This window comes from Sapajus apella, unplaced genomic scaffold (assembly GCF_009761245.1).
Source record: "Sapajus apella isolate SASKATOON/1434 unplaced genomic scaffold, GSC_monkey_1.0 scaffold1, whole genome shotgun sequence".
Lineage (NCBI taxonomy): Eukaryota > Metazoa > Chordata > Mammalia > Primates > Cebidae > Sapajus > Sapajus apella.
The window spans coordinates 46,966,226-47,038,314 of record NW_022436941.1 but is presented as its reverse complement, the minus strand read 5'-3'; the positions used below and the strand labels follow the sequence as shown (position 1 = coordinate 47,038,314).

Below are 72,089 nucleotides of genomic sequence, written 5' to 3'. Positions count from 1 at the left end.
TTACTTCCAATTATGTGGTCGACTTTAGAGTAAAAGGGATGTGGTGCTGAGAAGAATGCATATTCTGTGCATTTGGGATTGAGAGTTCTGTAAATGTCCATTAAGTTCTCTTGGTCAAGATCTGAGTTCAAGTCCTGGATTTCCTTATTGATTTTCTGTCTCGTTGATCTGTTTAATATTGACAGTGGAGTGTTAAAGTCTCCCATTATTATTGGGCGGACGTCTAAGTCTCTTCGTAGGTCATTAAGGACTTGCTTTATGTATCTGGGTGCTCCTGTATTGGGTGCCTATATATTTAGAATAGTTAGTTCTTCTTGTTGTATTGATCCTTTTACCATTATGTAACACCCTTCCTTGTCTTTTTTGATTTTTGTTGGTTTAAAGTCAATTTTATCAGAGACTAGACTTGCGACCCTTGCTTTTTTTCGCTCTCCATTTGCTTGGTAAATCTTCTTCCATCCCTTTATTTTGAGTCTATGTGTGTCTTTGCACATGAGGTGGGTTTCCTGAATACAGCACACTGATGATTCTTGGCTTTTTATCCAATTTACCAGTCTGTGTCTTTTGATTGGGGCATTTAGTCCATTTACATTTAATGTTAATATTGTTCTGTATGAATTTGATCCTGCCATTTTATCACTGGTTGGTTGTTTTGCCCTTTGGTTGGCATAATTTTTTCATTGCATCATTGGTCTTTATCATTTGGTTCTTTTTTGCAGTGGCTGGTACTCGTTTTTCCTTTCTGTGTTTAGTGCTTCCTTCAGGAGCTCTTGTAGGGCAGGTCTGGTAGTAGTGACAAAATCTCTCAACAATTGCTTATTTCTCCATCATTTATGAAGCTTAGTTTGGCTGGATATGAAATTCTGGGTTGAAAGTTCTTTTCTTTAAGGATATTGAATATTGGCCCCCACTCTCTTCTGGCTTGTAGGGTTTCTGCCAAGAGATCAGCTGTAAGTGTAATGTGTTTCCCTTTGTGGGTGACTGGACCTTTCTCTCTGGCTGCCCTTAGACATTTTTTCCTTTGTTTCAACCCTGGTGTATGTGATGATTATGTGCCTTTTGGTTGCTCTTCTAGAGGAGTATTTTTATGGTGTTCTCTGTAATTCCTGGACTTGAATGTTGGCCTGCCTTGCTAGGCTGGGTATTATCTCTTGGATAATATCCTGAAGAGTCTTTTCCAGCTTGGATTCATTCTCCCTATCATCTTCTGGTACACCGATCAAGCGTAGATTAGGTCTTTTCACATAATCCCATATTTCTTGAAGGCTTTGTTCTCTTTTCTTTCCTCTTGTTTTGTTTCATTGAGTTGATCTTCAATCTCTGATATCCTTTCTTCTGCTTCATCTATTCAGCTATTGAAACTTGTGTATGCTTCACAAAGTTCTTGTGCTGTGTTTTTCAGCTCCATCAAGTCATTTATGTTCTTCTCTAAGCTGGTTATTCTAGTTAGCATTTCATCTAACCTTTTTTCAAGGTTTTTAGTTTCTTTGCATTGGGACAGAACATGTTCCTTTAACTCAGAGAAGTTTGTTATTACTCACCTTCTGAAGCCTGCTTCTGTAAATTCATCAAATTTTTTCTCCAGCTTTGTTCCCTTGCCAGTAAGGAGTTGTGATCTTGTCGTGGGGGAGAGGCATTCTGGTTTTTGGTGGTTTCATTCTTCCTGTTCTGGTTTCTTCCCTTCTCCTTGGATTTATACAGTTTTGATCTCAGGTAGCTGCTTGGTTAGGCAACCTTTCCTTTGTCTGCCTGCAGAGGCGCTGCTGGGCTGCCATGGATTCAGTGGAGCGGCTGTGTCTTTTATTTACTCAGGAAAATTAGACCGGCTTCTGCAAAGGTGGCTTTGCTTCCCCCCCACCACACTCAATCATCCCTGGTCACTCTCTAACTGATGTTCTGGGTGTGAAACTCTGGAGTGAGAGTTTTTTAGCCTGCTGGGCTTTGTGAAAAGGGACCCGTCCTGCCATCTGGGCTGTTTCTCTGCTTTCAGTTCCCCTGCTTTCTAGGGGGCAGGTAACTCCATCCAGCTGGCTTTCTGGCTTCGTGTCAGCCTGTGCCACCACCTAGACCTATGCTGACAGCCCCAGCATAGGCCAAAGTTGCTGTTCTGCCCTGTTTGGGCAGCTCACTGAGGCTTTTCAGCTCATCAAATATCTTCTCTTCTGTGGGTTGTAGAGGGCTTGGGTGGAGCACTGTATCCAAACTGAAGTCCCAGAGGGGGAGATCCCCTGGTCCTCTGGTCAGTTGCACACTCCTCCTGGGTGGGTCAGTGCCCCACCTTGCCTCAACTTGCCCTATTTGGTTTATACCCACTGTCCAATCAGACCCAGAAAATGAACCTGGTACCTCATTTGAAATTGTCTAGACCACTCGGCTTCTGTGTCTCTCTCGCTGGGAGCTGCTTTCCAGAGCTGCCTCTTATTCAGCCATCTTGGGATCCCCCTCACCAGGGGCTCTTCATTATTGTCCCCAAAACACTGGAAAGGAAGCTCTGCATGGGCAGGGACTTCTGTTTGTTTTGTTCCATACTGATTCCCTCAGGATCTAAGAGCAGTGCTCTGCATTATATGTATGCTCAGATTCCAGTGGTTTGTCTCCAGAGCTCACCCTATTTACCACCGTACTGAGTCTTAACTGATAAACTAGTGCTCTACCTTCTGTGAAAAGCTGTGCTATGAGGGCAGCTCAAGAATCTGCCTATAGCTTTTATCACCGGGCTGACCTTGGTAAGTTGTTCACCTGTTGGATGCTTCTGTTTCCTCTCTAAAAAGTGGGTGTGATGGCAGCACTACCTCATACACTGGTGAGAATTAATATCAATTGCATGATAAATCACAGAAAACAATGATTCAAACAATAACAATCGTTTATTTTTGCTCACAAATCTGCAATTTGGAAGGGGCTCATCAGGGAAAGTTCATTTCTACTCCACACAGTACTGGGAAGGGCAGGTCAATGAAGGGCAGGATGATCCACACCCAAGACAGACAGCTCACTCTCAGGGTGGGTAGTTGGTGCCAGTTGTTAGCTGGGAGGGGCCCAGCTTCTTCCCCACATAGCCTGGACCTCCCTGTAGCATACTGGCTGGGTTCTCATGGAAAGCATCCACAGAGAGGAAGCCAGGCTTCTCCCCTCCTTTTGACTTAGATTTGGAAATCATATAGCATCGTTTTTGCCATACTCTATTATTTGAAACAGTCACAAAAGCCCAACCAGCTTCAAGAGGAAGAGACCTAGAGTCTGCCTTTTTTGGGGGGGAGTAGCAGTGATATGATTTGGCTGTGTCCCCACCCAATCGTCATCTTGAATGTTCACATGTTATAGGAGGGACCTTGTGGGAGGTAATTGAATCATGGGGGCAAGCTTTCCCGTGCTGTTCTCGTTATAGTAAATCTCATGAGATCTGATGGTTTTATAAAGAGGAGTTCCCCTGCACAAGCTCTGGTTCTCTTTGCCCACCACCATCCACATAAGATGTGACTTGCTCCGCCTTGCCTTCCACCATAATTGTGAGGTTTCCCCAGCCATGAGGAACTACAAATTCATTAAACCTCTTTCCTTTGTAAATTGTACAGCCTTGGATGTGTCTTTATGAGCAGGATTAAAGCAAACTAATTCAGGCAGAGTTCTGGAAAACCATGCTGAAGGGAAAATCTTGTTGTGGTCATTTTTGGAATATACAAGCTGCCACAGCTTGTGCCCCTGAATCTGGTTTCCCTCAAAGGAAATTCGTACTTAACTAAGGAATGATTGGAATGTCCAGCCACTCTGTGATTAGGTAAAACTGCTCTGTCTAATAACATGATATAGCCAGGTACTGTTCACTCATCGGCCACAATAACATGTGAAGGTTGATAATGGGGTTTTCCCATGCCCCTTGGTAGATAGATAGGGAATTCCCAAGCACTGGGCCATGAAGCCTAGAAGGAAACCAATCCATGTATCAAACTGAAAGGGTGGAGACAAATCAGAGAATGGAAACAAAGATTTATTGAGTCATTGCTTATAATAGCTACTTTGCTTAGGTTATAAGATCGTCCTTCAACCTGTTCTCATGAGTTTGACTTTTAATTGACCAAAAGCCCATATTTCTAAGTCATCATAAAGCTTGAAAATTTCACAGTGTCGCATCTCCATGTTAAATCCTCACAGCAACTTTATCAGTAACATTACCCTAAAAGTGTCCAATAGACTACTCTAAAAATGGCTTCCCTTAGGGGAAGTCAGATGGCTTCAACTGAAAATGAGGTTCAAACTTTTTCAGAGAAAGTGTTTCTAGTCCAGTATTCAAAGTTCTCTTGGGCTGGCTCAGGTCCCCTGCTACCCACACACCTATGGCTATGCCAGAGGAGTATAACATGATGATTGGTCCAAGAAAATGACAGCACACAGTCTGGACATTTCTATCATTTAAGTTTCTCCAGGCAGTTTATAGAGAGGTTAAATAAAATGGGCTCTATGTTGTCTGTCACTTCCTTTTTTTTTTTTTTCACATCAAGAAATAGCCATTTGTTTCTAATATTTCTTTCTCTTCCAAATCAATTTCTTACCTATAACAAAGTATCTCTTCTGATCCATTTCTATGAAGTTCTGAAGCATCAGAAGGATGTTTTTATAAAATGGTTCAATTTACAAGTAATTCTACAGCAAAGCCCCTGAGGACCATGATGCAGTGAAGTTTTAGTATACTATTCTCTTGGATGAAATAATTCATTCATTGTAGCCCATATCATGGGATACTTGGTTTAATAAGACTTTTGCTTCAAGGCATTCAATATCCATCCAGTGCACTTAAGAAAATCGGGTAAAACAGGTGTTTCCTCAATTAACAATTTCGAATTTTGTTAGACAGAATATAAGTGAACCAAAATGGAAGATAATATTCCTAACAAAACATACCAGTACTCTATATTTCCTGTTTTTCCAAAGACCTTGAATGAATCACTTCATGTGTACATTTTAAAGGAATTAATGTAATGCATGTTTTGCAAACAAAAATACAAAAAAAAAATCATTATTTACAGCAACCTTACATTAACCAGCATATATTTAATCATAAAAGTCTGTCAAGCAATGAAGTATAATTTTTAACTTCTAAGGAATTAACATAAATAATCTGATTAACTGAGATTTCCAACTTTATGAAAAATCTTGCTCAAATATTTTTAAATAAGTAGTGTCTCTGTTTACAAATATTTTTAATCATGTTGCTTCTTAACTCATTGGCAGTTTTCTTTTAACTTTGACAGAACCAGAACTTCTCCCATGCCATATAAAAAAGGAAACTGTGGGTCATACCCTACTTATAATTCATTGTTGATTGCCCTCAGAAGACTAGAATCTATTCTAACATACAACCCAAGATAATTCTCACAATGAAGTAAAATGAAATTTGATTACATTCCCAACTCTCTACAACAATTTAAGCAAGTCATAAAAACCAGTTTTTCTAAATATTACAACTTAAAAAGAAAATCTGGAATTTGTTTGAGTCCTAAAGAGTTTATCTGAAAACATTTCAAAATACCCTCAAAGAAGGTCTGAGAAAGAAAGACAAAACACAGAATGAGGGCAGCTCATACAAAGACACAGGCCCAAGCATGTTCTCACCCAGCCATGGTTTGCTCTGGTCTTCACGTACCCCGCCTGCTCAATCTATGACTTCAGAAAACCAAATTTGAAAAACAAATCAAAATTTTCCAGCTTTCATCATTTATACAAATCTATTAACTTCAAAGGGAGCTTTGTTTATGGTTAGGGTGACTAATTTATCTCCCAAACCAGGACACTTTTGAGTATAAAAGGGGGTATTCTTAATAATTAAGCTTGCTCATTAGACGTAACTGGGACTGTCCTGGGTAAACTGGGACATAGGTTCACCCTATTTATGGACAATGATAACTTGGTTAAGAGAAATGAAGTTCAGAATGAGGTTCATAAAATTGAAAACTTCATAAAATTCTGCATTGAACTGACTTTTCTCCTTTAATTTAAAAATTTCTGAAATCTTATCAGGATAAGACCCCAATTCTTGCACTTGACTTCTTTAGTTTCTTCACTAAGCTACTATAGATTCTCCCCAATTTCTTTCATACGTACCCTGATAAAATAGATGACAAATATAACCAAATGGACACAAACTTTGGACAGACAATAATTACAACCAAACTATTTCTAAGAGTCCATTCTACTGTCATCTCCTAAAAACCTGGGGATTTAAATGAATCTGTCTAAAACAAAGTGCTTGGAATTTCACTGACATTTCCCTGAGCTAAATTCTCTCACCAAGCACTGCTCAAAGCTACCTACTTCTTCTTAGCCCCTGTGGATCCAGAGTTGCCTCATCTGCGAGGCTTATAGTTGGCTGTATGCTGTGCCACAGTTCTCTGATGACTGGGTGGTTGTTGTTAAATTACATGAACCGCTCCAAAGGAATCAGATCTTGGGATAGCTCCAAAGGCAGGTTATTTTCCTTTTATTCCCAATTGAGTCAGAAAAATTTATTCATTTACTAGTCAGAAAATAAACTTGATGCATGTTCCTCCGGAGATCCATGTGCTGTACCTTTTTATGGCAAAATGCCACATGTGCATCAGAAACGAATACTTGGTCACGTGGGCCACAACCACAGCTGCTTCAGCCACAATTCACTCAGAGCTTGTAAGGTAAGCAAGGCTGAATCCAGAAACCACTGCAGAAACAGGCCCCCGGGGAAGCCCGGGTGGTGCCTTTTCTTCTGGGTTTCCTTAGGGTGCTTTCACACACTCTGGAGGTGCTGGGCTGCTGAAACCGCCTTCCTACATCAACAGTGGAGGTGTCATGGATGTAGAAACATTTTTTGTGACAAGTTCCCTGCCTTTGTACTCCCAGACCACAGTCCCCCATTTCCACTGCCACTGCCAGCTTATTCCCACCTGCTCCCAATTTTTCCTAATGGTTTAAAAGTAAACAACACAGTCTCTTTTCCCTCAGAGTAAATGGTTATCAAAACCACACGTGGACCTACAATATATTTTTCTTAAGTTTCAAGGTATTTTCAAATAGTGCATGTCCCCAGGAACATAAATGCTTTGAATCATTGACAGCCCAGGAATTAGTTAAATATTACGAAAGGAAAAAGTTGGCAATTAAAGTATTAGGGGAACTAAGATTTCATTCCTCTTACTGGAAAAAAAAAATCACCGTTATTTGAAGCTTACCAAAAAAAGAAATTTTATGGGCATATTTTAGCCTACCACGGTATAATCAAGCATTTTTATGGATCCCATTTATATTAATAAGGCAGTAAAGGAGGAAGCGTCAGATAAAAAAAACTGAAGTCTCAGAAGCCTTAAGAGCCCATGACAAGACAAAAGAGGAACCCCCGTCTCTTGATTTTGCCAGCTAGACTGGATTCATCCTGCTTCTAAATTGTTTACTTTTTCTTTGGTCAATGTGGGAACCCTCTGACCAGCCATGAAAAGTAGGACTTGATGGTCCATCACGTGAAAATCTATTAACATAGCCACGGTTGGCCCTGAAATACGCTTTCAAGAATATAGAAGATTTGCCAATCCTTATTTGAATTTTTCTTCAGAAAAGTGCACTTTACTAACACCCTCTTCCCTACTGTGGATGAAAATGGTCACAATATTCTCATGGGAAAAAAAGAACATTCTCAAGAACCTCTGTAAGATGGAGAAATAGAGTTTCTGACCAAGAATAAAAATGGGGAAGTCTGAAATGTTTAAAGCCTCTGATTAAACCTTCAGTGGTATATTTCTCTTAGACAAAGCATTTGTCACAAGCAGCTTGTCTGCTTGAGTATGATTTATGTGGCTGGACTGAAATGGGCTGAATAATTTATGCTATTTATTGTTCTGGAAAGTTTCTTTTCTTAATAAATAAATAAATAATGCTGTGTTAAGAGAAGAGGAAAATAGTGGTAAATGTCAGTCATATGAGGAGGAAAAAAGTTATTTTTTTCATGTTGGAAGCTAATAAAGTGCATCTAAGAGGAATGGTCCCCACATAGAAGGGCAGGACTCTAATAGGTGAATATTGTCAGCATTTTCAACGAAACCAATTGGCTAAGAGAAGCAGTCAAATAGGTGTGAAATGAGTTAAAATTACGAGTGATACACTTTCTTTTAAGGTACTTTGCTTTGTTCCTTACAGTGCCTTGCAGCAAAAAAAAATTTAATTGAAATACTGAAAATGGAATGCAGCTATATTGATTTAAATTCACTAAGCAAGTATTGGAATCTATTTCCTGTATCCTGCATTACTACGGAGTGTGTGTGAGTCTATGTATGTGCTCGCGTGTGAATGCTGTCAGCTTTTCTGCTATTTATGAGTGAGTCACAGTTTATTAGAACCTACCACAATGTATATTAGCATAAAACACACAACTTGAATTGTCAGTTTATAAAATTTTCAGAATATATGATTATAGTTCTGTTCTTACTGAAGATTTTTACAAAGCTCCAGTGATTTATACCACCTGCTGAAACACTGGGCTGATATGAAACCTTGCTCGTTTTTTGTTAGGGTTTGTTTTAGTGGGTTGGGTTGGGTTTTGGGGGATTTTTCTCTTTGGTTACTATTCTATCACATAAATTTTACTCCTGAAACCTATGCCAAAGACAGAGTTATAGACAAAAGAATGGATGGATGAGTGTGCAGAAATACATGTGGCTCAATTCAGCTGAAACAGTTTTATAGATAACTCACTGTAAGCTATGACTAAAAATATTTGAAATGTTTACAGGCTGCATAATATATACGTTTGACATATTAAAGGAGAATTCTATCAGCTGCTCAGTAACCATTCCAGAGAAACGCCTTAAAAGAACTCGAGCAAAATCACAGCCCCTCATCTACAGTGCTGTTTCTAATTTGAAGGCAAATTCATCTCTGACATACAGCAGATTCTGTGCAGGTGGAAGCAAGCCCCTCTCTGCTCCTCTCTCTGCCAGTCAAATTATGTCATCAGTGAAGGATCACTGGTTTTTAATGATACGGTGGCCTCCATACTGAGAAGCAGTCCTAGCAGAGCAGTATGCATAGCCAATAAAATGGCTGTCACCAAATTACAATTGACACTTAACATCACTAAATCTGCAGTGTAATTCCTTGTGACAGTTGTGTAGGTATATTAGAAGAAAATAATTTACTTCAAACCCAGCATGTTAGACACATTTTCCTGAGCGTAATTCATGTCACATTTACAGTAGCCAAAGCAAGCAGTCTCAAGGCAACCTTAATCTGGGAAGAGATCATAGATACTAACATGTTCATTGAAGTATGATTATTTATGCATGCAATAAACAAAGCTAGAGCAGTTGTTCATTGTAGGTTTTAATTGTTATTGGGGGGTTTAATTGTTATTGGGTTTTAAATGAATATTAGCCTCTTTTGCTGTAGGGAATAAGAAAAACTATTAAAAAAAAAACAAAGCCACATTTTATATGGAAAACAGGCATCAGCTAAAAAGTCCTTTTTTTCAGGATTAAACGGACATTCATGTGGCTCTCACGCCTACCACAGCTCCATATTATATTTGGACTTGAAATTCTGTGTCCATTACCACATGACAAATGTATACACATCCAACTTCCAAAATGCCAGTAAACTGAAAAAAGCCAACAACTACATTTCTCTTCTCTCAGAGTTGGGGAGCAAAGGTTTGCGAGGCAGACACGGTTTCTTCTGAAATACTATTTTGATACACTCATCTGGAGCAGATCTGCAGAAAGATCCTTCCCTGGCCTTATAAGCATATATAAATATGTGACAGAGTTAAAGGTCTCCACTCTTCAGAATGAAGTGGTTTGAATGTCTGGCGAAATGGGACTGCAAAAAATTCATTCCAACTTTGTCTCTAGGCAATTCACCTTTGGCCCAGTGATGATATGAGTCTTTCTGCTGATGGGGGAGATATAATAAGTCAGCTCAGGCAAGTCTTTAGAAGGCAGGGGCCTATTTGTTAGCAGAATGAGGCAGGTGTACTCTTCTATGGGAGATTAGCTCATCCCAGCACGATAATTACCTCACAGGAAGCCCTCAAGGTTACACATCAAATGCAGGAGCCGCAGATCCAGTCCTGGAAATGGGCTTGCCTGTATCGTTAAGTAGTCTTACTTTAGAAACTCCAAATTTAAAAACACAAATCAGTGAGTGATAATTTCCCTGTCCTTTCATTAAGACATTAACACATCTCCAGCAAGCGCCAGCTCACTGAAGAACGATAGCCTAGATTACAGTTCAGCTTTTAGGCAAGGAAATTAACCTCTGTCTATGTGTCTTAGTTGATTTTCTTATCAAAGTAGAGAACTGCAAACAAGAAGTAAGAGAACTCACATTTGTCTGGCTGAGGTCCTTCGAGCTGTCTGTGCTATTTGTTTATTGTATCTTTTGGAAAATAATTTGGTGTGAGTTGTGTATTTTCCAGAACAGAATCACAGCATTACAGCTTAGTCATAAAGAGCAAAAGGGGAAAATGGCAATTGGGATGACTTGGGTTTTTAATGTAGCATTTAAGAACACAGATTGCTCTTCCTACTCCATCATGACATTGAGGTGGCCGTTCTAACTATGTCTTGGGCTGCTGAATGCTTTAGCTGTGCTAAACAGAGCTGTGTCACTGCTGCAAGCTACGGGCAAAAGCTAGGACCTCTCTGGTTTTCTAGGTCAGTGAGGATGACCTGTGGAATTCTTCAGCATCACTGGTCCCTGGAGCACACTCCTGACAGCATAAGGCTGAAGAGGTAGCGATGGTGTGATTACATGACCACAGCTGCCAGAGTTTATCATGTGGGCACCAGTCGTGAGGGTGCACCAAGAAAAACAGCAAAATTAGAAGCAGGAGCATGGGCAGAGGTAATAGGATTAGGAGTCAGGGAGGTTTGCCAACCTTTCAGCTAGAGGTGTATCAAGCAAGGTTGTTTCAAAGGGTTTCTTAGGCAAAGGCACAAACATATCAGAGCTTTGTTAGTAATGAACTTTTGGGGAAGGCATTCTTAAGAATGCAAAATGACAAATTTTTTCACACACAAACATCAGAATTGTAAACACAAAATTTTTTATGATTATTATTATATTTTAAGTTCTGGGATACATGTGCAGACCATGCAGGTTTGTTACACAGGTGTACATGTGCCATGGTGGTAAACACAAATATTAACAGAGCAGTCCTGAAAAAGATCAAGGGTAAATGATATTTTTGTTAAGAAATTGAGTTTGTATGTGATGTCCTCCCATAAGAAATGTCTAACAATTTTAATTTTATATTCTGAAATGGCATTAAATTGATTATTCATTTAGCCCAGAAGAAATCTTGGTGCTCTCTCATATTGTTTAAGGTCTGTTCAGGGTCAAGGGCAGTGTGAAAACCCCTGCAACAGTGTGTCTCATGGAGTGAATTTGGGCCACCTGGCATGGTGGAGCCTTCAGAAAATCACCTCCTCTCCTAAGACCCATGTTAGGACACCTGCCAGGGCATTTAGGAATTCCCAAAGCCCCAATCCAGCGAAACCCACTCCCTTGTTGTCAGGACCTCCACACCAGCCCTATTACCATGACTCTCAAGACCCAGAGCAAGAAAAAAATCAAATAAATACAACTCCTTCTGTAGGAGAAGCCATCTGCAGAAATTGCACAAAAATTGTTCACTCACTGATATGTCAGAAAGCAGCATGAAAACCCAGACACACTTATCAGAAAGTAACTTAATTTCTATTTTGAAAACATAAAATAATGTTATTCTTAAATGAATTTAACATTGAAAAATACCTTCACACAGAAGGGCTAGGTTAACAGAGGACAGGTGACATCTAATCTCTTAGTGTCCGGATGCTTTCAAACCAGGTTCTGTAACTCCCATTGTCAAAACAAGTCTGATTTGTCACAGAACTTATGGCCTTTTGCCTCTTTATTAGGGACAGCTGATTGGAAGATATTATTTCCCAAACTAGCAAATTTAGAATAATTCTATTAAAAGCGACTTTAAAATTTTTCTTTTCTAAATACTGTAGTCTCTATTTTAAAGAATGTCTTTTAGCCACTACAGGGAAGAAAGTTGAATGTATACACGTGTATACCTATACACTCCACAATTACACATGCTGTCTCTACACACACACACACACACACACACAAATACACCCTCAGCCATTTTATCGTCTACTTAACCTATCCTTACCCCTACCCTACCCTTGGAAAATGTGGTTCTATTTGCAGACCTTGTTAAGACTCTTCTATCACACTAAATACTTAGTCTCAATTTTTTAAAAAATGAACATGTCTTTCTGAAATTACATGTTGAATATCAAACAAAGGCCATTTTAATGTTTTCAAGGCCAGAGCAATATCATGGATAAGTCTGAAAGGGATGAAAGTCAAATCATGAACTGTGTATGGCTTTGATAACCAAATAATTTCAGTGATTAAGACAGAGAAATGCGGTCTGGAATCACATTTGCACGATGAGGAAGGAGCACCGCTTATTTTGGGGGTTCTTTTCCGTTGACATAAGACATCAGAAAAATAAAAAAAAAATGCTCATTATAAAAAGAGTTCTTTATTAACTCCTATATGCTTAGAATAATTTTTCAAATGAAGACTCTAGGAAAATTTCAATTTCACATGAAAATGCTATTATATATTTTGTAAGTTCTCACATATATTGTAAACTAAATTTTAATTGATAACCACTGATAGAGACATGTGACAATCAAATGATCTTTAACATATTATGTTTCTCTTAGAAGACAGAAATCTAGAAGTAATTATTTTCTCTGTATGTCTGGATATTTTGGCTTTATAAAATGATCATAAAACTGGACAAATTATCCCTTTTGTACCCAAAGCACTATCAGTAAAAGAGACAGCATTTCTTTATTATCCACATTCTCCTCTTTAAATTGCATGTTGTATAATATAAAATTTGTGTTCAAACAAGTCACAGAATGAAAAGATCTATATTTGTGGCATTGTTATATTTCATTTTACTGAAAAGTACAATATAATACTATAATATGTCAAATTCATTTAGTTTATCTTTAAAAAGAAAGCGAAGAATAAGAAATTTAACATTTATGTTTGATATAAGCATACAAATTTATTTTTTGAATAGTTAAAAATACCCAAACAGAATGTTAAATTTGTCCAAGTCACTCAAGTTAGAAGGTTCTAGATTTTGCCAGAAATTAATTTTACATGATTATAAATAAGCATTTTTAAGAAGTTTATATCATTTTTATATAAGCTTTTAAGATTAAAGTTCTAGTTGTCTATTGTTATAGAGCAAACTATCCCCTAAACCTTGTAACTTACGATTTTTCTTATTATGACTTTGTAGGTCAGAAATTAGTATATGTCTCATATTGGGCAGTTCTTTCTCTGCCTCTCCACATGGCTAGCTTGGGCTTCCTCATAGCAGGGCAATCTTGGGATCATTATATTTCTTAAACAGTAGAACAGGGCTGCAAAAGAGGAAATTCCAAGAGGCAGGAAGTAGACCCTTCTAATCTTTCAAGGCCTAGACCCAGAAACTGTCACAGCAGCACTTCCATATGGTCTGTTGGTCAAATCAGTCACAGAGAACACTCAGACCCTAGGGGACACAGATCTACCTCTGAACAGGAAAAATGTAAGAATTTTGTGGCCATCTTCAATCCACTACAACAAAATGTTTCATTTTGGAATCATGTTGTTAATAAATTTTCCTTAAAAGGGCATACATACACTGTGCCCATTTCTTTATTGGTAATCACCAATTATCAGAATCAATTGTAGTGTTCTCAGTAAAATAGATAATAACTAACATGGAAAGTCATAGAAAAGTCTAAATACAGAAAAGAATTATTATATGTCACATGTCACATGGAATATATAGTCTACTATTCCCAACCTAAGAGTATGTCAAAGAATGAAAGGTGAGACTGAATTCAGGGATTGTTGTTGTTGCTGCTGCTGCTGTTCCATTGTTTTAAGTTGGGTTAGAAAGAAATGTTTTAGATGCATAAAAAAGTAAATTAACACATGAAAATTTAACAGTATAGCTGTCACACTGAAACTTTGGCCTCAGAAAGTTTATATGTCATACCCAAATCTCAATTTAATTTTGAAAATGGTTTTGAAGCATAATTTATATGCTCAGACCAACAAGACTGATTATATAAACCATGCCCAGCAATCAACGTAATTTCTCCACAATAATTCAGATAGCCCCCCATATTAATCAAAGTCAGGTATATCCAGACTAAAAGAATCCTAAGTGATAAAAATATAGTTTTCCCTCCCTTAGATAGATGTCGGCTAGTCAGGTTGGTAGTAGGATAATATATACAAACTAAATTTCATTTTGCCATTGACTCCCAAGATAAATTAGAAAAGATGAATCATTTCACATAGACAGAAACTTTTGCTTTTGCCTCCCTACCTTTTCACATATTGTGCCTTCATACAAGATGCTTTCCACTGCCCTACCATCCCTACTTGCTGGTCTGCTACTCAACCTTTAAAATCCCAACTCAAATGTAGGATAAGCCTTAGCATATAAATGATACAAGAAAAATTACTCCTACCCCAACAACGATAAAAAGCTGAGTCGTCTATATCTCACCAGAAAATTGAATTGGAAAGACAAACAAGGTAACTGACTTCTGAAAGGTGACAATCCTCTCTGGGGATAAACAGTACACATGAACAGTTTTGCCTTTGCCAAAACACTGGAGAAAGAGGTGGAAAACAAACATAAAAGTGGGTGAGAAAAAAGCTAATATTTTTACAATTTTTTTTTTTGAGACAGAGTCTTACTCTGTCACCAAGCCTAGAATGCAGTGGTGGTGGCACAATCTTGGTTCACTGCAACCTCTGCCTCCCAGGTTCAAGTGATTCTCTCATCTCAGCCTCCCAAGTGGTTGGGATTATAGGCACCCACCACCACGCCTGGCTAATTTTTGTATTTTTAGTTGAGATGGGGGTTTTGCTGTCTTGGCCAGGCTGGTCGTGAACCCCTGACCTCATGATCCACCCACCTCGGCCTCTCAAAGTGCTGGGATTACAGGCATGAGCCACCACACCCAGCCTTAACAAATTTTTAAAGGCCTAATATGGGCTAACATGAAAGCTTGTGATCCCTGGGAGCTCTAGATAGAAGAGGAATCTGAACTCACATGGAAGTTAGTTTCCATACCAGATGGTCCTGAGAAAGCTTTGGAGCAAAGCAGAAAATCTACAGGTCACCCTTGGTGGAGCAGAGGCACAAAACCCCCAGCAGCTTATTTGATAGAAAGCAAAAGCATTCAGTCTCTAGAAGAGGGACATGAAACCCTCCCCCTCTCAGGGCCCAGGCAAAGATCCACTGTTTGTCTCTAGGAGAGATGTCCAAAATGCCCTTGTCCCAGGTCTCAGGCAAAAAAAGAAGAAGAAGAAACTTCTCATTAATGGAAAGGTAAAAACATAGAGACAAAAGTTGTCTGCCTTTAACAAAGAGACAAGAAACTCCCCCTACAAATGCCATGATCAGGAATCTTGAACCAAGTAAAGCCCACTAAGGGAAGGGTATCATCCTTTCCTCTGGCTCCAGGCAAAAGTACACTATGACTGAAGGAGGAATAGAAGTAAAATCTGTATGACCCTAAGGGAGAGGCATAAATTCTGCTCAGGCTCACATTCCTGTCCTCATACAATGGTGAGATCTGCTACCACTGGAGGAGGGGTGCAAATTCTCTTTCCCAAGACCTCCACTGATACAAAGCAGAGTGAGAAGCCCCACACTGAGGTACAGGCACACAAGACTTGCCTAAGAATGAGAATGGACCAGTAGAACCAAGAGCTTGCTGTTTCTACCACAAATCTCATATTAAATAACAAGAATAGCAGTCTTACACTAAAGGAGAGGAAGGAATATGGGAGAAGATGCTCTATGGTACAGTGGGGCAAGGCCTGTTAAGAGCTGTGAGTAGAGCAGCAATGGTAATGAAAACTCTCCAGATGCTGGCCCCCCCCTATAAACAAGGTAGAAGAAGCCCAATGCTGGAGGAATTGAAAGGCTGTGTTGCACGGCACATAGCTAACTATAGCAGCAACTAAAATCAAACTTTATTGTTGATTAATTAAACCTCCTGTACTAATGTTCTGACTGATGAGGAGACATGCCCATTTATAAATATAAATACTGATGACCTCATTGTGTGCTTTTCCACACACCATATTCAGCATTCAGTTTAGAAGTACAAGACACAAAAAAGCAAGGAAAGAAAACCCACTGTCAAGAGGTAAAGTTATTAACAGAACCAGACCTAGAGATGACCCAAAAGTTGGAACTACTAGATAAGGACTTTATAATAATATAATTATTATGTTAAAGGATCTAGTGGGAAAAGTAAGCAATATTTACAAACAGATGGGAATCCCAGGAGAGACACAAATTATTAATTTTTTTTTTTTTTTTTTTTGAGATGGTGTCTCACTCTGTCACCAGGCTGGGATGCAGTGGCACAATCTCAGCTCACTGCAACCTTCACCTCCTGGGTTAAAGTGATTCTCCTGCCTCAGCCTCCCAAGTAGCTAGGACTATAGGCACCCACCACCACGCACAGCTAATTTTTGTATTTTTAGTAGAGACAGGGTTTCACCATGTTGGACAGGATGGCCTCGATCTCTTGACCTCATGATCTGCCTGCCTTGGCCTCCCAAAATGCTGGGATTACAGGCATGAGCCACCATGCCTGGCAAAATTATTTTTTAAACCAACTAGAAATCCTAGGATAAAAACAAAGCAACAGAAATGAAGAATACCTTCAACAGATGTATCAGCAAACCTAACACAGCAGAGGAAATAATCAGTGAACTTGGAGATGAACCAATAGAAATTTCCTAAATTGAAATACAAAGAGAAAAAATAGAATGAAAAACAGAACAAACAAGAACAGAAGAAATATTTAAAGACATAATGGCTAAGAATTATCCAAAGCTAATGAATTATAACAAATTACAGATCCAAGAATATTACTGACCCCTAAGCAGGATGAAAAGAAAAAGAAAGAGAGAAAGAGAGGGAGGGAGGGAAGAAGGAGAGGAAAAAAAGAGAGAAAGAAAGGAGTAAGGAAGGCAACACATAGACACATTATAGGTAAAATTGTTGCAAATCAAAGATAAAGTCTTGAAGGTATTTACAGGAAAAAAAATAAATTATATGCTGAGAAACAGTATCAACACACTTTTCTTTAGAAAATATGATAATAAGGAGAAAACAATATGCTATCTTTTAAGTACTAAAAAAATTTTTAAGCCAACCCAGAATTCTGTATTAGGGAACTATCTTCCAACAATGAAAGAGAAATAAAGCCTCCTCCATACGAACAAACTGAGAAACTTCAGTTTTTTGAATACACCATAATAAATGTTAAAAGAAGTTTCTCAGATAGAAGTAATAATACCAGATTCAAATTTAGACCTGTGCAAAGGAATGAAAAGTGCTAAAAAGTAGTAAATACATGCTTTTTAAATTTTATAATTTCTTTCAAAGATAACTGACTGAAGAAAGCAAAAATAGTAACAATGTATTATGGGATTTACCAACATATGTAGAAGTGAAGCATACGACAATGATAGTGGGAAGAATTGAAGAGAGGAAATAGAAGTTATTGTTTAAGTTCTTATACTGTTATGCAATGGCACTATATTATTTGGATGTAGATTTTGAAAAGTTGATAATGTTACTACTTTTTAGTAAACACTTCATGATATGCTGTTACCATTCTGCAGGTTAGTCCCATCTGTCCTATTCCTATACCTGGACATTTTTGCCTTGACTTTAGAAATTTCCCCAAATCTGGGGTTCCTTCAGTTTCACACTCACCATATAATGTTGAGGAAAAAATCTTTTTTTTCTTTTGAGATGGGACTTTCGCTCTTTGTTGCCCAGGTAGGAGTGCAGTGGCACCATCTCGGCTCACTGCAACCTCCACCTACCGGGTTGCAGTGATTCTCCTGACTCAGCCTCCTGAGTAACTGGAATTACAGGCATCTGCCACCACACCTGGCTAATTTTTGTAGTTTTAGTAGAGACAGAGTTTCACTATGTTGGCCAAGCTGGTCTCGAGCACCTGACCTCAGGTGATCCATCCCCCTCAGCCTCCCAAAGTACTGGGATTACAGGCATGTGCCACCATGCCTGGCTAAGGGAAAAATCCTTTTTAATGCTGGTAGACTTTTTACCCACTGGACCTATTTCAAGTTTCAATGAAAAGATGGCCTAGAAACCAAATATACCAAAGAGAAAAGTACAGAGTGGTCCCAGCAACAGAGAATAGAAAAAAAAAACAAGACAAGTGGATACCTCCAAAACTTCCCCCAGTGGATTACAAATGTATATTCTGGCAGATTGCTGATGTCTGTGATATGATCAGTGTGTTGGTTTGCTAGGGCTGCCATAATGAAGTACCACAGACGAGACGGTTTAAACAATGGAAGTTTATTTTCTTACAGTCCTGGTGGATAGAAGTCTGAAACGAACGTGTCAGCGCAGTTGGCTTGCAGATGCCTGTCTTTCTGTGTCTTCATGTGGTCTTTATTCTGTGTTTTTCTGTGTCCTAATCTCCTTTTCTTATAAGGATGCCAGTCAGATTGGATTAGGACCCTCCAATGATCTTTTGAAACCTCAACTACCACTTTAAAGACCCTATCTCCAAATACAAAAGCAGTAACATTCTGAAGGACTAGGGATTAGAACTTAAACACACAAAATCTGAGAGAACACAATTCAGCTCATAGCAGGCAACATACAAAGTTGTCAGTGTCAGAAGAGGCCAGTAGCCAGGACCTAACCATGAGAACGCATGTACTTATGTTCAAATATAAACCTAGAAGAACTTGAGAGGACCAAAGCAGAAACTCAGTCTACAAGAAGTTGTTTAAAGAAAAACAAAACAAAGCAATAAAAATATAATTTTAAGTTATTAGAATGTGTTATATCTTAAGCATAAAATAAATAATTCAAGTGTTTATTTATACACAATTACTTTACTACAAGTTACTTTGATTTTTTTTTTTTTTTTTAAGTCTTGCTCTGTTGATTTCAGCTCACTGCAACCTATTCCTCCCAGGTTCAGGCAATTCTCCTGCCTCAGCCTCCCAAGTAGCAAGTAGCAGGGATTACAGGTGTGCACAATTATTCCCAGCTAATTTTTGTATTTTTAGTAGATACAAAGTTTCACTATGTGCAGGCTGGCCTCAAACTCCTAACCTCAGATGATCTACCTGCCTTGACCTCCCAAAGTGCTGGGATTACAGGCATAAGCCACCACACCCAGCCTCAAATTAGTTTCGCAAGACCCCATATCAGGCAGATTTCATAATTCATTTTGAATATGAGGTCCTAAGAAGCGAAGAAGTTTATTCAAAATCATACAGGTGACAAAGTCAGGGCATCCTGGGGTTCTTGCCATGACACCGCCTCCCTGCATTAGAAAAAAAGAAATAGAAATATCAGGGCCAGGCGCGGTGCCTCATGCCTGTAATCCCAGCACTTTGGGAGGCCGAGGCGGGTGGATCACAAAGTCAAGAGATCGAGACCACCCTGGTCAACATGGTGAAATCCCATCTTTATAAAAATACAAAAAATTAGCTGGGCATGGTGGCACGTACCTGTAATCCCAGCTACTCAGGAGGCTGAGGCAGGAGAATTGCCTGAACCCAGGAGGCGGAGGTTGTGGTGAGCTGAGATCGCACCATTGCACTCCAGCCTGGGTAACAAGAACGAAACTCCATCTCAAAAAAGAAAAAGAAATAGAAATATCAAAAGTCTTGCTTTGGTAAAATTTCAAAGTGATAAACTTAGCCTGTCTTGTTCTTACTTGCATGATTTTGTTCTCTTCTATCTAACACTAGTTATCATAAGCCATCGTAATGAAACCAGCTCATTGCAAGTGCCCATAACCAACCCTTCATATTTGTGCATCCACCTGTCTATTTACAGATGAGGCAATGTTCTTCAGAAGAGACGGGCAGGTTTCCTCACAGATGACAGAAGACATGACTACCTATGGCATCTCCATCTATAGATACATCATCTCAAAATGTATACCGGAAGACCTCATTACCCCAGTTACTAGGAATGACCTCTCCCTAGTCTGTAGCATAACCAGTTTGTGAAGCGTGTTTCTTTACCTAAATTTTGCTTGTCAGTTTGCTTTGGCTTGATGCCATGGTTTCCTATTAGTTCTGCAATTCTCCTTAGTGCCGCTATGCAATGTATCTTGACATTTTCTGTAGTCACTTTGCTTTCAGTACAAGCCAAATACCACCCTCACAGAATTGCTGTGGGGATTCAATGGAATAACAGACCTGAAGGCACTCCATTTCTTTAAAAGTGTAACACTGACTGTCTTAGATAAGGAGGTCGCAAAGATGATTAACAGAGAACTCACAATTCAGTGGCAGGAATACACATTACACAAACAAGTGTTAATTTCAGCAAAATTTAACTATGCAGAAAATATTCATTCTCATCATGGAAGAAGAATTTGGAAGACAAAAATGTTCATGAATGGCAAGCCTGGTCAGGGCAGAGGCAAGAAGATAGCAAAGAAAAATCAGCAGGATGGTAGCCAGACATCAGGGTATATGAAGAGCAGAGAAGTCTGATTGCTTACCCTCTTGAGCATCCTTAGCATTATGTAAATAATCTTTGCATCCTATATCCTAAAGAGTGGTATATTTTTATTTTAGATTAGTAAGTTGTTAGTGTTATATATTTGATTTTAATGAATTCTTTGACTATTTTATATAAATAATTTTTTTTAGTTTATCACATTTAACAAGAAATTAATGTTATTTAATGAACTTCAATTTGTGTAGTAAGGAGCGTGCTTTTCTTGAGTAACGCAATTTTAAAGTAACATGTTTTTATGAGTGTAGTTAAATGTAGATAGAAATTCAACTACATTGGAGCATGCTGTTGTAAATGAAAAGTCAACTGGAAAGCTATATTTTCTCTTTTTAACATTAGCTTTTTAAATACAGTACTAAACTAATTTTGGTTCCTGTACAAGAATTTGATCAGATGAATACAACATATGCAACTGTCGAAGAGTATCTTGAGGAAAATTTGCAGAATAATTATCATTTCTATACTCCTCCTCAAACTTGTTGTGTTTCAGTATCCTTACATTTTATGTTTCTTGTCCTTAAAGAATAGTTCATTATAGGTGTAAATTAAATAATCTATGTCTGAGAGAAACCTTTTTAAACTGGATAATATTTAACCTCTGCAGTAGTTAGCAATATGAAGCTGAGATAAATCCCTTGAATAATGGAGGTCTGAGAACACTCATCTTACTCCACTGAACTGCACATGCTAACACCATCAAATTAAATTAGAGATTCCATTACCACCTAGAATACTGGTTCCCAATGTGTGTTCCCTGAACCACTAGCTTCTGATCCCCTATGAACTTGTTAGAAATGCAAATTCTTTTTTTTATTATTGTACTGGAGTACACGTGCAGAACATGCAGGTTTATTACGTAGGTATACATGTGCCGTGGTGTTGACTGTATCCCTGACCACATCATCTACATTAGGTATTTCTCCTAATGCTATCTCTCCCCTAGCCCTCCACTACCACCCCCGACAGTCCTTGGTGTGTAATGTTCCCCTCCCCTCCCTGTGTCCATGTGTTCTCATTGTTCAACTCTCACTTATGAGTGAGAACATGCAGTGTTTGGTTTTCTGTTCTTGTGTTAGTTTGCTGAGAATGATGGTTTCCAAATTCATCCACGTCCCTGCAAAGGACTTGAACTCATTCTTTTTTATGACTACACAGTATTCCATTGTATGTATGTGCCACATTCTGTTTATCCAGTCCATCATTGATGGGCATTTGGGTTGGTTTCAAGTCTTTACTATTGTGAACAGTGCTGCAATAAACATACATGTGCATGTGCCTTTATAATAGAATGATTTATAATTCTTTGGATATATACCCAGTAATGGAATTGCTGGTTCAAATGGTTTTTCTAGTTCTAGATACTTGAGGAATTGCCACACTGTCTTCCATAATAGTTGATCTAATTTACTTTCCCACCAATAGTGTAAAAGTGTTCCTATTTCTCCACACCCTCTCCAGCATCTGTTTTCTCCAGACTTTTTAATGATTGCCATTTTAACTGGTGTGAGATGGTATCTCAATGTGATTTTAATTTAGAAATGCAAATTCTTAGGCTCCACCTCCGGTTCATGAAATCAAGGACTCTGGGGATAAGGCCAAGCAATTTGTGTTCCAACAAATCTTCAGATGATCAAGAATCAAGTCTATGTTTAAGAACATTCATCTAGAATCGGTTGAAATACCACACATCCCTTCAGGAAGCATCCCTTGGGGAAACTCTGCCTTGAAGGAATTAATAGAATAAACTTCTCAAGGACTTAGAAGTGATGCCTCAGGAAGGCAGGCAGCCCACAGAAGCCCAGGCAAAAGAGACCATCATATTCCACTTACATTATTAGTATGGCAGAAATACCCTAGGGATGAAAATACTTTCTTCAAAAAGAAAAGAACTGAAAGAAAACTCTTGGTCAGTCTCACATTTGTGGTATGTTTTTAAAGAGAGTGTCAATGTAGGAGTCTGACAATGAATTGAAACTCTGGCCCTAGTCCTCACCGGCCTCGTGGCTCACTGAAGGAGGGTAACTGACCAACACTTCCTCTGTAAAATGGAGACGTAAATTTGTGCTCGTGGGACTGAGGTGAGATGTTTTGACATAATGTATGTAAAGGGAAGCCTAGCACAAGAGCATTTGTTTATTTATGTAATAGGATGGCAGGATTATTAACCAAGGAATCATTTTGGTTACATTTTTCATTTATCTTTCCCACCCTCCTCCCCCTGCCATTTCTACCAGGGGCCAGGTTTGGGGCTCTCTTGATTCTGGGTTGGTTTGTGACAGAGCAAAAAGCAAAAGCTGAGAAGACAGTTGCTCTTCGTGTCTTTTGTAAAAGCTTGAACCTATTGTGAAGAGACAGAAATGGCTTTGAGAAGAGTAAGGGGAAGAGTTCCCACACACTTCAAGGAGGTCAAAGCCTGGGGGCTGCTGTGAGGAGCAGGATCTCTGAACTATTCCACAATAGTGTTAGCAAAAGGTCAAGACCCAAGTTGATCAGGAAAGGAGGGCTTGGTGTGGCTTATATGACCAGACTGCAAACACAGGGTCTCATAGGCTTAGCAGAGATTCCTGGCATAGAAGTAAAGCAACCAAACCTCTTGACCAGCAGTGAACATCCAGACTCTATTTTCTTATAAAATTCTTTGCAGACAAAAATGGCTCATTGAGCTAGGTTCTTGTATTAGGCCCTTCTCATACTGCTATGAAGAAATATCCAAAACTGGGTAATTTATAAAGAAAAGAGGTTTAATTGGCTCATAGTTTCACACAGCTGGGAGGCTTTGGGAAACGTACAATCATGGCAGAAAGCACAAGGTGGTAGGAGAGAGAATGAGTACTGAACAAAGGGAGAAGCCGAGCCCCTTATAAAACCACCAGATCTCATGAGAGCTCATTCACTATCATGAGAACAGGACGGGGGAAACCGCCACCATGATTGAATTATCTCCACTTGGTTCTGCCATTGACACGTGGGGATTTATTACAGTTCCAGGTGAGATTTGGGTGGGGACACAGAGCCAAACCATATCAGTTCTTTTATGAAATATGAATGTGACTGCAAAGGCTACTAAGAAATTAGCAGGTCCTTCTACATGTGAGGCCCAAACTAATTAGGCTGAGGTAAGGAACCTGCTAAACTGTGACAACATCAGAAGTGATGGTAACTACTCTGAGCACCTGAGTGATAAATTGTAGCATCCATATTACTGTGAAATAGAAGCAGGTAGAAATATCCCAGCAGATAAAGGAAACAAAATGTGATATCAATGGCATGATGACCCACGACCTAAACAATGGAAAGCTCTAGAAAAAAAGGCTATTTGAACACATTGGCCATTTTAAGTCCTCTCCTCAGGAATTGCCAAGCTACTTCAAATCTAAAGTTACAATTCAGGAAACTACGGTTTGGTACTGGAGAAATATAATTAAGAAATTGGCCAACTTGATGTAATTTGCTGCTATCAAATCCACCTTTGGAAATACGTTGCCTGAGGCAATTCTCTTCTGACACTGCATTTACACTCATTTTGAAATTCTTGGTGGTAACTGGAAGAACGCCTATCAATTGAGTCAACTATCCTTTCCTTTCTTAATCTCTGGGGCAAAGCAAAACATCCTCTGTGTATGAGAGGAACAACCTCTACCCTTCCATAAAAGAGAAATTAATTATCCAACCCCATAAACCTGTGAAGGTTTTTCCTCTGAGGGTTTGACAGCCCCACCTCCAATCCAACAGGTCAAGGCATAGAACAGAGTAAGATTACTATGAGTAATATTTATGGTATCCTAGAGCTTTGCTAGCTATCATTCAAGCGTCAGTGAAAGTGGTACAAACAAGGAGAAAAGTATGAAAACATACAAAAGAAGCACCACAGGTTGTTGGTTGAAAGGATGGGACTCCAGGAGCCAATTGCCTGCATGATTTCAAACCCCAGTCCAAACTTCCTAGCTGTGCAACCCTCGACATGTTGCTCAGATCTCTGTGCATTCATTTTCTTATCAGTAAAAACCATAGTACGCTGCCTGCCTCACAGAGATAGTGAGGATAAAGTGAATTAATAATTGTAAAGTGCCAGAACATACTTGCCCCTAGTAAATTTTATATATGTGTTTGTGTGTGTGTGTGTGTGTGTGTGTGTGTGTGTGTGTGTATAATTAATAGCTAAATAAATAAAAGAATAATCAAGTGAAGGAATAGTAAATATGTATTAGAAACTATATTGGGTAGAGGTGGGTTAGGATGTCTTCAGATCTTTATTTTATTTCATTACAACTGAGGTATTTAGTTTACAAGAAAACTGGATGAACTGTTCAGTAAATGACATATTAATATCAGGTCTAAAAGTTTATATAAAGTTGTAATATTTTGTCCAAAGAATTTGTGTGGGTGAGATGTCTCTATATAAGACCTAAGTCTCAGGTGGCTGTGGTTTATTCATTTGTTTCTACTCCTGGTATTTTCAAAGTCTGCCATTGAACTAGCTTTCACATGTCTTGTTGGAAAACTCTAAGCCAAGTTTATTCCAGATTTATTCATTTGCCACAAATTTTTACATAACAATATCCATGACTTTTGGAAGGCGAGAGGAATATAAAACACAATACTCAGTCTCCAGAAGCCAAATTCAGAAGACATACAAACCCATATAAAGTAGCTGAAAACGATTTTGAAGAATCAAATTTAAATAGCACTTATGATATTGTTACATGTCAGTACTTTCACATTTCTTATCATTTTCTATCTCGTTTGTTAAAATCCCCATTTTATAGAAAAGGCAAGAAAGACTCAGAGAGATAAATGACTTGTTCCAGCTCCAGAGCTGATATATTGTTGAAATCTGTTTTGGACCCAAGTTTATCCGACCTCAATCCAGGGTTTTTTCCATTCTACCTAAGCTGCCATGATGACAATCAAATCTAAAGACAAGATGTGACTTAGTAGTACAAAGGAAAGGAAATTAAAGTGAATGAAAACAAGCAGAAAAATATTATGGGGAAGAGGCTGAACAGTGGTTAGGATTTGAGGAGGTATTTGAAAAGGAAGAGAAAGGACCACAGTAGAAACTTGAGAATTAGTACAATCAAGAAGAATGCCAAGACAGGCCAGACTACACAGCAATAAGACTTGGGTATCCTGATAAAGATGATTCCAGAATTAAGATGGAGAAAGAAACTCAAGCAGCAGAGTTTTCACGACGTTGGGAAATTTAGAGCCATTACAGGCTTTTGAGCCCAGTAGTGGGTGTTACAAACATTTTTTTAGAAGCAGAATAAGAGAGGGGAAAGGCAGACAGAACTTCTGGAAGACTGCTGCATTAATTCAGATGATGCATGACAAGTATCTGGGGCTGTCTGATTATTATGGAATAGAAAAAACAACATCACAGCACTAACTCTAAAGGAAAAGTTTTCAGAACATAATAATCTGAAGCATAAAGGAGAGCAACAAGTTAAAAATGCCTTCAGGGCTTTGAATGTGGGGAACTTAGACAATGGTGATACCACTGATAATTGTAAGTGCTGAGCCAGGAAGGAAGACGGGCATCTAGATCTGGGACAGACCCTGGCAAAACCTTTGCGTTGGAAGGAAATAAACACTACAATGGGGAAACCAAATGGAGAAACCAAATAAGTTTAATTCCAAGTTTATTGAGCTCCATGTGAAACTAGGACATAGTAACAACGTGCTGTAGAGAGTTAGCTGTACAATAGAATTCAACCTTTGGGCAGAAATGAAAATAGCAAGGTGAGAGTTACCAACTTAGACAAAAGGGTAGAAAGTGAGCTATTTGACTAAGTAGCTTAAATGGCCACTGAGATGTTCTACCTGATCACAAGTTTTCAAGAGAAGTTTCATTTTGTTCATCTCTTGTTCCGTTTTAGTTAACATAACAAAATGTTCAGTATCTGCCTTCTGAGGAGCAGGCAGGCTGTGAGGAGCATTCTCATTATCTATGCTGTTGCTTTCCATTTTTGAAAAGGAATAGCCACTATTTGTTGAAACCCCTGAAAAAGGAACACATGAGAGAATTAAAATGTGCTACGTGATTTGAAATGCTAAAAATGGCACTTCAGCATTGGCTGTATGAGAGTTTTAATATTCCTGCCAGCTGAGATACAGGCAATTTTATATTTAATTACTAAAATAGATGTAATTTAGGAATTTTGTTGCACACCTAAAGTCAGAAAATAAAGTGCTCTCTTAATAATAAAATGCCTTGATCTAAATCAGACAGATTATAGCACTGCATTCAGCATTGGAAGGGAGCATCAAAGTGATCTAGCCCAATATCTTAGAGTTGGAACCCCTTGGATATACCAGGAGGTGTCCACTAAGCCACTGCTGGATGGCAGCTGGGCTACACAATTACTTGTACATAAATTTGTCAACTGTCCTCAAACATCACCCAAGAACCTTATTCTTATTCAGTCTGCAAAGTGACCTGATTTGGTACGTTAGATTGTCATGGACAGCAGCTGTGTCCAATTCTAACATTAACCTAACTTAGGACAAAAACGGAAATCTTGGAAAGTTCTATTGCACTGGGAAAGCTTACTATAGAAAACACAAATCTGGTCTCCCAAGTCCACAAGAGAATCATCAGAGGTAGTGAGAGCAACTGAACTACAGGGAATTACGTTCTTCCTTCCCTAACATCTGGTATGGATTTATAATGATGAAAAAAAAAAAAAAGAGAGAGAGAGCGAGAGAGAGAGAGAGAGAGAGGGGAATCATTTAAATTAGGCATGTGGATTTGTGCCTTGACCTTGTTAAGTGAAAAGTAGGTGTTACTACTATGAATTTCTATGAAACTGGTAGTAAATGTGTAAGAGTCAAGACCCCCTACAGAATATGAAGAAGTCATGTGTTGAAAGGGTAGAAACACCAAATGCTAGTACATTTCTACAAGGAATATCTAGATACAACTTAAATGATTTGTTACAGGGTTGAGTTAGGACCTTCATTTTTTTTTTTAATACAGCAAAAACATAGAAAAGGGTAAAAAAAAAAGTGAGGGTACAATTAAGAAAAAGTACAATTAAAAGAGAGCATCATTGTCAAATATTCAATAACCAGATCCACTAGCTATAGATTTCCAAGACTAGACTTTATAAAATATGAATGTAGCATAAAGGAGATGAGATGTTAAGAATAAATGCTTTTCTTAAGAAGAGTTTGCCATGACATTTAAGAAATGCTGTGATTACTTTTTTATCCAAGAAAAGATTATTTTATTTCACTCAAGCTTTAAAAATTCAAATTAAACTGCTAGGCTTTTTAAATGGAGTTTATTGTCATCTTCTTCAGCTCCATAATCTAATATTTTCCCCTATACCCACTTTTGGCCAATCTAGCCCTTCATTTTCACAGTTGGATCAGGACACTGTGCACTAGAGAGGGTGTCTAGAATGTTTGGTCTTTGACCTCCACTTCCAGAGAGTTTTATGTAGAAAGCCCATGATTATTGTCTTTGCCTTCTGCAACATCTTTTTTCACCTTGAAGTTTAAAGGTTCACAGCCAATGTCTGGCTCTTATTATAGGTTTTAAGATGAAGTCTATACAGTGAAAAGAACTCTGTTTTAATTTTTTCAGAATTATTGGCTTTCAAGCCTTTGGATTCCCTGCAGATAATTACTGTTTTGGCCCATGATTTCTCTGATATTTAATGCCTCTGAGAAGAATAAATTACCTATCTAACAAGAAGGGTTAATTGGTAGTTGTGAGCCAATGGATGTGCCCTGTGTATTATTTTTTTAAGTGTCCTGAAAGCTCTGACTATCTGAAGCATCCTATTGGTTTTAAACATCTCCTACAACACAACTTGTAGTGTGGATTCTTGACTACTGGAGACTAAAAGAAATAGAGAAGAATTTTGGTAGCTTTTCTGTTTTTTTGACATTTGTACCACCTCAAGGTGACCATATTTCTTCCTAATATTCTGAATAATAATTCTATAAACCTAATATCTATGCCCAGATCTAGTTTCATAACACCAGAATTCAAACTTAGAGCTGAGGTTTCCATGAATTAACTCTATCAGCATTCAGCCTCCCTTAGCTGTTTCAGGAATTCATCTTAGAGAAACTGTGCTTAGTTTGTATTAGTATTTGTCTTATTAAATCCGTGAAACTAAAAATGCTTGAACAAAGTAAAACATTAACACCAACTTTCACAGTAAATTATTTTGTGTGAATGACAGCTTTTTAAGAGTATAATTCTTGGCATAATTACCCAAAAGCAGTTTAGTAAATGCCACAAAATGTAACATCTGCATATCAAAAATGCATTCTGTACGCTGCAGGAAAATTGTCATATGGAGGCAATTTTCTAATATTTACATATTTATAACAAGTGCCTGTCATGGGAAAGTTAAGCTCACCTGTAAAACTTTCATGTTATATAACATGAAGAATGTCTCATGCTTGGGTGTTCTAATAACCATGATATTATTTTAACAATTACACTATTTAATACCTTGGATTAGTTCCTCTGATAGTGCTATTAGCTGTCACTATACTCAATAATAGGTGACTTCATCTTTGTTATGACATGATCTTTCCTACTGTTTGTTGACCTTTCAATACAAGGGGGAGGGGACGCTCCCAGCCCCCCAAACCTCTAAGCAGCTACTGTAAAGCTGTGGTTTAATTCTCAGCTGGAATGTTTAGAAACCCTTGGTGCTAAATACCTCAGTGGACTGCTTAAACACCAACAACAGCCTTATGGGGCCTTACCCGACCTTAAACACATCTTTTTTTGTTGAGAATATTGCATTCTGCCACAATTCTGTGGGCTAACCCTGGGCTCACATTAAATATACCAGCCTCATTGAAGCTTACTGAATTGAGTTGAGTTGTTCTTTGTTTTATTCTCTCACTGCTTCACCCCCAACTGGGACTGGGCAGCCTTTCTTCCAGTGGAGCGTGCTTTAAAGTAACCCAAAGAAGAGGAGGGGGAAAGGGGGAGAAAAACCAAAAGGTGCAGCTAAGGCCCATAATTAGTCTTGATCCTCCAAGTCTAAAATATTTTAACGCCAGGTTTCTGATTGCAGTATGGGCAAAGTGGATTTGGGAATGCAGAAAAGTAATTAGGTCTGTGCATTGAAGTGTGGAGAGCATTTAAAAGTGAATGGGTGGTTACTACATTCTTGGCAGGCTGTTTTTTATCTTTTCATGCTCTGCTGTTGTTAGAGGTGATGGGTTTATTGCAGTTTTTGCACTCTGGAGGTGGCTATGTTTTTCTTAACCTAGCCTTTTGCTCTCCATCTCAAAAATGAATCCTCGTGGTATGAGGAAGAACGAGGGAAATTTTTAAAAAATAAAAACAAGGCACATTGACCAAATATTATGCGGTGAAGCAGAATAAGTTGGGAATAAACCTCAATGCCGCAACAGGTCACTTATAAAGATTCTGGGTTTAATTAATGACTCACTGAGCACAGGACTGACTGGAGACAATGGTCACCCCAAGGAGAAAGAAAACAAAACATGTTATTCTCTAACCATGTTCACAGAGCCATCCAAACTATCTGGGGGGAAAGCTGACATCATTATGTCACTTCTCGGTCCTGGTACAGGAGATACAAACTATAAATGTCTGAGTTGTCAAAAATGCACGCTTTTGATTACTTCAGTCTATAGAATTGCTGCAATTTGCTAAGATCACATGTCTCTTCAGCCCAGACAGTCATGTCTGCCAGTCAAGTTATCATCAGTCCTGGCTTGAAAGTCAGAGAAAATGTATGTGCAAAAAAAGGAAAAAAAAGAAAAAAAAATCTGGGGAGGAAAAAAAAAAAAACTGAGGTAAAAATGGGTAAAATTTAAATAGGCTTCTTCTAATGTTCACGAAAGTTTTTAAGCTTAAAATAAATGATACACAAATTTGTGTTTCTTTAGTAATACAGAACTATACAAGAAAAAATCGTATGAGGCAACTTGATCTTCCTAAAAGCATTTAGTGAGATCTACAGATTTTTTAAAGGTAGAATCAGATGTCACTAATGGAGAATCAAATGAAAGAAACAACAGGTGGGGTTTTTGGAGGTTTTGTGCTGGTAGTTATTGTTTGGGGGACTGGGGGAGTTTCCGTTTGTTTAGCTTGTGTTTTTATTTTAGAAATGTGCCTTGGGAAGGCCACTTCAAAGATGACGGAACTGGAACATTTATGACCTGACAACTACTTCAGTACACTTTAAATCTATGCACATAAGTTACCTACTTTTTAACACTTTTTAAGGGTTGTATAAAGTATCTTAATTAAATACTATTCTACCATTTTCTAGTCTGCTTTATGATAAATATATTTCGTTAGCCACATGTAGCTCTTAGCTTATTGAGTTTATCTGCATTTCTAGTCAATGCGAATGAGCACTTTACTTTTTGACATATTATCACCTTAGCCCTGGCTAGACTCAAAGCCATTTTTTCCTCTCAAGTTTTCCTGTTAAAAGATTAATACAGCAGTAATATTGCTGGTAACCTTATGTTTCAGGTCTTCCAGAAGAGATAGATAAAATATATAAACTGATGTTATTATAAGCAAGATTTACATCTTCATCATAGCTTATCTATAATCAAGAAAACTTGGAAACAACATAAATATCAAGCAATGAGGAATTTGTTAACTAAATGATGACACATTTATGCAATGGAGTGCTATGCAGCCATCAGAAATGATATTGGGGAAGACTAATAATTACAGAAGACATTCAAAAATATATTAAATTTAAGTTTACAAAGCAGGCTGTAAGGCAATATCCATAGTATAATCTTATGTGTATATAAAATAGGCAATGACTTATGTAATTTATTTAAATATATAATTATTGTTGAAAAGAAAAAAGTCAGCTCCCCCACCTTTTTGCTAACAGGGGGCCTGGTGCAAAGTGAGGCACATTTTTTAAAAAGAGGAAAATATGCCAAAATGTCAATGAAGGTTACCCCTGAGTTGTGAAATTTAGGGTGATTGTATGTTATTGTCTCTACCTATATTCCCTAAAGTTTATTTAATTAGCTTAGAATAGGACAAGATCATCTTATGATTTAAAAAACAATTAAAAACTGTCAATTAAAAAGAAATAGCTTGCCAAACTATGATATGTAATGCCCCCTGCATATTTTTAAAAACGACTTTATGATCTGTCCTCCTGGGTTCAAGAGGCAGAAAACAACAACAAAAAACAACTTCCTCTCCTTACCTAGACCCTATATTTATTGTTGTACCTGAACATAAGCTTCATTACCCACAGTATTTCTCAAAGATACCTCTCTGGTTGCCTAAAAGGTAGAAAAGGGTTCCAGCATTCCACAATTGAATTGTATTTTACATTTGGAAAGACCCAAGCAAGAAAACGTCCTCTCTGCTTTTCTGCCAGAAGGCATTGCCAGCTCATGGGCTTCACTTCACTTGGACTAGGTTCTACCCAGAATGCTCAATTCCAGGCCTGCCAAGGACAATGTGCCCGTGCTCCCTGACTTTCCCTGAACCTAGAAATCCAGGTCCACATCAGGACTCAGCTCCTTGTGTGGAGGCAACCTTCCTTCTTGGATGCCTGATGTATTCCTCATTATGCAAATGGAAAATAAGCACCAGCATATCCAGGTCAGACACATAATGTGTATAAATAATTGCTGGGGGAAATATGTGGCTCAGTGAACTCACCTAAAGCCAAAAGCTTAAGAAATTTGTGTCCAGCACAGACACCCACTTGCTGGGAGCCCATGGGCAAGTCACTTAAACTCTCTGTGTTTTATCTTAAAATAGAGACGATAAGAATGTTGGCCTAGACCCCAGGGAATAGCAAAAGATTGTGAAGCACTTCAAAAATTCTGTATCAAAGTAATAGGTGCTATTTAGGGAAAAGGTCATGAAATCATCAAAAGTCTCCTGAAACCTCAAAAAAAGAAAACCCACTGTGATTTCACAAACTGTGATCTAAAAGGCATAACTAAATTCACAGAAGCCCAAATTTACAGACATACCTAAAGCACTTGCCACAGTTCATTTCAGACGACTTTTTCAGCAGAAGACTCATTATTCTTCTTAAGCAAAACATACCTATCAGATGTTTGTGAGAATTCTCTGGTTTCACGTGGTTTAGACAAAAATTCTGTCTGAAGATGAGCTGCTGAGAAAGTTCTTGAAAGCATCGCTTACTGCAAACCAAATTGTATTCAGCAGGTAGAAATTAGCACATGGGCTAGATACAGCCTTAAGATCACAAAAACACACATGGAAGCCACAAGACTGCTGCTCTATAATTATGTGGCTTTTCTGCAATAGTCACTGTAAGCTTCTGTGGCTTCCATTAGGAGTATAATGAAGAGTAATTGACAGCAGGGATGTTTCTGGTCTCAATCCCATCCCCTTCTACCCCCGCCCCCCAGTCCCTGAGCATTCCTTCCTTCTGGGCACAACATCCTCTTACAACCTTTGATCTGAGAAAAGACAATGCCCCAGTTGCAGTTTGTTGTGGTATTTTCTAGACAGTTTACCATGTTTTTTTATGTCATCAAAGAAATAGGGCTGGTAATTGACTGGCTATCTCCCATGGTCTAGGTGACAGCCTTCAGCCACCATCTTGTGATCCAGTCTGTGCCCACATACAGGAGATAAGCAGAGAAAATGCCGAAGATGCCAAAGCAGGAAATGGAGCTGTCTTATGCTTCCTGAAATGTCTAACCTTAAAACAATTCAAAGCAAAACAAAAACAATGTCCCCTTTCTACATATCTGATACTCTGTTGTATCATTTAACACTCATGCATATCTGGTATAACGTTTTAAAAACTCGGCTTTGGAATCAGACAAAACCCATCTTAACTTCTTACCTAAGAGGCCTACAAGTAATGTAACATTTCCTTACCTAGTGGCTAATAATGCCACTACCTAGTGTTGTACAGGGTTTGAAATAATACATATAAGTGCTTAGCAGACTGCCCAGCGTATAATAATTGTTTGACTAATGGTAACTATTCTTCTAATTATTCTTATATTAGCTGTTATTTTCCTTATTTGGTAACAGAGAATACGGACACTTAGGAAGATTAAGTGGTTGGAAAGCCAGGATTAAAATCCAGAAACTTATGTTGTTTATACTCCCCTTTACATGCTTCATCTTTGGGAAATAGATCAGAAGAACCAGCTCAAAATTCTACTTAGATAGTCTAACCATGCACATGAAACGATCTTAAAACTTGAGTCCAGGCATATATAAATATATTATTTTATCCTAAGCAGCATCATCATGGTATCTCTTGCGGTGACTATTATGCTTGTTTCAAACCCACAGTAATCATGCTTGCCAGGGTACTCACAAATGAATTTCTCAGCACCAAGGGCAGAAGAGAGAGCAAAAGTGATCATTTGTTTTTCCTTTTTTTTCTTTCTTTCTTTGAGTGGAAAATCCATGACCTCTGTGACCCTCAATCCAAAACCATAGCCCAAGGCTCGGTATAGATAGGGGTTGAGGGGAATGGGGAGGGCTGATAATGTTAGAGAAAGACAAACTCCCAGCAGAAACAAAGGCCAGCAAACAGAGTGAAAGAAGCTTAGTAAGGGAGAAAGAAGGGGGGCCTGGAAGCAGAGAACAAGGCACAGAAAAAGGACTTGGAGAAAGATTGAATAAATTGTTTGCTTGTGCTGTTTAGCAAAATCAGCTAAACTTGGCTTTCAAAAAGTTTCACACAAAATCATTTTCACTGATTATTTTTTGGCACAAGAAATTTTGTAAAATTTGGAAATTCACAAAGTGACACAATTTGCTAAAAATGCCATTCAACACAATTTGATGTAAACTACAGAAATGTTATTATAATTCATTAGGAAAACTTTAAAATGTGATAGTGTCCTGAAAACTTGGATCGGTGCCACAAGAATCACTGGCAGCTAAAACCTAGCATAAGAACTGAAATGCTCAGTGTATCTATTCACAGGCAAATGTCATGTGTCTTTTATGTGGTTAGCTTCACTTTAATACCCTGGTGATATTTTGAAGCCATTTTTAGTCTTTTCTTTTGTTTTTTTCCCATGAGTCAAATCCTACAGCCATTATACATGGAGGCAATTCTGTATAAAATCCACATGATCCGTTTCCCAACAAGGAGGCCATACTAACTGCCTCAACTGAGTCCTGAAGGTCTGAACCTAGATTCTACTGCCTCATGGTTAAAACTGGCCTATTCCTTGGTCTCTGTGTTCTTAATAAAGATAAAAGGGGCTAGTTTCCTAGCAGAGTCCAGTGCTCCTAATATAATTCTGGGAGGTCTATGTTATGAAATGGAAAAAAAAAATCCTGAACGAACATTGGACAAACTAAAGGGTTACTGTCTCTTTGAGGGAAAGTGTTTTGTCTTGACCATCTAAGCAAAGACAATAGCAAATAATAGTTGCTCAATAATTTACAGGAAAGAAGGAGGAAAGGAGAAAATGAGGGAGGGAGGAAGAATGAAAATGAGAAATAAAGATTCAGTTCAAGTTCTAATACACAGCAGAGTGAACTTGGGCAAATTGCTAACTTTCCTAAACCTATTTCCTTGAGAATAATAACACCTACCACCAGTATTGTTTATGTCAGGGCTTTATGGTTGATCAGACATTTACACATACACCATCTTATTTCACCGTCATATCATTCATTGTTTTTATTTGTATTTCTAGCATCATTGTATATGCCCTACATGATAATGAAAAAGAGTTTACATTTCCACAGGATAAATTGCCCGTGCTTTATAACTGCATGCTCTCAGTCTTTCCACTCTTAACCTCCAGGTCTCCTGCCAAGTGGGTTTCCTGAAATCTTATTTTCTAGAATCCCTTCTTCCTGACCTAGGGAAAACGTATCAACTTAATGTACCCATTCTTCAGTCACCTGCTTTATGCTTGATAATCTGATAAATTCATTCCAAAGTGACTGAAATTGAGTACTAATCCTTGGCATTCATTCCCACCCCCTGAATTAAAGGCACTGGAAAGAATAAAACTACATTTCCCAGGCTCCCTTGCAGCTGTTCTGTGAGTATTCTGGATACAGCCAAAGAGATGCACTTGTGGCAAACCTGAAACACAAAAGAAGCTATCTTCAGGTGGCAGGTGCACTTGACAAACAGGCTCTGAGGGTCACCTGTGCTGGCAGCTCTAGACTCCACATCCTCCTCACTGCTCACCAGTGTCCTCAGGGAGAAGCTGCCAGGAGGTGGAAACCATGGTGGTAGTGGTCAGTACTTTTCTAAGCACTCAATTGCTACAGCAAAAGAACAACAAGAACGCAGAAGTCAGATGTCAGCAACCTGACTTCCATTCCTCCAATCTCTCCCCATGGTTTCATAAACTCATAATCCCCTGTATTAAACTCTTTCTGTTTGAAGGTCCCAGAGCAAGTTCTCTTTTCTGCACTGAACTTTGACTGTTAGAATGGCTTAGTGATTATTACAGGCTACAGTTACTCATCCCATCCCTTCTCCTCCCTTTTCACTGCCTTCATAATTATACTGTCGTCCCTCATTATCCTCCAAGGATTGGTCCAGAACCCCAAGGATATCAAGATCTGCAGATGCTCAAGTCCCTTACATAAAATGGCATAGGATTTTCATACATCCTGTGAACATCCTCCCATATACTTTGATCATTTCTAGTTGCTTATAATACCTAATACAATGTCGATGTTATGTAAATAGTTGTTACAATGTACTGTTTAGGCAATGATGACAAGACAAAAAACAGCTGTACATGTTCAGTACAGATGCAACCAATCTTTTGTTTTTTTCCAAATGTTTTTGATCCTCATTTGCTCTAATCTACAAATTTAAAATGCAAAGATATGGGGAGTTGACTTTATACACGTTTTGTCTGCTTCGTTTTAATTATTTACTCACATGTTGATTTTTATTTTCTACCCTATTGTATTTCTTTGCACATCTAACTTCTCCATCCTTGTCACCAAACTAGAAACTTTTGGAGTAAATGTAGTGTCTCAGTCATTTCCTCATTCCTAGTGCCAGTGTCAATGCATAGTGCTTAGAAGGCAACTCAATAAACACCTGAACCTCTTTTGGATAATATGTTTGCCTTCCTCCTTTGCCTACAGGAATAGTTGACCCTGCATGTGGATGCATGCATTGTTTGCATGATGTTATTTATACTACGAGAAAAAAAGAAGGCCTGTTTCAAAAAAATGTATCACACATGCATACACTATCTATCTGTGTGTACCTATCTTTCTATCCTCATCCGTAGCTGTGTCTGCAGGCAAAATGACATGGAACATTAATGCAATTGTCCATATTGGTCTTTAAAACAACTCTTTTAAGTTAAGAGACAGCAACAAACTATGAAAAAGTATTTGCAATTTACAATACAGTCAAAGAACTAAACTCTCTAATATACAAAGAGAAAATAGAATTCAAAGAGAGAAAAAAACCCAAACCCTATTAGAAAGTGAGTAATAATTCACAGAAAAGGAAACACAAATGACTCATAAATATATGAAAAGATGTTCAAATCACTCCCACATAGAAAAAAATGCAAATTAAAATTACATCAAGATACCATATTTCACTATCAGATTGGTAAAAATCCAAAAATTTGACAACCCTTAGGGTTGGCAAGATAGAGAGAAACGGGAACAGTGATTCATTGCTGGTGGGAGTGTAAATAGGTATAATCATTCTGGAAGGCAATTTGGCAATATTTATTGAAATTACAAATGCATATACTCTTTGACTCAGCAGTTCCAATTCTAGGAGTTTCTTCTACAGATATATTCACACATGGGCAAAATCATGAATGTGCAAGGTTACTTACTGCTGCAGTTCTTATAATAGCAAAAGATGGGAACAATCTAAAAGTTCATCAAAACTATTAAAATAAATTACGGCACACCCAAATAATGGGATACTATTCAACCACAATAAAAAAAAAGAAACTCAAAGAACGAGGAAGCCCTATGCTACTGACAGGTAAAAATGCATAAGATACATTTTTAAGTTGGGGGCAGGATGTATGGTATGCTACATTTGTTTTAAAAGTGGGAAAAAGAATGTGTGTAGCATTTGCTTACATAAACATTTTTTCAATCTCTGGAAATCTGTACAAGAAACGAATAACATGGAAATACAATAGTAGTTGTATTTCCATGTTATTAGAACAAAAGAAGATATTTAAGTCTATTTATCCTAATTGCTTAATTTCTCTGAAGGCACAACTTTTTACCCTCACTAGGAGTTTTTGGGCTAGGGAGAGAGTCTCCAAAGTTTTACAAGTAAAGTGACTGTTCACTGAGTACTATTTTTTACACTTATCCAAAACACGTTGACAGTAGGTCAAAGTAGGGGGGAATACTGAGAAGTTCCTTCCTACTTAGAAACATTCCCATATTAATTTATATTTATTTCATTTAATAATCTGCTTTTTCAAAATGCAATTACATGGTATATTTCATACAATTTCTAGGAATTTGGCACTCACTATTTAATTTAAAGATCTCTTCAAAATAATGTATATCTGCTGAAGAATGGGTGTTTTCTACTAGAGGATAGAGAAGAGAGGAAGAAAGCACCTCAGCCTGTAGGAGATGAAGGACAACAGGAAAGTAGCAGTGAGCAGGCAGCCCAGCAGCCAGAGCAGGTGTGGAGAGGGGAGGGTGGACTTGGAGAGAGGAAGGAGTGAAGAAAGGAAGGTGAGAGAGGATAACTAACCAAAGGCCTGCTGCATGTTTTGCCTGGAACCTTGCTGGTGGCAGCCACCTTGGTTCCACACTCTGCTCCTGCTGTCTTGAATACATAGATACTGGTTTGCAAATGTCCATGATTGCTAAGGAATCTTTGCTTTGTTGATCCAACAGGGAATTAGCTCTTATTAAGCCTCATGAGTTTCTAATAAATACATACTGTATTTCTTAGTAAGACCTAGTGATTAAGAATTGCTTTATGGTTTTTTAAATCTCCACAGTACAACAGATAGCTATTTACATTTAAAGAGTAGAGATTTAGGTGAGATTTTACATTGTGAAAAAAATGTATTTTCCATTAGGTTTGTTGTCACATAGAATGCATGTGTACATAAATATCATTTCTGAACCAGCTGGTTGACTTGAAAGCCCAGTTTCAAACTGTTCAAAACTCTTATTAATATTAATTGCCTATATTAATGATAGTAAATAAAATAAATTAATGGTACTACTATCATCCTATAAATATTGTGCCTGTCCATAGTATTATGAAAAAGCCATTTTGCCTACATTATCCCAGCCAATAGTCATGAGAAATTAAACCATTATAGTCATGGGTTGTATAGCCATGCTTTGGTAGACAGACCGCATATATGGCGACAGTCCCATAAGATTCAAATACTGTATATCTACTGTATTTTTTCTACATGTGGGTGTGTTTAGAGATACAAATACTTACCAGTATATTATAATTGCTTGCAGTATTCAGAAAAGTCACATGCTGTATACAGGTGTGTAGCCTGGGATCAGTAGGCTGCACTAGATACAGCCTAGGTGTATAGTAGGCTATACCATCCGGGTTTGTCTAAATGCACTCTGATGTTTGCACAATGATGAAATCACATAAAAATGCATTTCTCAAAATGTAACCCTGTTGTTAAGTGATGTGACTGTATTTAAGTGCTTTAAGAATAAACTGTCAGCTGTGGAGAATACCACAGGTTCCTTTATATTACTCCAGCAAGTGGGTATTTAGCCCTAGTAGTAAAGAATATATATATATAATGCTGGCAAAATTGAAGTTTCACTTGTGGTGGTCACCAAAATTCTTCATGTCTGCTTCAGTACAGATGTTTTCGTAACTTCAAAGTGTCTAATACTATGGAAACTCTACCGTGCATATGCTATGCATATAAAAATACTTTTCCTACATGGTAAGGTGATATGATGTGGTCATGTTGGAAAACTATTTACATTCATTCCTGCCAGGCTCCCATAGTATTGTTGTTAAAGAAATATATATGGTACCCAATACAGAGGCTGGCTGGTTGGCTTTCTGGCTGAGAAACAGGTGTGATATATGTGTATATATATATATATATATATATGGCATGCCAAATATATAAATACATATATATGGCAAGTGTATATATATATCTATATATGCATACCATATATGCGTGTGTGTGTGTGTGTGTGTGTGTGTGTGTGTGTGGCTGTAGAAATGGGGAAAAAAATAGATACACACACACACACACACACACACACATATATATATATCACTGTGATTACTATTTTCACTCTATATGTAGTTCTTTTCCCCCCATTCTACAGCCATATATATATCGCATATATAGGAAGGAAAAGGAATGAAAAACAGGAAATGGGTAGCCCACAAAGGGAGAGAAAAAAAGGATTTGCAATGAAGAGGTATCCACCATTTTGGCATTTGGGAGTGAGTAGTCTTCAACAGGTACAGAAACAACTGTGGAGCCACCAATGTGTTCTTCATAAAAGCAAGTCATGAACAGGCAACACTGCCTGCCACTGAGGTCAGTTGTTCCCACATGAGCCAGGATTGTCATTCAGGGACATTGACACTGATCCTTTCAGCAGGCCCACCAATGTTTTCTTTCATGCTTGTCAGTGTTCAGCCAAGATGCCGTGTCCTCACCATACCCTAGATAGGATGGTCACGATGAATGGCTGCTTCCACCGCTGATTCTAAATAGATGTGTATAAAAGTATTCCCAATTTAGGTCCTGAAAGCAATAACTTCTGGTATTAGACTGTTCTTGCACTGCTATAAAGACATACCTGACATTGGGTGATTTATAAAGAAAATAGGATTCATTGGCTTATGGTTCTGTGGGCTGTCCAGAGTTCTGCTTCTGGGGAGGCCTCAGAAAACTTATATCATGACAGAAGGCGATGGGGAAGCCATCACATCTTTACATGGCTGTCAGGAGAGGAAGCGTGTGCAAAGGGTGAGGTGTTACACATTTTCAAACAACCAGATCTCGTGAGAACTCTATCAGGAGATAGCACTAGGGGAGATGGTGCTAAACCATTAGAAACCAGCCCCATGATCCCATCACTTCCCACCAGGCCCCATCTCCAAGACTGGGAATTACAATTAAACATGAGATTTGAGTGGGAACATAGAGTCAAACCATGTCATTTCCTTTAGTAAAAAATATCTCAAAAAGCCTGCTGAAAGAAAAGCTTCTAACATATATGACAAAAATTTAAACATACGTTAAAAGCATATCAATGAGGAATTTTAGTAATCTCAAATATATTGTTGACCTGAATATTGAAATGGTAGTCTTCCATTTCAGTACATCAAAGATGTTCCTTTTTACTTGCCATACCATGACCAGATAACTACTTTTTTTTCCTTTTAGGCACATATATGTTAAAGACCAGATCACTCATCCTATATTATAATGTGTTGTAGGGAAGAGGAGATTCTACTTTCCAGGCTGGACTTTGCTTGTAACTTGCTACATGATATTGAGCAAATAACCTCACCTCTCTGAACCTTAAATTTCTAAAGTATAAAATGAGGGATTAAGCTAACTCATCACTAATGCCTTCTGTAGTGTAAACATTTTATAAAACTATCACTGTGATTAATATTTTCATTATTTCAGGTTGAAATCTGAAACCTAGTTGTAGGGATTACACTCAAACATTACAATTTGGCAGTGTTCGGCTAGCCTTTAGCGGTTTATCTGGATGGGCACACATAATGGCTAAGATGTCTGAAGAAGTACACAAAGTATTCTGTGGTTGACTTCGATAAGACAAAATGCTTTCTGCAGGGTGTGATTCGGATGAGCACACCAGGATACTCAGCCAAACTCATCTGAACTATCCAAACCCCATGATTCTGCAAACTGGGTTGCAGATCTTTAGAGAACAGGCTTTCTCACAAGATTGCTGGCACTTTCTCTTCCAATCCCAGCCAGAAAAACAGTAAGAACAGCCTTTCTCATATCATTTTGGCATTTCTGGTCTTGGTCCAGGCTGGAAAATTAAAGTGCAAAAGCACTTAACTGAACATTTCACAAGGTAAAGAAATGTTCAGTTCAAGTTTAGCTCTCAAATGGACAGGGGGTTCTTCTTTTATTCACCTCATCAAAACCCTAAATGGCAAAAAAATAAAAACCATGATTTATCTTCCACTTTAAAAATTATCTACTCTAGGTTCCATGTTAGAAGCAAATAAAGCTCTTTATGTGCCTCCGTAACAGGCTACACCAGGATATCACTCAGAAGTGCTAGAATGTTGGTTGGTACCACTCAATTCAGATATCTCTACTTCAAGCCTTAAGTAAATAAATTACAGAAGAATTTTAATCAGGAAAACAAAAACGACTATTTTAAAATGGAATATATACAACTTACTAAAGTTAACTCGAGCATAAATATATATATGCAACTTATAAATAATATACACTTGCTTTTAGCTCTCCCTTGTCATTCCCATATCAGCAGCACCCTTGGTCAGATTTGTGCCACACTTGCCTTGATTACAGTTCTGGTTTGCTCCTGTTCTCATTTTGGTTTTGGCGGTGCACATGTGCAACTCTCATGAGGTCAGCTCTTGATGGTTCACACTGCTCCATGAGGAGTTAGGAACTTCATTCTGCAGGGGTTGATATGCTAATTTTGGAAATCTCCATTTCCAATGCTGAACTCGTTCAAATCACTGTCTTAAACATATAATCGTTAGCTATATTCTAGCTCTGACTATTACCTTTTCTATTTATTAATTTTCAAATTTACATGACCCTGCTCCAGCATAAATGCCTGTTATAAAATACCTGCTTCAAAATTCCTAAGCTAAAAACAATCCTTTTGTGACTTTGGGATGGGCAACAATTTCTCTAATGAACACCAAAAAATTAATAACCATAAAAAAATTATTTAAACTTCACTAAAATTACAATTTTCCAAAAGACACCATTAAGATACAGACAGGCAAACCACTAAGTGGGAAAACATATTCACAGAACACATAGTTGACAAAGTATTTGTATTAGTGTCTAAATAATTCAATAATAAGACAGGAAAACACAGTGATAAATGAACTAAAAATTTGGATGGACACTTCACAAAAGAAGATGTACAAATGACAATAAGCCTGTGAAAAATTGTTCAACATCAGTAGTCAATAGAGAAATTCAAATGCAAACCACAGTGAAAAACTACTACATCCCCACTAGAATGGCTACATTAAGTAAGTCAACAGTACCAAGTGTTAGTGAGAATGTGGAGCAACTGGAACTCTTACACAGGTTGAGTATCCCTTATCTAAAATACTTGGGGCCAGAAGTGTTTCAGATTTTGCATTTTTGGGGAATTTGGAATATTTGGATTATATGTACTGGTTCAGCACACTTAATCCAAAAATCCAAAATCTAAAATGGTCCAAAGAGCATTTTCTTTGAGCATCGTGTCAGCACTCAAAAAGTTTTGGATTTTGGAACACTGTCAGAATTTCAAATTTTCAGGGTAGGGGTGCTCAATCTGTATATTGCTGATGGGAATGCAAAATGGTACCTCTTTGGAAAACAGTTTGACAGTTTTTTGTTAAACATGCGTATACAACTCAGCACTCCCACACATAGGTACTTGCCCAAGAAAAATGAGAGTATATGCTTGTGCAGCAAGTGTACTTGAACGTTTGTAACTGCTTTTTTCATAATAGCCAATGTCCTTCAACAGGACAATGCATAAACAATTGTGGTATATCCATTCAATGAAACACTACTCAGCAATAAAAACCACTAAAAGGAATAAATTGCTAACACATACATAAATTTCAAAAACATTTGCTCACTGAAAGAATCCAGACCAAACCAAAACTACATAGTATATAATTTCATTTATATGATACCCTGGGGGTGGGGGAAATCTTATCTACAATAATAGAAAGAAAATCAGTACTCTCCTGGTGTGGAAGTATTGAGGAGATGAGGAAGTGGAGGTGGGAAGGCTGCCTGATAAAAGATATACAGAAATATAAGGGGTTGAGATGGTTAATTTTATCCTTCATCCAAACCATCAAAGACCTGAGTACAACAAAAAGGCAGATTAAGAGGGAAGTCCTCTTGCCTGAGTGTTTGAGCTGGGCCATGGGTCTTCTCCTGCTCTCAAATTGGAACTTACAGCTCCAGCTCCTCTGGATGTCCTGCTTGCCAACTGCACATCTTGAGACTCTTCAGCCTCCATAACCAAGTCAGCCAATTCTGTATGATATATACATTGTTAATAATGTATATAATATTATTTATTAATTAGTTATTAATAATATAAAAACAGAACCAATAGATATATTCTATTTTCTGGAGAACCATAACTTATACAGGGGTGATGAAAGAGTTTTGTATCTTGAAAACCAAATACCACATGTTCTCACTTAGAAACAAGCACTAACCATTGGATACACACGAAGATAAAAATGGGAATAATAGACACTAGGGAATACAAGATTGGTAGGAGTGGGGGACAGGTTGAAAATACTGCTTACTGGGGACTCACTACCTGGGTGATGGGCTCATTCATAATCTAAACTTCAGCATCACACAATATGCCTTTGTAATAAACCTGCACATGTGTCCCTGATTCTAAAATAAAAGTTGAAAGAAAGAAAAAAGAAGAAAAAATACTGTATTTTGATTTTGGTAGTAGTTTATGGGGAGGGGGTATGTGTATTTGTCAAAGCTCATCGAATTCTGCACTTAAAATGGGTGCACTTACCGTGTCAATTATACTTCCATAAAGTTGGTTTAAAAGGTAGCTACCAACAAACAAAAGCACAGCACAAGTTAAGTTTGGAAAGATTTTATAGAGCTCCCCTAGCCCCACTTCCAGGGAATAAAAAGACTTTCAATATGTGTGGTATACAAAATAGCTTCTTTCTATTACTTAAAAGGCCCTTGCCACATGATTGTTTCCTATTGGACATGTCTCAGATACTGCAGCAGCTAGAGTTAAAAACGGCATATGTTTTTCCCTGCTTCAAGCCCAGTTACATATATAATACATGTGTTATGAGGTATAGGTACCTAAGCAACTTAACATCTCTGAGCTTTAATTTCATCTGTAAAATGGGAATAATATTTAGCTTATGTCATCAATATCTATCTTTCCAACACTATATTAAGCACAGAGAAGTTTATTCACAAATGTAAGAACTGTCACGATTATGTGACACCTGTACTATTGGGAAAGTCTCAAGAACCCACATTGCTTTGTCAAGAGCTTCCTTTCAATCAATGACCACAATAAACAAAACAAATAAAGCTTGCAAACTTTTGTTTTATCTACGCTGACCTCAAAGTCAGAAACCTATGCGATAGCTCTGGAGTACTCAAGATGTATCTAAACATACATTCCCAGTCAAAATATTTTATGCAGAATATGTCTTTCTTTATAATCTCATAATTTATTGCTTCATAAACTTCTCCCCAGACTTTCTCCCAAGATTAAAGCCAGGTAGGCCATTGCTTTCTACATATATTTCATAATTGTTGTAAAATATGCAGAAGTAAAATTTATCATCTGTATTGGTTTGCTAGGGCTGCTGTAACAAATACCACAGATTGGGTAGCTTAAACAACAGAAAATTATTTTCTCACCATTCTAGATGTTGGAAGTCCAAGATGAATGTGTAGGTCAGGTTTCTTCATGGCCTCTCCCTTTGGCTTGTTGATGGCCACTTTCCTACTGTCTCCTTACGTGGTCTTTTCTCTGTGTATGTACAACCCTGGTGTTTCTCTGTGTGTCCAAATTTCCTTTTCTTATAGGACAGTCAGATTGGAACAGGGTCCACGCTACAGCCTCATTTTAACTCAACTGCTTCTTTAAAGGCCCTATCTGCAAATGCAACCACGTTCTAAGGTACTAGGGGTTAGGGCTTCAGTATAGGAAATTTGGAGGGACACAATTCTGCCAATAATACCATATTAACCATTTTTAAATGCACAGTTCAGTAGTGTTAAGTACATTCATGTTGTTGCACAACCAATCATCAGAACTCTTTTCATCTTGCAGAAGTTAAATTCTATGCCTGTTTAAAAACACTATTCTCTCATCCCTGCAGCCACTGGCAACCATCCTTCTACGTTTTTTCTCTGTGAATTTGTCTACTCCATGTACCTCACATGCAGCATATGACTTTTGGTAACTGGCTTACTTCACTTAGCATAATGTCCTCGAGTTTCAACCATGTTGTAGCACATGTCAGAATCTCTCCCTGCCAGGGTGCCAGTGTTGAAGGTGTCCCTCACTGAAGGTCACCACTCCAGCCAAACAGGCTGTCTGGGTTTCAATGATGGCCACTTCCTCTTGTGCCTTCAGGCCTAGGGATGCTATCGTTTTCCATTGTTATCCGCTCCAGAGTTCTTCATGCCCCTTGGAGAGTCCCCTAAACCCTGGCCACATCTTCACAAATAATCCCTTTATTAAATGCTTCTCCAATTCTCCTGTTTAAGAATGTCATCTCTTGCCAGGATCCTGACTGATCATTATGTATATATCTCATTATAATTATCATTGGGGAAGCTGACTGATAGGTACTGGAGGTTTGTTATACTCAATCCTGTCAGCTTTTCTTTATGTTTGAAACTTTACAAAATGAAAAAGTAAAGAGAGAGAGAGAGCAAGCATATATACGGGATGAGGACTCATTCCAAAGTAACTAGAAGTGGTGCAGCTATTGTTAATGTTTCACTAAGACCTCGACTCTTCACCTGGTCACTTGACTTGCTTCTGACCTGAGGTCACAACATTACAGACATTTTGAGGTCTTTTCTTCTTTGTTTTGTGTGTTTCTCCCACCGTATCTCATATACTTCTTCATTTTTCTCAATTTACTGGCCACTTCTGTTATTTCCACTAACCAATCTTGATATTCTCCCCTTCCCTGCAAAACACATGCTTCTTTTGATTATGAGGCCCCAACTGACAACTAACAAAGGGAGTATGAAGCATACCTTCAAAATGCCTCCTCTTTTTGCCCTTCCACCAATGGTAAAAATTTATGTCTTTTAGTTGGAAAAAAATTTTGCTCAATTCTATATAAAACTAGTGTTATTTTTTTCTAGACATGTTCTCCTCATTCTGATTTGGATTGGAACAGAAAAAAAAAAGAATGAGGAATTAAAATATGTCATTTACAGGAACATTTTTATCTTACATGTTTAAAGTAGATCCGTAGTAGAAATGATCCTGCAGCAACCACCTTCCAACCTATAGTGTTTAAAATTCAGTGAGAAGACGGACATCAGTAGGAGGAGTATCAGTGGCAAGCACAGAAGACAAATGGAGACAGAAATGAGGACCGACAGAATGACAGAGCTCAGAGGCAGCTCTTGAAAAGAGCAAGAAAGAAGCTGGAGGGATCTACTTGCTATTGGTGAGGCTTTTCCCGGTTCCTCATTATGACCCCTCTCCCCTTCTTAATCCCTGGGTCTTTGTACTTCTCTCACATTGTAAAAAGTGCATTCTCTTTTCACCTTCTATGTCTCTTCGCCATTAAGTTCTATAAAGGAGGGGAAATACTTGATAGTTCTGATCACACAGCAGTAACCTCAGGCAGATTTTAACTATACTAGGGAAGCTATTTATAATTGTCTCCTTATTGGTTTTTGTTGTTTACAGGAGAGAAGCCCAACTAGCTGTACATCTCCTCAGTTCAACATAACACCCCAGTTAAATATAAATACTTCCTTAAAATACATTGCCAGGATAGAAGATGTAAATACAGAGACATTGAATCTCATCTTTTTTTTCCTGAAATCCTAGTTCTTGAAAAGCAAAGATTTTTCTATGTGGAAATGGAGCTGCCTATCGTGATTAATTACAAATGACCTAAATTCTTTAAGAAAATATTTATTGAGTGCCTTATTATGAGCCAGACACTGTTTTGGATGAAGTGATAAGGCAATGATAAGCAAAAGAAAACCCTGACCTCAAGAAATTTACAATCAATCAAGGAAGAAAGATAAGTAGAGTCAGTTACCATATAGTGTGATACCTGCAATCATAAGTGTGCATGCAGCATGTGATAGAAAAAGATTAAAAGGGCACATAATCAGATGCAGGCCCTCAGAGAAGGATTTCCAGAAAAATTGTCTCTAATTAGGTGAGAAATATAGCCATGGCTGCTAATATTGATTGAGTGCTTACTAGATCCCATCTAAGTCCCACTCAATCTTCATAGTAGCCCCTAAAGGTACCTGCTGTTACTAATATTAACACTATCATTATCATCAACAACAACATCATATTATCCTCAGTTTCACCCTCAAGGCCCAGGAAGGGTAAGGACTGGGAAATGGACCAGGATTCCATTCCAAGCAGTCCAATTTCAGAGCCTCTGCTCTTCACTACAACACAAAATAGCCTCTCTAAGGGAGAAAGGGAATCACGTGAGCAAAGACCCATAGAAAGGTAAGAAAGCATGTTCCATACGAGGATTTGAAATTAGAAATCCCATAAGGCTCAGCAAAAAGCACAGATGTAATAGGGAGAAGGAGGGAGAAGGCTGGGGAGGCAGTCAGGAGTCAATTTATGAAGGGCCATGGAAAACTCATTCAGGAGACTAGACTTAACCAGAGGGCACTGGGACATTAAAGAGCTGCAACAGGGAAATGATAAGGCCAGGTTCATATGCTAGAAAATCACACTGGGGGTGGTTTGAAAATGGATTGAAGGAAAGTAAAATTGGAGGCAGGAAGATCCATTAGGACTTTTTTGCACTAACCCACAAGAGACATGACAGTAGCCTAAACAATAGGTGATTGTGAAGGGAACCCAGAATGGAGAGAGAGATGTCTAAGAGGGAGAACAGTTGGTGGTTAAATGACTGTGGACACTGAAAGAGAAGGCAGAGTTGTGATAACTCTGCTCCTTCTCTTGGCTCCAAGATGGATAATGGCACTTCTCATGAAGAGTAAACACAGAAGACAGGGCAGAGTGGAGGGACTGAGCCCCATGAGTTTGGCTGGTGGCATGATGATTCTAAGCAGACATAGGAAAGTCAAGCAGAAGAGCTCAATAGATCTTCAGATCTGAAGGTCGTGAGTGACAGCTAGGCTAGAGATGCTCATTTGAGAGCTCTTGTTCTGCATCAAGTAGCCAAAGTCCTGTGTGAATGGATCCAAGGAGAGTGAGTATAGTGAGGAGAGAAGAGGACCTAGGGCAAAACCCAGAAAGTATCACCATGTAAGGGCCATAGAGAGACGGGAGAGCTCATCATTGAAGCTAAGAAGCCACCAACAGAAAGACAACAGGAAAAATTACAGAACATGTGGTCACAGAAGCCCAAGAAATAGTCCAGGGTAAAGGTCCGTGAGACTTTTTTTTTGTGGGAACTATCACGGTGAGCTAGTAATTTCCTTCCATTTTAGTAAAGAAACTTCGTGCTCAGAACTCATAGGATCCACAGGCCTTAAAATACTTTATTAAAGCAAATCCATTCTTCCCAGTTATTCTTTTGACAGATTTTATATGAATTACATTTGTGGAGTAACTCCAGACAGTATTTGGCTCACGGAAGATGCTCCTGTTTCCTTTGATGTGTGATACCTACAGACTTTGTTAATAATAGCTCAAACTCTTCTACGTTGCCTCTGACAGTCTAAAACAATCATAAAGCAGTTCTAGACTTTCTATTTTCATGGTCATATTTAATTTCAAATACATGAGGGAAAGGAACTGTTGCATATTTTGAATAGACTGATTGTAATGATACATGTAAGACTGAAGAAAAATATTAATGATGTTTTGTATATTTTAGATTTTTTTCATTATATTATAAATATTATCTGTTTCAGTCCCAAAGGATGACTGATTAGGTTTAGTTATATTAATCAAATCTTTGATTCCTTCAAATCTTTTTTTAAAATGGAGGTATTGTAGCAGTTGAATGTGAAAGGATCTGGTTGACAATTCTGCCATTAAGTTACTGAACACTGAGACATTCTGTTGAGGTGTATTCTACACTAAAAATAGAAATATCAAACTGCATCAATTACACACACCCATTCTCAACTGCCACTGAATAACCCTGATGACTGTTTCATGGTGAAGGCAGAGAGATGATAAATATCTTTTAATTACTAGAAATATTTTTCATAATTTGAAAAAATTATTAAAACAACATTTTTAAATGTACTCAGCATAAAAATCACCTTAATCAAGTAAAGTATACTGACAGATTTCAGTATAAACTTATTAATTTGTCAAAATATGTCGAAAACTTGTAAATGAGCTGTTAGAAAAGAATTTTCAATAGTTCGGGACAGTTCACTAAGCATTTAGAACAGTGCTGCAGGAACCAGAAAGAGATGTAGGGAAACTGAGGAAAAGCTGGAAGACATGACTAACTTAGTTTCTTCTTTTTCTACTTTTATTTACTCCTGAGTTCATTTTTCCTGTCAAAGGCATGTATGTTAGCTGACTCAACTGCCATCCTTTTTAATCATGTACAATCTGTTGAGACAAACAAGAAACTTAAATCCAAACAGAAAAGTAGAAAACACTTAAGATACACCAGAAACTGTGCAACTCAGAGAAACATAGGAATGTCTTATGAAACCGAGATAAAGGAGAAATTCTGTAGGAAGGTGGAATATTATTTGGTAATGTTATAAGGAACAATCGTGTTTGCTATAAATTTAGATTTTTAGTTGAGTGTTACATCCTTAAATTCGTGAACCTTTCTGCAACAAAGCTAAAACATATTTTTGTGCTGTACTTCCTGATCTTCCTTAACTCTGACTTTCCCTTTCAAACCTGTGCCTTCTTTTATCCCTAATCTCCCCGTGACAGCAGCTTGTAAATTTCAAGCTTTCTCCATTCACATTTGCCACCCACCCTGCCATCAACACCTCACTCACAGAGCCTTGGGTTTCCAGATCTGACCTGGCATAACCTTGAGGCAGCCTTCTGTGATTGACAGCAGTTGCATTTATAGCATTATTTCTGAGAGAGAGGAAAAGACCAGAAGATTAGCAGTGGCAACTGCCAAGGAATTTTATGTAAAGAATTGTGGGTTACAGGAGCTTTCCTGACTTGTACAGGAACCAAAATTCAGGTCATTCTTAATACAGATAAGCTACACAGCATTCTGTGACCTTTCTCAGTTTTGTTTTTTTTTGGTATCTAATTTTTTTTGCTGCCTCTTGCAATCTGACTGGTAGTGTTTGATGTGGTTGGTGCTGGGCGGTAAGGAGGCTGGAAAGGTATAGGCAGTCTTGATTGCACTCCTTTACTTCTCCCCTCTCCCTAAACTTTGTTTCCTTTCCTTCCAGCCCTTTCCCCTCCCCTTTCCAAATCATTTTGTCCCAGTGTTTTTTGTTTGTTTGTTTGTACCATTTTTTACCCCTGCCCAAATGCTAAAGAGCAGGGAACAAGGCCAGAGTGGAAAGATGTGATTAGACTTGGGAAACTGTTTCAGTTCCTACACACATAGACACATACAGCTTTACGTGTAAAGCTTGAATCATAATTTCCTGCAGAAAAAAATAAAATTATCTCTTTCTGGTATTTCAGCCAGAATAAAAGTCACTGAAATATACAACCTTTTTCAAACTCAATTTGTTATCATTAACATTACCAGCAATATCAATTCAGGTTTAAATATGATTAAACGTTATAACCAATGCCATGTGTCTTCAAATATCCTGTTGACAGAATACTGCCTGTCTTTTAGTAATGCAAGGAGAAGAACCTACATCTGGATAGGTACAAATATTTTAAGTTATTCACTTTTAAAATAAACATTTGACTGACAGCTCAAATTAGGTTGTATGTATGCATTAAACTCTCCTTTAACGCTGACATAAATTTTTAGGCTGCTGTTTGACTAGAGTCACAGATTCCCACAGATTTTTGTTTTTTTTCACTTTGTATTCAAGGGATTTTTTAGGGTCTACAAAGATGTCTTTCTCTGTATAAAATCAGGAATACCAACGATCTCATCCTTAGGCTGAAAGAATGGCTCCTGCTCAGTGATTAACAGAACTCTGAATTAGAAACTAGATTCTCCAAGGAATACTATTTTCTATTAACAAGGCAAAGTAAGAGGTAAAACGGTATTTTCTCAGAACCCAAATATATTTCCCCTCATATCCCTATCATAATTAAGGTAAAAAAAATCTTTTTATTTTTGTATGTTTTAAGATTTTTTTCCTTCACCTTCTCGGTGCTCTCTTTCATGTATTCGTTGTTTCATATAACAAGTAAAAAAGACAAAGAGAGAGAAAATATGTGTACGTGTATGAGAGAGGGAGGGCGGGGGAAGAATAGAGATACATCAAGACAGAAGAGGAGTGTCTTGGGAGGAACATGCAAAATTGAAAACTATTTCTTAAGGCATACTTTTACACATTGCTTTTTTTGAGATGAGGTCTCACTATATTGCCCAAGCTGGTCTCAAACTCCTGGCCTTGAGCAATCCTCCTACCTCCACTTTCCCAGTAGCTGGGATGACAGACATGAGCCACTATACCAGGCCACATTGCTTTCATGTGTTAAATGGCTCTTGCCACTCCTGGACAATAATTCCTTTAAAACAAGGATAGTTTGGATTCTTTTGCTGGATATACGGTTTACTCTGAGTCTTTTATATTTGTATTTCTAAATTATACCTGTCATCACAACCACCACAGAATACATTCTATTATTCTGTTTGTGGAATAGTGAACAACAATCCCATTTCTGCTTAGATCACCTGTGTTTTAACAAAAGTCTTTCTGGAGGGGTGTGAAATCACCTCATCTGATTTTGAAATTTTCTCCTATTTTCTTTTCTTCTTCTAAGCATCACATTAGGATCCTCCATTTTGTCCTTCTCATTGGCAAAGCACAGTGTGGCTTGGAATGAGGGGACTGTGTGGTTGCCAGGGTGACCCCAAGGACTAGTTTTAGCACATACGGTTCTGCAAATGGAAGTTCCTCAGTCAGACCCAATGGCAGGAAAGAAGATTCGCAAACTCGCCCAGGGCAAAGCTGGTATAAAGTTTCAGATAAATGTTCAGAATTAACCACCTCCTGTTACTCCTACAAAAATAACACCATGAAAAGAATTTTCCATTTTTTATTATCTTGCTGGGTGATCTTTTTTCTCTCTATAAAGAAGAAAAAACATACTCATAGTTATAGGAGAAAGAATGTTTTTTGCTTTGCGGGGCATTCATAACAGATTTGATGAATATATGCAGGAGTCTATGTAAATGTTTAACTGCAAAATTGTTTAAAAGTCCTCATTTTAATTAGGGAAGGATCAGGAAACAGCAACAAGTTAGCCGGAGGCTCGAGAGTTGCCACTTTACATCACTTGGTCAAAGACTAACAGGCAATTTCTTCTATTAATATTTTGACTGTTTCTATAACTTTATGTGTGTCTCCACAAAAACCATATTTTTAAGCCTCCATTGGGAAAATCACTGGTTAGAAATGCAAGAGCAAAAGTGGGCATAGAGTGGACAGCCTGGGTCCCATGTTCCCTTTGAAGAACTACATTTTGCTTTGAGCTTTTTCTGGATTTTATGCAAATTTGTTCTGATTCTGTATTTCACTAAAGCAGAAGCCAAAAAAAAAGTGTTTACCAACTAGGATATATTGGATGGTTTTCACATTTTCTTATTTGACAAGTAGTATTTCAGCTTAAACTGCATGGGTCTTTTAATATTACAGGATTTGAGTTATTTCAGTGATTCTGGGGTAAGTAATGCTTCTGCTTAAAAACAAATTTGAAACAGCCTAATCAATTAAATCATTGCATGTTTTTAAACTCAAAAAGTTTAACATGCCAAGATTTTCAAAAACCAATATGTTCAATTGTTGTCTAATATCATAAGCCTTTTATGCTAAATGTAAATTATTAAACTTGTTTTTTCATGGTATTACTAGCCATCATTTCTAATTGACAAGTATACTTAATATTAAACAAAAAAGAAGCTTCAATTTACCAAGTAATGTGAGGTGTAATAATTTGCTTAGTAGATACATGTTTTCAAAGTCAACTTGATAAACCACTATCAAAGCCATTAAAAAATTATGAAGACATTAGAATCTTTAGAAAAAAATCACCCTGTGTAACTCCCCAGTCATAGTATCCAAAAGCAAAAATAATTGATTCCAAGTCTATAGCTACTTCAAGTAGTCCAATGTTCCTGGTATTATATCAAGAATTTTCTTATTGACATTCAGTACAACTGTCACATTGTGTTTGGAAAATATTAAAACATAAAAAATAGCATTAAAAAGTGGAGTGAAAGTCATTTGACAGATGTTCCTAGTTTTGGATTGGACAGTTGGCATTAGAGATAAACATTCATAATCTATCTTGTCTTGTTTGACAAATACCAGGATGTGTTTCTTTAAACACCAAACTCCAGTATTTAGGGATTTTCAGAAGTGTGACTAGATCTTTTAGTTCACATCAGACTAGAAACACACTTGTTCATTCTCTCCATTTCAGAGGCAAAATAGTGACAGATATCAGATTTACCATCAGGTTTATCCTCACAAATATCACTTCTGTCATTGTCTTCTTAGCAATGTCTTCTGTCATTGTTCCCCATGAACCGTACTGTCTACACATTGGTATCTTAGTAAAAACTACTGGCACTTCCCCTCCATAAAAGCCTCCAAAGTTTAATGTGAAAGCATCTCCCCACAATGTTCAGATCCCAAAACCTCCCACTAAGTGGAATAAATTACTTAAAATGAAAGTGCTTATCAAGTTAACCCTCCAGGATTACTCTAGATGTCAATATTATATTTATGTTTTAATATCTATGATTCAATTTATTGAAATTATCTTCCAGAGATGCCAGGTACATTTGGTTATGTTTCTCTTCCAAGTTGATCACATTTTATTGTTTTTTCTGAAGATTTCTGATGTCTCCCATAAATCCACTTCTGGGCAAGTAACGCCTCAATAGCATATTTCCAATGTCACTTAATGTTTTATTCATTTATCAGGGTTACACAGTGCAAAGAAAAGTAGCCAATTACCTACATTAATTTGATGTAGATGATACAGATAGTTAACCAGATTTTCTTAAACTTCAAAGTGATTTTTATATCAACAATCTCACTTGTCCAATCATACTGCCAGGGTTTAAATGTTTTTTATCAATAATAATTATATCTCACAGGATTTTCTGTAAGGAAGCACTAATAAATGAAAGATCAGGCCCTTGAAAAACATATAAATGGTATGTATATATTGATCAAAATAGAATATAATTGTTTTACACAAATATCAATTATCTGGTCTCTACAATTAGTTTTCAAAAATAATTATTAGTGGTTCTACAAGAATAATGACTAAATCTCTTAATATCTTACTATTCAGACCTATTGATGTGGAATTCTTAAAGTTTTTAAAAATTATTTCTTTACTCACTCGCGGAAAATTGCTATTCTTAGACTATTTTCACTACTTCCTAGTTGACTACATTCCTATTCTTTATTTTTTGTTGTTAGAGACAAATATGTGAAGAGTTCAGTTTCATTCATTTGGTGCCTTTCATTTACAAGTGGATGTGTTTTTCTTCCTAGCATCCCTTTTAAATTGATACATCAACTTGCATAAATCCATCTTTTCCCTCTAGTTCTTTTCCTAGAAGCCACTCCTATTTTTCTACGCCTTTACTTTACCTATATGTCTTAGAACATATATAATTACATTTTTATCCTTTACACTTCTAGTATACTTTTTCCTTAGATGTAGTTATATAAGCTTTCTTTTATGAGAACATATTGAATGTTTTATTTTTGTAGTATAAAAAGGAGATCTATAGATGGGCATCAAGAGGTCTAGAAACCCTCTGAACATTTATGAAAAACCTGTATATGTGCATTTGTGGAGAAAGTCCATCGCTTCCAAAAATTCTCAGAGGGTTTGGAAGACAAAAGAACACACACTTCTAGTGCGGACAGTGCTCAGCACACCAGCACCCCACGTTCACACGGCCCACACAGCTCCACCGGCCCTGGCTCGTCTGCTATCTCCAGGTGGCAGCTCCATTTCCCTCAACTAAGAACAGGGATGAGATTGACCCAGAAAGATGCCTTCTGTCATACAAATGTTGAGGTTTAACAAGTTACTGGTTCCCAAGTGTATCTAGTTCACCCAACTTTTCACGGGCTTTTCATGAACCAGGACCAGCCCCACTTTTGCAGCCAGGGCAAAGGGAAATGGTTTTTTGGAATTCCAAACTAGAACACAAATGAGGCTTCTCTTTCTAAAAATTGCAAAGAAGTTATGTGGAGTGTTTTTTATTCTGTACTCCATTGTGTTGTGGCCTAAACAGGCTATTGCCGACTGGCCTAAGAACTTACTCACAGTTATTTCCAAGGAAAATGCACTACAAGTTCCAACCTGATTTCCAGCTGGGCCTTGCCAATATAGGTCATTCTAAGACAAGGCAAAAAAAAAAAAAAAAATGTTATTTCGTTGCTTTTCAGTCTTTTCTCTTAAAGATCATCATTCAGTTATTCCAGCTCTGTAACTCTAGGCAAAGCTTTCTTCTTCTTTCCAGGCTTATATACCAACTCTATAGCCTATTCCAGTCCTAATACCCACAGATATTCCTTCTTTGCCTCTATCTCCCTGCCTAGCCCCACTCTGCAAGGATAGGGACTCTATCTGTCTAACATTGTGCCTGGTAAGACTAGAATTCTACAAATGTCTGCTGAGCACATAAATAAATGTAACCAACTTTAAATCCAGTTTTCATTTAGCCATTATGTATTATGAGGTTTTATTTTTACATATGTAACCTGAATTGTTGATAAAATAAGACAAATCCAGTGTTGAGGACACTATTTGATGTCTTGTTCTGTTAATGGATTTTTATACTTTAGTAACAGTTATTTATTGAGTCCATATACGATGAACAGAATATATTAGTATGACCATAAATCTTATAGCTTGGGTTTACTTTATGTGCCAGGATGTTAAAAGTGGACCATTCTGTCTTTGTTTCTGGGATGAAGCCTAAAACAGAGAGAACAGTGATGAAAGATATCCTCCTTTCTAGAGTGAGGTATTGTACTACTTATGAATGACATACAAAAAGACAGGGTTAAAGTCAGTTTTGTGACCCTTAGCCCAAAACCCATTGAGGGTATAAAAAGTTTGAGACTGAAAGTCTGTTAAAGAGAATGTCCTTGGAGAAAAGTGTTGGAGTGCTATAGCATTTCTCTCCTGCTACCTATGGAGAAAGAGAGGAGGCTGCTTTCTCCTTACATCAAGTCAGGTGGGAGGAGCTGTTGTGTCTCCCCTGGGGTTCAGGGACCCAGTGAAATGGTAATTAAATCACACAGAAAAAATAAACAAGGGAGAAACTGGCTAAGTGACTGATGGCAACTGAGAAAGAAAGCTGTACTGAATTGTAGGTGCAAATATGAGAGTGGAAACAAGGATATATAGCATTTCTCAGGGACCAGCTATTGGCCATGCAGGACAGAATCAGCCTGGAGCCATTTAGATTTTGGTGGAGACAACTGCACGGAAGGGATGAGGGGACGGTCTACCGCATGCCCTGAGGCTGAGGGAAATAATTCAAATAGCCAACTGGAAGATGGAGAACACACTGCTTATGTCACAGGAAGTTTACACAAGTAGACCCAATGAGACAAGCTTCATAGACCCATAAAATTGTCCCTTCGCTTTTCCTAGAGTCAACCACGAACAACCACCAAAACCAGAGAATCCAAGGCCAGATCACAGTATTTCTTGTTTGTCCCCTCTTTTCCTTCCTCCTTCCAACCTTGGAAAACCCAGAGACAGCCAAATGGAGTAAATAAGGGGAGGAAGAAATGAAATGTAAGAACATAAAGCCATTCTCCACACCCGCCTGCCACTGCAGATTCCAGTCAGAACAAGCCAAGCCAGAGGAGAGGAGAAGCCTTAATTTGATATGAAGTGTAAAGTTTTGCTACACCATGGGACTTAAAATTAGAATTTGTTTTATGGCTAGAGGAACTAGAAGGCTTTTGATTTTCTTAGAGTGACTGGAAAAGTCATGGAATTTGTCAAATATTTCCTCCAAACGGTGGAGGTCTCCCTTCATGTACCATGTAGCAGGTTTGAATGAGCAAAGGAACAGGGGAGCACTTTCCAGTTTCAGCCTCATCCCGTGGATTCCTGTTATTTCGACAGAAACACAATCACCTCCATAAACCAAAATTATTTTCAAAGTGGTAGCCATCCGTAATTTGGTAATTGTCAGGATGCTTGAAATGTTTTCTCAGAAGAAATGGTGGTTCACATTCACATTATACAAGCTTTCACTTCCACACTATATCTTACAGTTATGGAGGCAAAATCATTGATGACATTACTTCCATTTTCATCCAGAAAAATATTTTTCTTGCTTTAAAACCATTTTTAAAATATTTTTAAAATATTTTAATATGTGACTATGAGGAAAGGGTCTCATTTAATTTTTTTTATTTTATAAGCTGCATTAAATTCACCAGCAGGCACAGAAACAAATCTATATTCTAAATGATCTTCCATAAGCAGATCTATAATTCCATAGGGTAAAATAGATTCTCAACATATTGTAAATAAACAAATAATAAGCATATTTAGATGAGAATAACAAAGTGTCTATACATCATTATCTAGCTGCTGCTGAAAATATAAAGAGCTCCTAAAGAGTTAATTCAAAAATGGCATATAAGAAGACTTGTTTTCTCTCCAGTGACTAAACTTAGTTTCACCATCCACCTGGTTGGTCTTATCCTCTAAGGTGGAAATCAGACAGCCAGATGTAAAATCTGGGAAATTTTCCAAATTCATACTAAAAAAAAATTGGGTGCTGAATACAAAGCATCCTTCCATTTGCAATAGTGTTTCCAAATAGCATTCCTAGCATCAAATAGTTCTACATGACAAAACCCAGGTAGGTCAAAAAGGAAAAACTCTTTTGATTTGGTTAGCCTGTAGATTGCCTTTCTGGTCACATTACACTGCTTATTTGCTATTCCCAATTTCTCCATGCCTTGGCACCTCTGTGTGGTGATCCTGATGGAGCCTTTGTTTTTGCTGATAGATTAGGACATCAGAAGCTCTTCCATCTCTTTAAAGTTCTGAGAAGACTTAAACTTCTGCAGATGAGGTGAATAGGAATACATGCCAAGTTGAGAAACCAACCATCAGGAATGAATAGAAAACAGACTCAGTGGGAATGTGTCCTACACTGCTGTCCACTAAGACCTTGGGATGTGGGGGCTGCCTCAATGCTTGTTTGAATTTTCCTTTGGCTCTATTTCCTCAGGCTACTGCCATATGTTACCCTACCCATTACCTTTGCTCAAAGACCTCATCTCAGTACAATCGTCTGTTGACTGTACTCTTTCTAGGTTTATGCCAGCACAGTTAGTGCCACCCAGAAACTCTTCACACTCAAATCTCCTTTGCTCTCATTAAAACATCTAAGGGATTCTCAGCTTTGGCATGCTTTGGGTTTCTCTTTTAGGCATCACAACAGCCTCTTGTACAGTGACAGTATGCCCTCCACTTTTATATTTACTTATTACCCTAGTTGATAGATTCCTGTTGGGGAATCATATCCATGCATATCCTTGAATTCATCACTTGCCCAAACACACATACACATTTATACATACTCTTTTCACAGGTGCACCAGAATCAATTTGAGCACTATCCCAAATTTGCCTTCTCCCTTCAGCCACCATCCCCCAACTCTGGCTTCTGCTGCTTCTCTTGCTTTCTGCTGGGAGCTGCCTTGGCAAAGGCTTAGGCTGTTCCCGTGGTGCTAAAGCCAAAAAAAATCTCCATGTAATTCACCAATTGACAGGAGAGACCCTAGTTTTTCCAGCAGCTGACAGAAGGGCCAGATAACACAACCCAGAATTTACCTGGAGTCAATTCCTTTGATTTAGGCCAATAAAATACAGAAGAAGGGAAAGAACTAGCAGATGAATACTCATATCTCTGCAGTAGACTCTTCCAAGATGCAATGCTCTGAAGAGCCTCTCTGGAGACCTGACAACCAGATCTGTTTTGTTTGTTGCAGTTCCACATTGGACCATGTTGGGTTTGCTCTTTTCCTCCCCTGACTGCCTTTCATTTTTCTTACTCTTGCTTTCCTGAGATTGCACTTTCCAATAAGCCACTAGCAGTTACCTTTTGTTTTCTAAGAGATCTATGTAAAGAGAGTGGAAGATAAGCTGTTTTGCCCTTTCAATTCAGGAAAAATATGGCTTTAAAAATTCAGCTACTATAACTATTTATTCAGTCCTTGAATGTTTTCCCTTTGTCGCGGGTCGCTCGTTTGGACTTACCTGAATATATCAGAAAGCCTTCTTCCCTCTCATTTAAGTAACAAAGCTCTCCCAGAGACCTAAAAGGGTTAATGAGCTTCTTAAGAGCTTAATTATGCTGTGCCTGGTGGGTGTACTGAAAAACTGGGTTTTTTTGTCTGATTTACCAAAGTTTTTTTTTAACTAAGTGAATGCAATGAGTAAGGTGATTCCCTATTCTTGTTGTGCCATAGATATGAGCAAAGGTGAGTCATGAGATATTTATATAAATTTTATGTAAATGTGTGGGTTTATCCCAGTTTACCAACATAGACACAATTCTGCTCCTTTTAACTGGTTAAGATGGTCGGCGAGAGTAGGGGAAGAAAATCTATGACTTGGTTTGTATATTTTTTATTATATCAGACAGCTTTTTCCCTAATGCTTAGTGTCTCCATTTTAACTGCTAAATGAATGGAAATTTTAGCTTTTTATGTGGTTCACTTCATTTATAAATGTGTGCCCTGAAAATCTCAACATCATATTTCATCGATGTAGTATATATTTTTAATCATCAATAATTATTTTTCCAAGCTGAGTTAATATCCTTGATTCTGACTAAATGAGGAAGTTGATAGGAGGGGTCAAGAAGAGTTTCTTTGGAAATAATCACAATCAAATCAAGACCAAATTTGCTAGAGCTGATGTCATTTCACACTGTCAGATTTATGTGCATGAGGACTGAACTGGACATTTCTCCTTTTTATGCTGTATTGAGTTGTTCTTTAAATTACAGAATTAAATGCTCAAAGATGAAAACTTTTGAGTTACAGTGTCCCTGAATCAAATGCTGTAAAGATAAAGTAGCTTTGCTGTTATGTCTGTCAAAGCCTTCTAGCTATACTTCACATTTGGCGCTTTTATATTTGTTCTTCTATTTCTATTTTGTTAAATAAAATGTTGGAACATATACCAAGAAACACAGATTGTCCATAGCAGCATGAGACTTGGGCTGTGGTTGGAAATAATTTAAATTAAACATTACATGAACACTGAAGAAGTTTCCAACTTCCCAATTTAACTTGTGTATAAATTATACCCCCCTCAAAAAAATGCAATACAAGAATATTATACTGAGACATCTAGGTATCTAAATATATGATTGCTAGATGGATGAATAGATAAATAGATAGATAGATAAATCTATATTTGTATATAAATTATACTTAAAGATGAAAATTAAATATATTCTCATTTTAAACAAAAGATTACTAAATCTCATGAGAATAAAGTACCAAACATAGAAAAGTCCCTAGAACATAAATCATGCCTTAAAAAAAATTACCTTGCTTAAAATATAAATTATGCTGTAAAAAAAAATACCTATATTATACATCCTGTGATCAGGTAAGGAGCATTCAATGATCAGGATGTCGATAATCTTGCAAATGCTTTCCCAGTTGGGCAACTCACAATATTCCTTTTATTCCATAGTTCTGCAAAATGCTGTGTTGCTTATCAAGTTTTAAAATAACTGCTTCCGTGTCCACATTTTGGCAGCCACAAACTATGGCGTGACTAGAACTTTGCTCATGTTACTTTGGATTCACAGGCTGTGTCTAAATGCAGCCTCTGAATTGGAGTGCTGCATGCTGAATCTAGCCAAGTTGGTTGCAGAGACCTTCATCAAATGTTAAGATATCAAAACGATGCAATTATTAAAGCCTTTTTAAATCTATAGGCTCAGGCATAGTCTAGGCCAATTCTCAACATATGCTACAGAATGACAGAAGATATTTGGAGTCTGATGTGACTTTTGGAGTTGGTAACAGATAACCCTGATTGGACGGTGGCAGGGAGTAGATGTTTTAAAAAAACAGCCCTGACCTAATCACACATTGGGTTACCAGAGAAATTTCCTAAAGATAATTATCTCTGGCCCATTTATAATCCTCTCTACAAGGGAAAGACACCAGAAAAAAAGAAATAGATACACCAATAGGAACATGTAATGAATAATTTGTGCTCATAAATTTGAAGACTAAGTGAAGAAATTTCTAGAAAATATAACTTACCAAAACATGCTCAAGGTGTTAACAACCAAGTAGTATTGTAACCATAAAAGCCATAAAGTAGAGTTAAATCTTCCAACAAAGAAAACAATGGGTCCAGATAATTTTACAGGCAATTTCTACAAACCTTTTAGGGAACAATTAATTTCAGTCTTACACAAACTCTTCCAGAGTATAGAAAATACAAGAAAGAGAGAACAATAAATTTTATGTTATTTTATAAATTCTCCATACCAAAATCAAACAAGGGCAATATAAGAAAGGAAAATTATAGACCAATCTCATTCATGTGCATAAATTCAAAAATCCCAAGCAAAATATTAGTAAATTCAATTCAGCATTGTGTATGAAATACATCATCATTCAAAATTCAGTGTCTACCATTATGTTAAGTGAAATAAGTCAGACACAGAAAGACAAATACCACATTATTTCATTCACGTGGAATATAATAGCCTTTATCTCATAGAAGTGGAGAGTTGAACATTGGTTACTAAAATCTGGGAGGGGTTGTGGGGAGGGAAAGACAGAGACAGGTTGGTCAATAAGTACAAAGTTACAGTTAGATAGGAGGAATTAGTTCTAGTGTTCCATGGCAAGCAAGGTGACTACAGTTCACAAGAACATATGGGATGTTTCAAAATACAGTCATGCTTCTCTTAAAGATAAGGATACATTCTGAGAAATGCATCATAGGCAATTTTCTCCTTGTGCCAACATCATGGAGTATACTTACACAAACCTAGATGGTATATCTATTACACACCTAGACTAGATGGTATAGCCTATTGCTCCTAGCCTAGCTTACAAACATGTACAGCATGTTACTGTACTAAATACTATAGGTAATTGTAACACATGGTAAGTGTCTGTGTATCTAAACATATGAAAACATAGAAAAAGCTCAGTAAAAATATAGTATGGGACAACCATCATACATGTGGTCTAGTCATTGATTAAAATGTTGTAATGCAGCACGTGACTATAGCTAAAAGAGAGGACTTCGAATGTTCTCACCAAGAAGATATGATAAATATTTGAGGTGATGTATATGCTAATTATCCTAATCTGATCATTATACATTGTATACATGTATCAAAATATCACAGGATATGAAGATATCACAGTACATGAAGATATCACAGTATATGATTCCATAAATATGAACAATTATTATACATCAATTTAAAATAAAATAAAACTTTTTAAAAAGAATGCAAGTTGAGTCTTGTGCTTTCAGCTCTGACGTGAGGAGCTTGGAGTTGTTGCTCCCACCCTCACAAAGAAAAGCTGGACAAATTGAAAAATCAAAAACTTTTCTTAAATCTATCAGATAAACGAAGTTGCAAAAACAAACTGCCACCCCAAAATCTGGAGACAGGCATATCCAGAAAGACACAGCAATCAGTATCTATAAGATCTGCTTAATGAGAGCAGAAGTTGCTGAAGCCATAACCTATAGGAACAATTAAATGGTAATTTTGACAATTGCTGAAGACTAAAGGTAAACTAGTCTTAGGGAGTGAGAAACCCCTGGGACCTCACATTTTTCTGGATATTTCCTTCAGAAAAATCATTGCCTCAGTGACCTGAAAAAGTTTATCTATTCCTAGAGATACATGAAGAGATTTAACTCAATAAATATCACAGAGAGTATGAGAAAGCTGCCAATGTTTCAAAAACGGGCTTTTATATAAAACAATCATAGAACCGATATAGTAGGATTTTTGGTTTTCTTGCTTTGACTTTTTCTAAGTCTGTAAAAAGCAACATGTTTTTAAATGTCATAGGTAATTTCCTTGGAACCTTTTGACATCAGCTTTTGTCTCTTCTAATTCCCTATGTTTATCTGTTTTCAAAATTTGCACTTGTCATTTATCTCTCTATTGTTTTCTCTGAAATGTGTACAAAGATGTATAGTCTCCAAATCTAGATAGGTCAAAAGATGTGCCTTTATCATTAAACACAGTGCATTGCACTCTATTTTTCTTTAGTTATGGGATATTCTATAAGAAAATGCTTAAATCAATTATGCTTCATTTTATACAATAAAGACAACTTTCTCTTTAAAGCTGCTATACATATTGGGGAGGAGATATTGGTTTTATACTAGTATTATTCTTGAACACTCATCTCCCTAATGAAACTGTGAACCTCACCTTTTTTACTTTTCTCAATTGATTCCCTAAACAGTAAAACAAGTTCTAGTTAATTTCTAGTTGCTAGAAGGTCTGGAACTTAGGAAACCAAGTGCTGCTATTTCATTTCTTGTGCTTCTCTGAAAAGCCTAAAGTTTAAAAATATAATAACAACATTGGCTAATGGAAGCTGTCCTTTGACTCAAACATCTACTTCAGCACTTAAGATTAACAGGCATCATATTCATACTTAGGATGTACACTCCTAAATTAGGAATAAACTATACCCTATGGTGTGGATTCAAATTAGTAGTTTTATAGTTTTGCATACTTTACCATGTACATTTTAAATGACATAAATATGCTTAAATTGTTGTGTTTTAAGGTTAAGCTACCACATTAAAATTTATTTTTCCTGTTCTTATAGTCATCAACTGATTCTAATTTTACTCAGTGTATTAACCTAAAAACATTATGATTTTTCTTTTCCTTAATCTTTTAGTGATTTTTACACCCACGATCCCACAATGTTTTTATAAATGGGTATACACAAAGGTCACACCATTTTATGGAAGGCTTGTGATTTAATTTTAAAATAGAGAAAGACTAGACAGGAAGGATAAAAAGGAAAAAGTTGGGGTTAGGGAAACATCTTTAAATGCAACATGATCAGAGCTGTAATGCTATCGCTTTGGGTTTCTACCCATCACTACTTGTTTGTTCTTGTGGTCATATTCTGATCTCTTCCCAGAACCTATTGTTGGAAAATTATCTATCCCTAAAAAGATCTGTGTCTGAGAGCTAACTCTCTGAACATTTATATTCACCTCTGCTAATTATTAAGGCAGTGTATTGATTTTCTATGGCTACTATAACAAATTACCACAATGTAGTGTCTTAAAACAACACAGATTTGTTATCTCACAGTTCCAGAAGGCAGAAGTTCAAAATGAGGTTCGCTGGGTTAAAATCAATGTGTCAGCAGGGCTGGTTTTCTTCTGGAGGCTGCAAAGGAGAATTTGTTTCCTTGCTTTTTCCAGCTCCTAGAAGCCATCCACACTTTCTTTGGTTCAGGATCCCCCTTCTCCATGTTCAAAGCCAGGAATGTCAGGCCCAGTTCTTCTCATGCTGCCATTTCTCTGGTTCTCTTTTCCAATCCCCATTTCCACTTTTAAGAAAATATGTGATGGCAATGGCCCACCTAGATAGCACAGGGTAATCTTTCCATCTGAGGTCAGCTGGTTAGCAACCTTAATTCTGTCTGAAATCCTAACTCCCCTTTGCCATTGTCTTAGTTCATTTCAGGCTGCTATTACAAGATACCTTAGACCTGGTAATTTATAAGCAATAAGAAATCCATTGTTCACAGTTTTGAAGGCTGGGAAGTCCAAGGTCAAGGCACCAACAGCTTCAGTGTCTGGTGAGGGCTGGTTTCTCATATTGGCACCTTCTATGTGACCTTATATGATCTCACATGATGGAAGGGATAAACAGGCCCCATCAAGCCTCTTTTATAAGGGTATTATTCTCATTCATGAGGGTGGGGTTATTATGACCTAATTATCTGTCTAATGCCCTCCACCCTAAATACCATCACCTTGGGAGCTAGGTTTCAACATATTAATTTTGAATGGACACTGGCACTTGGACCATAGCAACCATGTAACCTACATACAGTTTCTTAGATTAGGACTTGAACATCTTTGGGGAGCCATTATTCTGCCTACCACAGGCAGTAAACAATTACCTAGCATTATTTTCACAACGTCGGTTGTGATGCTCCCTGGGCAGCAATGTACATCCCATAGGACACCTGACTCTGGCAACCCTCTTAAGCATTAACAATTGGCACAGAAATATGTGCCCCTGAGGAGGGGCATTCTTCCTGCCACAGCAACACTTTTGCTGTGGAGCTGCCCTATGGGTACCTCGCATTGTGACATGATGCTGACTCACATGAGAAGCTGAAGGTATCAAAGAGCCTGAAAACCACAGGAGAGAATCTTCAGGAAGAGCAAAAGCTCAGTACTCATGCCTCCCAGCAGCTGTATCCCAGAATTTTGAACCTAGGCATATACGAGGCTCTTTTTCAGAAGCTACCTGGAAACTAGTGACTCTCCCAACAGATCGCGTCTAAAATCCCTCAGTATTCATTAGCATAAATACAAAGCAAGTGTAAGAGATTTTTTCCCAACAATAAGATAGAAGTTTAGGTCTCTCTGACAAAACAGTGCACTCAATCTCAGCTGATGGGACAATTCTGATCACAATACCACTCATCCGCCCAGACTCCTGCCAAGCCAATGTTGCTACATCATCGTTGTCCTCATCTGCTTGGTCAAAGTGGGTTTCCTCCAAATCTAGTTCCACACCACAGGACTAATAAACAAAGGAAGTTCATAGTGAACAATTTCTTTTTCAGCAAATGTGGCAGTGGTTGCACAAATCACTTCTTTTTATATTCAAGACTTCATCAGATGGACACACCCAGCTATAAGGGAGGCTGAGAAACATAGTCTCTAGCTAGGCAGACATGTGTACTGGAAGAAGGGAAGACAGGACTTAGGTGACAACCAACACTGTGCACACACCATTCCTAAGATTTAGTACAATTACCTGAAGTACTGAATTCGTTTTTACTTATACATATTGAGTTGCCCAGGGTTTGTTATTTTACTTGTAATAGTCTGCACTATCATTCCTACAGATATCCAAATACCTATTCACCTATTTCTTCCCAGCACTCCACAATTATCTTCCTGACTCTGAGATTGCCCCAACCTGCATGGACTCTTTCTCCTATCCAATAAAAGCAGAACTTCTCCAAGGTTCAATTCTTGCACAACTTCTCTTCCTACCTGTTCTATCTGAGATCTCATCTATTCTCATTGCTTCTTTTATCACCTATGCAAGGTTATTTTTACAACTAAAGAGATCAAGTGAGTACCTTTAATCTTCACAACATCCTAAGAGATAAGTAATGTTCTCACTTTCCAGTTGTGTCCACTGAGGCTCACAGATGAGGCTGACTACCAAGGACAAGTAGCTCCTAAATATCTATAAAATAAAATGTGGAGCTTAAAACATGTCTCTCCACCTTTAGTTTATTAGAGATGATGAAGGTACTCTGGAAAAAATATATATGTCAAAAAACAGGCCAAAAGGAAAATGATTCTGAGGAAGAAGAAATTGGTACCAAGTGACTGGCAAAAGCTAGGGAGAGGGAAGAGAGAGAAAAGAATGTCTGCAGCTGGGCGTGGTGGCTCAAGCCTGTAATTCTAGCACTTTGTGAGGCCGAGGTGGGTGGATCACTTGAGGTCAGGAGTGGAGATCAGCCTGGCCAACATGGTGAGACACCATCTCTACTAAAAATACAAAAATTAGCTGGGCATGGTGGTGTGTGCCTGTAATCCCAGCTACTCAGGAGGCTGAAGCAGCAGAATCGCTTGAATCCTGGAGGCAGAGGTTACAGTGAGCCGAGATCATGCCACTGGACTCCAGCCTGGGTGACAGAGCGAGACTCTGTCAAAAAAAAAAGGAAAGAAAGAAGGAAGGAAGGAAAAAAGAAGGAAGGAAGGAAGGAAGGAAGGAAGGAAGGAAGGAAGGAAGGAAGGAAGGAAGGAAGGAGAAAAAGAAAGAAAGAAAGAAATAGAGAGAAGAAAGAAAGAAAGAAAGAAAGAAAGAAAGAAAGAAAGAAAGAAAGAAAAAAGAGAAAGAAAGAAAGAAAGAAAGAAAGAAAGAAAGAAGAAAGAAAGAAAGAAAGAAAGAAAGAAAGAAAGAAAGAAAGAAGGAAGAAGGAAGGAAGGAAAGAAAGAAAGAAGGAAAGAAAGAGAGAATATTTTCCACTAGATGATGATTCCAGGCCTTCTAAAGTGGAAATAGCAGGGACAGCACAACACCCTCTTGCTGGATGTGGGTGAGAAGCTGCCAGCACTACTGGACCCCACCTAAGTGTGTTAAATCCTTAAGAAGCAGATGATGCAGTCAAAGGAAACAGAATGTAGATATGCCTGATGATGTCAGCATCCTTAGTGGAAGGGACTGGAAGGAAATGGCAGTTTCCCATTCAGAATTTCCCTGTCAGAACTCCTGCTATGGAAGAAAAGGTGTCTAGCAGAAGCAAACAATAGGCTCTGGCAACTCACTAAACCACACGGGTCTTAGGTTCTCAACTACAAAATCAGGCCATACATGTACACAGGCTTTGAAGTCCATTCCGCTCTGTGACTCTGTAGATCTTCAGTCCAAGAGGAGAAGGACGTTTATCTGAACCCTGGTGTATGATGCCTCAATGACTCATGACAAGGGACAAAAATCAGACTCAAAAAGGTTAAGACCCTGATCAAGAGAGCAATAGCTGAAATGTTGAAGTAGAGGCAAGGCATGAAGGGAAGTGAAGGAATACCTAAATCCAACCACAGCCCAGCAAACTGGTGTGACCTTGAATATCAGAGGGAGCATGCACAAAAGACTTGAAAAGCAAAATCAGGTGAAGAATAGAACATTGTTTTAGGAATATTGTCAAGATGAATAAATCCAATGCTGTTAGCCTCCTAAAATAAACTGAACACAAGTAAACAAAGCCACATGAAGGCTGATCCACCTGACTGCAAGTATCAGCATTGGCTGGAATCTTCTCACTACCATGGACCACCTTCCCACCATTGGAGAATCTAGGATATCAAACACAGCCTCACACCTCTGAATAATGTGCATTTGCTTACTATTCATCCTTTATTGGGAACCAGCCCCAGAGCCGAGATACTTCTTCACCAACTTGAGTCCCAGCTCTCCTGGCTTCCTCTCCTTCTCCATCACTCTCACATTCATTTGATGTGAAAACAGGGAGGAAATTTCCTACAGTAAAAGTTACCCCCAAAATGAAATTTTCTCCCTCATAGGGCATCCCACTCCCATATCATTGGAGATGTCCAAGGAGGACACTGAGTGGAAGAATGGGCTCCCTGTGACAACATACTGGTGGATACCACTTACCAAGCACAGTCTTCTCATGCATCACCTAATACACTCAACACTACCTCTCCAAAGACAGTGCTATTATCTCCATTTTACAGATAAAATCAAAGCTAAAAAGGTTACTAGCTTTACCCAGCAAGGAAAGCTATCTACATGCCCCTGTCGGGCTAGCTCCCAAGCCATGGCTCCTTGCAACCTCACACAAATATACACAGTGGCCTATGGGAGCCCAGGAAAGGTCCTCCCCAGGCTGGCATCATTCAAAAGGTCAAGAATGAGTGCCAATGGATATTTAACCAGCAAGATTATGTTTAATGGAGATGTTACCACAAGAAAGCAAACTCCTATCTAAGGGCTTGCATTTTCACCTCCTGCATGCCTATGGACGCCAAAATAAAGCAGACGAGACTTTGCTTTTAACATTTATTTAAGGTCTCTCTTGTGCCAGATATTTCATGCACATTTTTCTCATTGCAGGTTGATAATCACACCAAGCAACTGGAGCTGAAAGTGGAAGCCACTTGCTGAAAATTACCCAGAACACCCTGGGGCTCCATGCCTGTCTCCCTGGCCCCAATACACATGGTGTTTCTGCCACGCTGTGCTATACATGTGCCACCACTCTGTGCTACGCCCAGGAACTACAGACGTACCTTGCAGAATTTGTTTTTCAGGAATTTGAAAAATATCAAGGTTGAATCTGCCTCTTTTCTGAGCTCTTTATTTCCCCATCTAAACATTTCCTCTACAGCATCTTTCCTTTCACTGGCCAAAATACAGTCTTGAAATTTATCCCATCATTAGTCATATGTATTCAGTAAAGTGCTGCATACAGTTATAAAGTAGAGCCCTTAATTTTAAAAGCAGACAATAGAGTATTTTATCCTTCTCTTATTTTCAAAGAGCAAAATTTAAGCCTTTTTTTTTTTTCCTTTCCTTTAAAAGTGTTGGATTTTTTTTCCCCACTGCGGGCCCCTAGATTGAAGGAATTATTCTTTGAAGGCAACAAACTTGGAGGCTGAGTTAATGATTAGACCCACATCCTTGCCCAAAAGGAAACTAAATCAGAACAAGATCAACCAGAGAAGGCTGAAGAAAATTAATAGGCGGTCAAAAACGTTATAAAAAGAAAGCATGGGAAGTTTGCTGCAGAAAGACAGCCCCTAGAATGTCAGAGTGGGAAGAAACACAAAGTATCCTATCCCTCCCCTTTCTTTAACTGCTCATTTGTTCTTTCTCGGCTGTCTCATAAGCATTTACATGAATTTTCATAGGCTTTCAGCTCCACTTTAGATGGTAGTTTCTCAACGACAGACTGAAGATGTTCAATTTCTTCTTCATCCTTCCACAGCACTCTGCACACAAGCCGGTGTTCAGCGAATATGCTCCGGCCAGGCACGGTGGTGGTGCGCGCCTGTCATCCCAGCCACTTAGGAGGCTGACGCAGGAGGAAACGTGAGCGCAGGAGTTCCGGGCTTCAGCGAGCTGCAATCACGCCACTGCCCTCCAGCTAGGACGGCAGACTGAGACCCTGAATCTAAAAATAAAAAGTAAATAAAAAGTCCATAAATATTTTGGAACTCAGATATAAGAAGTATGAGTAAAAATGCTTGGATAAAACATGCATTTTTTTTCTTGCTTCTAGAGCCCAGACAGAAAATAACTATCTGTTGGTTTCAATTCTGAGCTGAGCTCAGCTAGAGATGCTGACTGTGCACTCACTGACCGCCTGGGCCTACTGCGTGGGAGGCACTCCAGACCTGGGGGTCCCTCTCAGGTGCTTAAGACCTAGCTCCCACCACCTCCCCCACAAAGAGGCCAACAACAGTGCGTGTCCTTGTAAGCCTAAAGTGCTTTTTCTCAAAGCTGCATATCTTGTCAAAATTGTTTGCCCACATCACTGCAATCTGTGTGCAGGGAAGCCTGAAACAAGTCCGTGTTGGGAAAGCAACAGAAAGTACAAGAGGTTCTGAAATTCATAAGCCTGGGAAAGCAGTGCTTCAGACAGAAACTGCTCTTCTCGGTTCTTCCAAATTGAAAAGCACTCGAGGCAAAAGAGCAGCTGCTGCCTCCCTGGGCTGGTTGGTATTGACCTTACTTGACCTTTTACCTGCTGTTTGATTTGGGCCTCCAGCTAGACCGGGAAAGCACAGCCCCCTCCCATAACCAAGTTTGCCTTACACATCTCCTCCTTCCCGCAGGAGTACACCAGGGAAGCCACATCGCCAAGAGACAGCCAGGAAGTCAGGTGAGAGGAGTTGCTTTATCAAAGGGTTAACCCTAAAGCAGTTATCCCAGCCTTCCTTCCTTTCCCATTCCACTAATCTGCTCGCTTCCCATCCTTTACATTTTATAGTCTTCAGTTCCAATTACAGGTGATTAATAATTAAGTGATTAATCCTTTTCTACCTCCTGGAAGTCATGATGGTTTGAACAATGATGATACAGTCATAGCCTGAAAGAGGAGGGATGAACATCACAGAGTTTTCTTTCCTGTGGAAAAGTGATAATATCTGCAAATGAAACGAATGCTTATTCATGCTCTTAAATCTATAAACGTTTTATTTTATTTCAAATCGTTTTTTCTTCCTTATTTCTCAGGCTACCTCCATATTCTCAAACCACTGGGAGGAGAAAAAAAGCAACGTTGCCATTGAGGGGTTGTGAACTCCCTTAGCTCCAACTACTCAACTTACATATTTACTTGTCAGTAAATTCAAATTCAAATAAGCCTGTAGTTATTGGGTAGAAGAAAGTGTGCCTCATCACTCAAAGCACTCATGATGTGTGAAGCATTTTAAAGACAAACTGAGCTAATATGTGTTTTCACTTTGATCCAGAGTAAATTGAGCCAGCCATTAATACAGTTAAGCCCAACCCAAAAGATCTGAGTCAAAAAATGTTCTTCTTTGACATTGCTCTTGACTTTTCAGAGTTTATATAACTAAATCCTTGCTGAAAAACAGTGACTCTGCATGCTGTGTATGTATA

The 72,089-nt window shown here is 38.0% G+C and overlaps 1 long non-coding RNA gene across 1 annotated transcript; it reads right to left on the bottom strand.

Annotated features, from left to right (window-relative positions):
- Positions 1 to 26,251: 26,251 nt before the first annotated feature.
- LOC116550289 lies at positions 26,252 to 61,516 on the bottom strand. The gene is made up of 3 exons (XR_004268315.1): positions 61,295 to 61,516; positions 35,713 to 35,897; positions 26,252 to 26,661 (listed from the first exon to the last, which is right to left on the bottom strand). It is a non-coding gene; the product is annotated as an uncharacterized LOC116550289 (long non-coding RNA).
- Positions 61,517 to 72,089: the final 10,573 nt, after the last annotated feature.